The following is a 57,758-nucleotide window of genomic DNA, read 5'->3' as shown; positions in this document are numbered from 1 at the left end:
GTTCCTCTTCGTCGGCAAGACCAAAGTCTTCCCCTTCCAGCCAGTTGGTAATTATCTCCAAAATCCCAGGGCGATTCGGGTTTCCAATACGGGCGCGTTGTGTGATGAGGGCAATCCATTTACTCCATGTGGCATCAGTGGCATGGTGGGTTGAGGGAACCTTTCCTTTAAACATCCACCCCAGCACTGGCAGTCGGGGTGCCAGGAGGAGTTGTGTTTCCGTGCCAACCACCTCTGAGGCAGCTTGAACCCCTTAATAGGCGGCCAAGATCTCCCTCTCCGTTGGAGTGTAGTTGGCCTCGGACCCTCTGTAGCTTCGACTCCAGAACCCCAGTGGTCGGCCTCGAGCCTCACCAGGCACCTTCTTCCAAAGGCTCCAGGACAGACCATGGTTCCCGGCTGCAGAGTAGAGCACGTTCTTCACATCTGGTCCCGTCCTGACTGGGCCAAGGGCTACCGCATGAGCAATCTCCTGCTTGATCTGGGCAAAGGCTTGCTGCTGCTCAGGGCCCCAGTGGAAATCGTTCTTCTTGCGGGTGACCAGGTAAAGAGGGCTCACAATCTGGCTGTACTCAGGAATGTGCATTCTCCAAAAGCCTATGGCACCTAGGAAGGCTTGTGTTTCCTTCTTGCTGGTTGGTGGAGACATTGCAGTGATCTTATTGATGACCTCACTGGGGATCTGGCGCCGTCCATCTTGCCACTTTACTCCCAGGAACTGTATCTCTTGGGCAGGCCCTTTGACTTTGCTCTTTTTAATGGCGAAGCCGGCTCCCAGCAGAATCTGGATGATCTTTTCTCCTTTCTGAAATACCTCCATTACTGTGTCCCCCCACACAATGATGTCATCAATGTACTGCAGATGTTCTGGAGCTCCACCCTTCACCAGTGTAGCCTGGATCAATCCATGACAGATGGTGGGGCTGTGTTTCCACCCCTGGGGCAGTCGGTTCCATGTGTATTGCACACCCCTCCAGGTGAAAGCGAACTGAGGCCTGCACTCTGCTGCCAGAGGAATGGAGAAAAATGCATTGGCGATGTCAATGGTGGCGTACCACTTTGCTGCCTTGGACTCCAGCTCGTACTGCAATTCCAGCATGTCTGGCACAGCAGCACTCAGCGGTGGAGTCACCTCATTCAATGCACGATAGTCCACGGTCAGTGTCCATTCTCCTTCAGATTTACGCACAGGCCAGATGGGGCTGTTGAAGGGTGAGTGGGTTTTGCTGACCACCCCTTGGCAATCCAGCTCACGGATCATCTTGTGTATGGGGATCACAGCATCTCGATTCGTCCGGTACTGCCGGCGGTGCACTGTTGAGGTAGCAATTGGCACCTGTTGCTCTTTCACCCTGAGTCGTCCCACTGTAGATGGGTTTTCTGATAGCCCAGGCAGGGTGTTCAACTGCTTAGTGCCCTCTGCTGCCACAGCAGCTATTCCAAAAGCCCACCTGAGTCCCTTTGGGTCTTTGTAATAGCCGTTCCTGAGGAAGTCTATGCCTAGGATACATGGTGCCTCTGGGCCAGTCACAATTGGATGTTTCTGCCACTCTTTCCCAGTCAGGCTCACCTCAGCCTCCAGCAAAGTCAGTTCCTGAGATCCCCCCGTAACCCCAGCAATTGAAACAGGTTCCTCCCCGACATGTCCCGATGGTATTAATGTACATTGTGAACCAGTGTCAACCAATGCTCTGTGTTCCTGTGGCTCTGATGTGCCAGGCCATCGGATCCACACCGTCCAAAAGATCCGGTTTTCCCGTGCCTCTTCCTGGCTAGAGGCTGGGCCCCTCTAGCCCTGGTTATTATTTCTCTCCTGGGCATACATACTGGAGGTTCCTTCAAGGGGATGTGACAGATCATCCTCCCTTCTGTAATACCCTGCACCTCCATGGGAGGCTGAGGCTACCCTCACTTTAGTGGAGTTCCCTCTGTTGGTGTTCCCCTCCCTGAGTTGGCGCACCCGTGCTGCCAGGACAGAAGTGGGTTTCCCATCCCACCTTCTCATGTCTTCCCCGTGGTCACGTAGAAAAAAACACAGGTCAGCACGTGGGGTGTACCCTCTCTCCCTAGCTGGGGGGCGTTGGGCTCTACTTTTGGGGTCCATGACTCGCACTGGTGCTGCACTGATCTTCCTCACCTCTTCCCTTATCTCCTTCATCTCCTCCTTAAACTCCTCTCTGAGGTCCTTAGCCACAGCAGAGACATGAGCCTGCATTGGGCCAGCCATCATACTCTGATAATTCCTGAGCCTGTTGGCAACAGAACCCACTGTCACTTGGTTGGTATCAGCATCAATCATTGCAATAAAGGGGGTATATTGAGATGGGCCCAGGTTTGCCAGATTCCACAACATCTGTCCTGTACACCTGACCTTGTCAGGGTCATTGTCATGCTGTCCATCCCTCCCAAAGAGCACCTCCAGTACTGCCACTTCTCTCAGCTTTTGGATCCCTTCCTCAAGGGTATTCCAACGTGTTCTCTGGTGGTACTCCTGCATTCTTTCCCTGTGGACAAATCTCTCTCTCACACTCATTAAAAGTCGCTCCCAGAGGGAAAGGAGACCTGTCTCCCTTACAAATACCTGGTCCACACCTGAGTCCTGGGTCAAGGCTCCCAAATTCCTTGCCTCAGTACCATCCAGTTGCACACCTGTACCCATAAGGTCCCAGACCGGCAGTAACCAGGTTGTAAAAGGCTCACGGCCCCGTCGTACAATGTCTTTTCGCAGGTTACGGAGACTGTCGTATGACAGGGACTCGGTGATGATCTCAACTTCTGGCTCCCCTGCTGGTTGTGAGGGGCCCCCTTCCTGACCCTTATTATCTAGGTGCCTTGTTTTCATCTTAGACTTCCTAGTTTCCACAGGGGCAACTGCTGCTGGCTGTGAATGCCCTTGCAGTTCAGCTGGAACCTGGACAGATGTAACATCTGAGGGTCCCACTGCTGCACCATCAGAGTCTTCCTCTTTAAGGCAGGGCGAGGGTTTCTCACCAGCTGGGGAGAGGTACTCCTTCAGCATCTGGCCCATCTCACGTATCTCCTTTGCTAGCACCCCCACCCATTCTGGGTGGTTCTTTTCCGAGGTGGGCTGTGGGGCAGGGTCAAACTCTGGGGTAATATCCCTAGTCTCTGGGACAGGATCAGGCTCTAGGGTAACCTCCCTAGTCTCTTGGACAGGATCAGGCTCTGGGGTAACATCACTAATCCCTGGGCTAGGTATCAGGGTTGTTATCCAAAATCTCCCCTTATCTCTGAATGTTAGATAGAACAGGTTTAACAGGGATATAAGCAACACTAGCCACAATATAATGTCATTAGCATTTAAAGTGGATTGGAACCCCTTGAAGACTGGTGGGGTCAACTTCAAAAACCCTGTGATGGGTTGAGAAAAAATTTCACCTGCTGCCACTTCCTCACAGTAAGTACCATTATTGAAGTAGCCCCAGAAACACACACTTAGAGTGTGATAGCTCTGAATCCATGTGGCCATCTTCCAGAGAAAATTAAAAATCCATGAATTCCTCAACTGATCAACCCACATAATAAGCCGGATAATAGCCACAGTAACCTTGGTTATGAAACTCATGTTTAAAAAAGGGCTTGCAAATGGGAGAGATATAGCAGTGACCACATGGAGGCCAATCCAGGACAGCATGGTGTCACCTACCACAAGCTTGGGTAATTTAAGAACTGTTATCCCCTTTTCTACCCCTCTCTCAATGCCCTCAGGCAATGCCCCACGTTCCGGGCGCCAAAATCTGTCTTGGTTTGAAAGACAGGTATGGTCTAAGGAAAGGCAGGAGCCCCTTTTCTGCGATGCAGAGTGCAACCCCCCTCCCTTTTAATTATTTTAGGTCCAATTCAGACGCCTTCAGGCAGGCGATATGGGGATAAGAATAACAGTTCTTTACTGGTGTCTAACAAGGCAGAAAACAACAACAGATATAAAAATTGGCAACAGAACAGAACAGTCTAGCTCCGCTCCAGTCCCTTCTGGCCGCAGGCCGTCTCCCTGTGCTGTTACCGGTGCTGTGGGGGCAGGGCAGGTCCCGCGCAGTTGAAGAGGGCTGGGTGATGGCGGCCGCGGCCCAGGGGTGAGAGGGATGGGAAAGTTACTCCCCCCTCACTGTGTCGGTCGTGGTGCTCAGCAGAGTGTCCGGAGATAGTAGGGTGAGATGGGAGAGCAGCAGAGCGATGTCCAAAGGCAGGGAGCATGGATCTCAGTGCTGGGATGGCAGGGGAAGATGCCAGAGCGGAGCCCAGGTTGTCTTCCCACTCCACGAGCCAAGCGAGAGAGAGAAGCCCCGCTCCAGACCCCCCGTCCCACCTTTCCTTTTCCGGTTCCCCCCCCTCCCCCTCCAGCCACCCCCTTAGGAGAGAACATTATCTGTCGTTTCAAGGTGTAGCCACAATTACTTAGCCTAACAATGGGAGAAAATTCCACTGAAAGAAAAGGGAATAGTTCAACCTCCAACAAAGACCTTTTGCTCACTAAAAGCACTTAAAACTTATTCCATTTACTTACTTATTTTCTTTCTCTTATGTTACAACCTACGTCTACACCTGTGACTTATAAGTAAGAGGCCTAATATACTTCAATCCATCCAAAGGTTTCAACTCAATTCCTGGATTCTGATCTCCCCCTGAAGGATTCAGAGAAACTTTTGACTTACTGACTCCAACACCCAGGGGTATGCCACACCTCAGGACATATTTGTTCCCCATCCTTTTGGGGTAAGGCATAAATTTTAAGTTGCCCTTGGGATACTTCAATTTTTAAATCCAATGCTATTATTAAATCTCAGCCCAATAAAATGTTTTCTGCCTCTCACAGTAACAGCCGATCATTTAATCCAATTTTGCTTTTGTGTCTCAATTTATATATTTTTAATAACAGGGACCCAAAATGGTTTACCTTTTGTTTTAACAACGAGTGCTGTTTTTTTACTAGGTTTACACTCTTTTGGTAGATGTTTAAATTGTGGAATTTTCGACTCCTGTATCTACTAAAAATTCCACCTCCTTTCCCTGGGGACGGATTCTTAATTTTATCAAGGGCTCTTTAGATAGTAAGGTTCCCAATACATACAGCCCCTGACACCCCTATTCGTCTTCCTGGAACATTTTTTTCATCCCATATCCGCTCTTTACAATTTTTCTTTATATGACTTTTTTTGTTACAGTAAAAGCAGGCTCGCCTTGGTGAATTATTTCCTGCCTCATTTCCTTGTTTCGGTGGGGGTTTTCGTGGTTTCCCTCCCCCTTTCTGCTGGGTTCCTCGCTGTGTTTCCCGAACTGCAGTTATAAAGGTTTTAGCTTTCGCTTTCTGCTTCTCTTCATCCCGTTCTTCCGTGGTGAATAGGATACTTAATATAGATTGTAATTCCATCCAAGTATACATACTTGGTCTGAGGAATTGATCTAGTCTCTCCGATACTCCTATAGGATCTTCTAATAGTTTTCCCATTTCTTTTTTAAAGTTCCTCACTTCCCCTCTGTTTAAGGGAACATTTAAAAATCCAATTAATCCAGCCTGTTGTCCTGCTAATGGACCTTCCCTCAGGGGGTAAAGGCGAGCCTTTGTGTCTTTATCTCCCTCCTCTCTGGTGATACTATCTCTCCTGGTATTCCTTTGACTGGAGCGAGTTCTTAGAGCTATGGGAGTACAAGGATGAGTGGAAGTGGGTGCGTGGGGGGTCCCCTGTATTTTCTGTATTATACGGAGGAGGGAGATTATCAAGGGGTTCCCAGGTAACCTTTTTTTTTTATCTTCATCCTCTTTTTCGTTTAAATGATATACCGAGAATAGTTTATGCTGTTCTGTCCACAGAGCAGCATATTCACATTCCTCTCTGTTAAATGGTTCTTTACAAGCCACATATGTGTTTAATGCCCGAGAAATCCATCCCTCAAATGATCAGAACATGGGCCAGTATAGGTTATCTCTACAGATTATTTTCTTGGTCTATTCCACCATGCAATATTGAATCAATTTTTCTTTACTTTTTCCTCTGTCCACCTCCCCTGTGTCCCAACATCTTAATATTACTCCCAAAGGGCTGCCTGGTGCTAGTTCTGGCAACCTACTTCTATTATCTTTATATTCTCGGTCTCTTTGTGGACTAAATGAACTTGGACCTCTTCATGGGTCCCTCTCTCTTTGTCCCATTTTTACCTCAAGGGACTGTCTTGAGGTGTTTGTACTCCCCGATGTGTTAGGCCCGAACCCCTGCCTCTCCTTGGGTCAGGATGGACTGGAACCCGCCTCTACCTGGGCTGGGATGGGAAAAGCAGCTTTTTCCTTCACCCTCCGTGACTGGTGTGTTGCCATCTGCTTTTCTTTTCCTTCCTCCCCCAGATCCCGCCTCTGCCTAGACTAGGATGAGAAGGACCTAGCCTCTACCTGGGCTAGGACAAGAAAAGCAGCCTCTTCCTTTGTGCCCACTGGCTTCGTCCCTTCACCGGCCAGGTCCCTCGAGGGATGCTGTAAACGTGGATAGAAAGATTCCATTCACGTTTTGCGGCAAAAGCCACATCTCATTCAGGCAAGCACACAGTCATCCCCACCAAACCAGACAGATACTCACAGTCCGATGCTCCTGTCTGGGTCTTCGTGCACGAGAATTACAGGTGATTTTGCCTCAGTCTTCCGGGGAGATTTTCCTTGCTCAGTCTATATGGTGCGGGACGTCGTTGGGTCCCGAGAATCACTGACGAACCCAGGCCACAGAAGTGAGGCTCCTCCCCGAAATCGCAGTGCCTCTCAGGGCTCCAAGGACGTCCTGGGTTTTGGCACCAAATTGTTATAAATGAGAGACAAAAGTCTCGATATTCAGCAAAATTTAGATTGCTTTATTTGATATAGAAAGAGCAAGCAGCGCTCTGGAGAACGTGAGGGGTCACCGCCCATACCACGCCTCACTGAACGCCGGCCCTCAGCCTCTTCTTATACTATGGTTTTCCCGCCGTAATCAATAATTTTTGTTTTTCTAGCTGTCTCAATTTTTCCAGGTAAGCAGTGGTGGTCAAATAAACATCCTTATCCCAATTCAGAAAATCTCCGGCCATGGTCAGCTTCATAGATAACCATCTGGTCTTTGTAGATAACCACCAGCGAAGTTCTGTAAGTCTGATCCTTAAGATAAGCAGCATTGATCAGACAAAGCAGGACGGGCTATCGGAAAGTCTGATTTTGCAAGCTGGTAGTAGATGCAACTTATTTGGAAAACATAACAACATAACATAACATAATATAACATAACATAATATAACATAATATAACATAATATAATATGACATAACAAGGTGATTTTAAACAGAATGGTTTTATCATATAATTTCCTTTATCTAGTGTCTATGCTTCAATTCAGAGCTTAGTATTCTGGTTTATACAAACCCCAATGCTTTTGTGATTAACACCAATCTTTTATTAATTATCACAGATATGGATGTTTATTCGACCACCACTGCTTGCCTGCTAAAATTATGACAGCAAAAAACCAAAAATTATTGATTACAACGAGAAACCATAGTATAAGAGGCTGTGGGCCAGAGTTGGATGGAGCGTGGAGTGGGCGGTGACCCCTCACGTTCCCCAACGCTGCTTGCTCCGTCTATATCAAATAAAGCAATCTAAATTTTGCTGAATATCGAGACTTTTGTTTCTCATTTAACATGTCTCTAGCTGATGTCGCATTGCGCAGGGCTGCTCGAGCTCCTTTGATACTGTCAGGGTCACCCCCAGGATTAAACGGATCAGGGGACCAGGGGCGATCTTCTGGTTCTCCTCCCACAGCCCCAGTAGATTTACAGGCGTTTGCTGGCAGTGCAGAAGGGGTCTACACGGCTGCCGTGGTGGTTGCTAGGCGACGTGACTTGGCGCCCGCTTCAGGGTAGTTCTCGGTGTCGGGCGGCCCCACTCCGCTTTGCTGGTCTCCGGGGCCGCAGACAGTGGTTGCTAGGGGACGCAGTTGATTGGCGACTGCGGGCGGCCCCCTCCGCTAGCTTCCGGGACTGCTCGCAGGTGGCACTGAAACGCGGAAAAACACTATATAATCCACAAAATAAGTTCTAAGAGTAGGTATGTATTTATTCAGCACTGAGGTGCATGGGGGATAGCTCCTCCAAAAACATGCACACCTTTGGCGACCTGTGCCTCTCCTTTTATTTTCTACAAACTAGGAATAGACAATTCGCCTAATACATATTCATTATCTATCCCCACTTCATATTGAAATTAATTTCACGCATCTTTGCGACTGAGCATTGCTCCTTTTAGGTTGCTCTGGTGGTCTTCTCGGGGTCTTTGGGATGAAGTAAATAGTCTTCCTCTCGGTTTGAACTTTTCACCTTGCCTCCTTGCGCATGCTCTCTTTTTAGTCCTTTGGTAATTTTCCGGAATTTGATACCAGTTTTCTTGGTCTCATGGGTCTGAGGACCCCCTTATCCTGTGTTGTCTTTGTCCTTGCATCCTGTTTGCGCACTCTAGCCCTTGATCCCACCTTGTAGCCTTGCTGTCCTCCTGTTCTTGTAAGCATCGTAAATTATAGCAAACAATACAGTTTTGTTAGTCCTCCTTTTAGTCAAAGCATTTCTTGATACTTGATTCTTAATTCTCAGTTTCTCTATTTCAGCATGATGCTATGTTTTGCGGTCTCAGGCACCACTCATGCACTGATGCCATTGGTGGGCGTGACAGGCGGTGTCTGGGCTGTCCAATCAGTTGCCTTCAGATGTGGCGTGGGTGATCCCGGGCACTGCGTAGATGCATAGGCTGCCGGTGGCACGGGTGCCGCGGCACAGGCAAAGCCATGCGCTATGCAGGGGCAGCCAATATCGGCAGTGGCGGCCCAGCGGTCCCTGTGCGGGCTGTGCAGACACATCTGGCGCCCGCGGAGGGTGAGGTTCCGGTCCCGATAGTGTGGCGTGCCAGCACTACGGGGCTAGAGGGCCTGAGCAATGGCCGCTGCCCCTCTGTCTGCTCCTCCTGTGTGCCCCCCGCGACACCTCCTTCCCTACAGGCTGCTCTCCGCGCTCTGCCATCTCGGGATTTCTCAGTGGGCTGCACCCGTGGCGCGTAGGCTCCACCATCTCGAGTGGGTGGCTCCTGCACCATGTGGCGTCCACTATCTTGGGGGACCAGCATCCACCATCTTGGGGTTTTTCATGTGCTCACGCCATGTGGTTTCCATCATTTTGAGGGACTGGCACAGGCGTCTTAGCAGCCACTTTTGCATTTTTATTGGCTTTTATCAATTTTAAACTATCCATTAATATCCTCCAGGTAGTTAAAAAACTCATAGTAATTTTGTCGCCTCTAGAGGCAAAGATCTACGGGACACACAAACACTGCCTCACTTACACGGACATGACAAGGGAACACAAGGGCAAGGTGCCAGGAGAGGGAGCAAGCTCTGTGCACACAGCCTGTGTCCGCTGAGCAGGAGACCAGAGCTTCAGGCCTGCCCCAGGGGGGCTGCAGGGAGGCCATAAAGTCCTAAAAATGCTGAGGGCCTTCAGGGGTGGCCAAGGCACAAAAGCTTGTGACTTGTTCCCAGACTTCAGCATTAAAGGCTGCATCTGTGGTGATTTCTACACGTTGGCTTTTGCAAAACTGTAATAAAGTCTCTAGAGCCTCTTTATTGTGTTCAACCCTGAAATAAATAAGGGCAAGGAGACCAGCTCCTGTTTTAATGTCTTTATTGAGAAATCAGATCTGGGTGGGAGCTCAACAGGTCACGTGCACCACTGCTGCTCCCGATGGACAATCCAGAGGAGGAGGAATTCAGCTTTGCTGTGCGGCAAAGCTGGGCCTTATGTCCTCACAGGAGTCCCCCAGAAGACACTGGTTGGCTCCTAGTCCAGGGGTGTCATGTCAATCAGGTGCTGTTCAGGTCATGGTGACAAGGCAAAAGAGTCCTGGTTGGCGATTTCATCATCTTCACTGTTTTTCTTACTTGGGAGTACCATTTTTAGTTTTAGATGTTATATTGGCTCGTTGTTTTTAGGGTTTTTTTATTACTGAGTTGTGTCCCATAAGCACTTGCAGTCTTCTCATTTGCTAGGCATCATTTTGGGAGCAGCGAAGGCGTTACCCAACTGGGAGGGAAAAGGCACAATGGCAAGGCAATTCCAGGGAGTGGGAATCAGAACAGAACAACAGCAACAATTAACATAAAAACAGGGTGTTTTCCACAGTTAACAGAACATTAACAGAACAAACAGGAACTTGTTCGTAACAAACCCCTCTTTTACTTAAAATCAAAGTCCAAATATTCACTATAGTTCGATCTTCTGCAGAAATTGTACCACCCATGTCCCAGCAGTAGCTTACCCTTTTTTGTCCTATTTTACACGGTCACAGCTCCTCGGCTGTGGGTAGCTCTTTGCCTATCTCCTTTACACAGCTCTGCAGGCTGCAGCGCTCCAGCTTGTAGGGAGCTCTTTGTCTGCATACCTCAACAGCTCTCAGGCTGTTTTTGTCTCACAAGTCTGGCTGCTTTCTTTGCAGCTCTGGTTTTAACAGCTCTCTTGTTACAGGATCTCTGGGTCGGAGGCAGAGACGACACACACTTTTGGAGATCCATGCAATAACAACCTGTTTTATTGTTCAGATCCTCCTTAAATAGGAGATTCAAAACTCCCTCATCTAGACAGCTGATTGGTCTGGCTTTAACACTGCCCAGCTCCCTGGCCAATGATACATCTGCATTTAGGGCTGAATGAGATTGGCTGAGGGTCCCTGTGTAGATTTGAATCCAACTGAAGCAAGGGGTTAGAAGTTAGAAATTAATTGATTAAGAGTAGTTGTTGGAGTTGTGGAGAAATCCCACATGAGCCCAGCACTGAATAAAATACATACCTACTTTATACCTTACTCTGAGAGTGAGTTATAGAGTCTTTCTGCAAATCACAACCTATTCTTTTTCACACAGAGATTTGTTTACTTCTAGGCTGGTTGAGTTTAGACGAGAGCTTCAGACCAGCTGCACTGTGACAATTCATCCTTTCGGTTATATTGAAAAATGCAAAAGTGTTCTTTGTTGTCTTCTGCAGGCACCTTGCAGATAAGATGCCAAAGACAGTATGATGACACAAATTATGAGCCTAATTTGAATAAGGCTTTTCACCCAACTCAACAAGCTCACAGTCAGTGATATATCTCGTGTATCATTTGAGTTATGATGTTCACATCCAGAAGCTGTCAGGCAAAACTACCAACATCACAATCCTTCAGCCCAGCATGTCACAGGCTCAATGCTTAGAAGTTACAAAGTTACAACTTAACACTACAAGCAATAAACAATTTAACTCAAAACTATTTCAATTAAAACCACACATATTTCTACCACCGATGTTTTCTAAGTGTTTGAGTCTTGGAGTTTGAGTAAGGTGATGGCAAATCATTGACAATCTTCTGCTTCCAACGAGCTGTTGGCTTGCTAGGTTATGATATGATTTGATTGAAAAACATGAGAGAAACATGAGAACATGAGAGCACCTAAGGCTTTTGAGGAGGTTATACATCTATCCTACATTTTTCTCCTCCCCCTTTCTTTGTTTTAAGAACTAGAACAGGAACAAAACGTGCACTTTTGAACGAAATTTACAAGGTGAAACTTACAATCGCCTATATGTTTTACCATCACCCAGTGTCTGCCATCGCTGAGTAGCCTCCTTTACACAATGAGGACTTAGTGAGCCTTCTCTGGATAAGACTCCCGTATCTATCTCAAAGGAAAGTGTTCTAGCTTCTGCAAAGCCAAATCATCTAGTCAAAGTGACATGTTTTCATCTTTAGCACAGAAACACCGGGGTTTGATAAATTTCCTGCCAGTCAAGGCCACAGCTTGGCCAGAGCTGAGACCCGGATTAGGCAGGCTTCCCTATCATATCTTTAAAAGAAATATTTTAGTAATAACTTTAGAATAGTTGGCTTTCTTACCTATCATTACCTAAATAACCAATGATATTGAGAGGAATGTTGAATTTGTCTTTACAAATGAGCTGTGGATCTGCCTGTAGATAAGGCTAGCACTGAGAGATAAAAGAATCAGTGGGATGGATTCCACTGATTGATGAATGGAAAAAGATATTTGCCTTTACAAAGAAACTGTAGGGCTGCTGATAAATGAAATTGGATATCGAAAGATGAAAGAAGCAACGGGGGGGGGGGGGGAAACTATGAATTCTATAAGAATTAAAATTTAAAAGGGAGGGTTATACATTAGAGGGGAATTTCAGGTATCAGGCGTTCCAGGAAGTCTGTGCCTCTCAAGTACCTCAGCCAATGGGGAAAGAGAGAGGGAAATGCGGCCGGGAAAATAGGATAAAAAGGAGGCTGCGTCCTCCAAAAATTTGAGAGATCCCAGGGGAATGTCCCATGGCCTCTCCCTTTATTCGAATAAAGCAAAAAGGACTCCTCCGTCTCCTTTTTGGACATAAACCTCTGGTGTTTGTGGATTAATTTTCCTGACAATATTATAAACAATTGTAAATAACTATGAAAATATATATACAATTATTTTGAAAGTACTATTTATCTTTTTATTACAAACAAACCGATTTAAAACTATGAAAGGAAACATCACATTGTCTCAGATTTTACATATTACATCTTGGCATATAATTATAAATGACACGTCTTTGTGTTCTAAGGCTCTCATAGATGGTTTAAGATGTGTATTTGGAGCTTTTGGATTATGAGGGTCAGCAGAAGGCAGGAATCTGGGCTGTTGTAGAAGTGGTGGGCTGCAGTGGGCTGCGGTAGCTGGGAGGACGTCTGCCGCTCCCCATGGCTACCCTGGCCATGCCCCACTTCCCAGTTCCAGTGTGGGGGTGGCTGCTTGGGCCCCCCCCCCCGAGTGTTGTGTTTTGGCGGGCTGCGGTGGGCTGCGAGTGGGTGTATCAAGCAAGGGCCAGGCTCCAGGACTGAACTAATCAGCTGGAGGCAGAGGCGGGCCAAGCGATTCTATAGATATGCAGGGTGTGGAAGAAATGGTGAATGGGTCTTGCAGGCACGGCAGGCGGGCCCTGAACGCCGTGCGGCCGGCTTTTGGCTTTTGCTGCTGCGTGGGCACTACAGGGGCTTCTGGAGCTTCCGGTGGGGGGGCGGTTATAAATGAGAGACAAAAGTCTCGATATTCAGCAAAATTTAGATTGCTTTATTCAATATAGAAAGAGCAAGCAGCGCGCTGGGGAACGCGAGGGGTCACCGCCCACTCCACGCTCCACCCAACCTTGGTTTGCAGCCTCTTCTTATACTGTAGTTCCTCGTTGTAATCAATAATTTTTGGTTTTTTTTTTTTTTTGTTGTCATAAACAGTGGTGGTTGAATAAACATCCTTGTAGATGACCACCAGGGAAGTTCTGGGAGTCTGGTTTTGGGGATAGGCAGTATTGATCAGACAAAGGCAGGAAGGGCTTTTTGGGAAGTCTGATTTTGCAAGCTGGTAGCTGATACAACCCATTTGGAAAACATAACATAACATAACATAACATAACATAACATAACATAACATAACATAACATAACATAACATATTATAATGTAACATAATACAACATAATATAAAAAGGTGATTTTAAACAGAATTATTTTATCATATATTTTCCATTACGTAGTGTCCATGCTTCACTTCAGAGCTTAGTATTCTGGTTTATACAAACCCCAATGCTTTTGTGATTAACATGAATCTTTTATCAATTATCACAGGTCCGACCCCAATAACATCCGCTCCCCTTACTCTTGCTTTTGCTGCCATTTCTCTTTGTTTTGCAGCTTCTTGCGGTTTTGTACTCTCCTCCCCCCAACTGCCTCGGTCACCACCGCTCTAGTTTTACAGAGGGCAGGTGGAGGGAAAACCTCCTGCTTGGAGATCCCCTCCCTTTAGCTTTACTTGACTTATAAGCACTTGACGAAAGCGCAGAAGCTGTTGACACAGCTGTCGCTAGGCAATGCTATTCGGCGGAGCGGCGGGCCACCCTGCCCCTCTCCGCAGGTTCCCTCAGCTTCCTGTGGCCCCAGCCGCCTCTGGCCCCACGCACGGCATGGGCGAGCAAGCTGCCGGGATCCTTCCGACTACGGGGCTGCTGGCTTCTCTTCCAGCTTCTGGCTCTGTGATGCTTTTGGGGTGGCATCCCGCGCGCCACAGCAGAGGCGATTCTGCGGCTGCTTCCACGTGTTCGGCGTAGTGTTTTTTCTCCCGTGAGCTGCTTCCCACGGCCCGTGGCGATCGCCATCTTGGGTGAGTGACTTTCTTGTCATGTGCTCTCTGCCTTGTTGGGGGTTTTTGGCAGGCTGTCTCCGCAGCACGTTATGGGGTGCCAAGCCCAAAGGTGGTCTTTGTAGCTGGGGCGTGGGGGGCCCTGGACATTCCGAGGATGCATGCGACGACGGTGGCTCAGGTGGTTGCGGTATGGCTAAACTTGCGCACAATAAGGCACTGCTCGTGCCGGCGGTGGCAGGGGAGCTCTGGCAAGTAACGGCCGCTCCCCACTCGGTTTTTTGCCCGTTTTCTCCACTCGCGCGCCTGAGATGGCATTCACTCCCCCCGCCACTCTGTCTTTGCTGGGCGATTTGGCAGGCGCAGCTGGCGGCATCTCTACTGCCATTTCTGCGCCCCGTTCGGATTACAACTGCCCCAGCCAGTTTTAAATAAACATTAAGAGTTTTATAATGTTCATAATGGCTTTCACAGCTTGTTGCTCATGCTTTAATCCTTGTTGAAGTAAAAGAAAAGTTCGTACCTTGTTGCTGGTAATTAGGGGATTAACCCTTTGTGCGGCAGAAATAAGACACACAGCTACATGGTCATCCCTCAGGATAGGAAGGAGACAATTTATTCTAACACACCTTGCTTAAGTACAGTCACTTGCTACTCCAGGGACAGAATACAGCTGATTGGTCCAGAGAAAGTAACACCACTTTTCCAGGCTTTCCTCACGTATCCAGCAGGTGTTTATCTTTGTTATTAATTCTTCTCTTATGTTCACATTAGAGAAAAGCGGCTAGCTTTGGGAAAACCCCTAGCAGAGCCTGAGAAAAGTGGACTGGAAAAATACTCAGAAGAGGTTTCCTTGGGCCTGAAAGCCGCAATACCGCAATGACTGGATGTTCCTTTACGGAGATAAATCTACTTATATCTTTGGTGGGGTTTTTTCTTTGTCAGGAAAATTAATCCACAAACACCAGAGGTTTATGTCCAAAAAGGAGACAGAGGAGTCCTTTTTGCTTTATTCGAATAAAGGGAGAGGCCATGGGACATTCCCCTGGGATCTCTCAAATTTTTGGAGGACGCAGCCTCCTTTTTATCCTATTTTCCCGGCCGCATTTTCCCTCTTTTCCCATTGGCTGAGGTACTTGAGAGGCACAGACTTCCTGGAACGCCTGATACCTGAAATTCCCCTCTAATGTATAACCCTCCCTTTTAAATTTTAATTCTTATAGAATTCATAGTTTCCCCCCCCCCCCCCCGTTGCTTCTTTCATCTTTCGATATCCAATTTCATTTATCAGCAGCCCTACAGTTTCTTTGTAAAGGCAAATATCTTTTTCCATTCATCAATCAGTGGAATCCATCCCACTGATTCTTTTATCTCTCAGTGCTAGCCTTATCTACAGGCAGATCCACAGCTCATTTGTAAAGACAAATTCAACATTCCTCTCATCTTCTATTTTCCAGCTTTTTTGCTGTAGGTCAGGCTCTGCACACCGCGATATTTTTATACAGCCTGATGAGCTGTTCTGTTGCTTGCAGGATGGCTGTCATCGTCACTACAGGTCACCGCGTGTTACTGGATCTGTAGGTTGGAGACAGAGATGACACACTTGTGGAGATCCATGCGACAACAACCTGTTTTATTGTTCAGATCTTCCTTAAATAGGAGATTCAAAACTCCCTCATCTAGACAGCTGATTGGTCTGGCTTTAACACTGCCCAGCTCCCTGGCCAGTGTTACATCTGCATTTAGGGCTGAATGAGATTGGCTTAGGGTCCCTGTGTAGATTTGAATCCAACCTATTCTTGTTCACCTAGGGATTTGTTTACGTCTAGGCTGGTTGAGTTTAGGGGACAGCTTCAGACCAGCTGCACTGAGACATTCTCTGGCTGTAGCTCTCTGGCTGCTTTTATCATACAGCTATCTAGGCTGTAATTTCTCTTACAGCTCTCGGCTGTTTCTCTCTGGTGTTCCGTGTCCTTTGTTTTTTCGTGGCTTAGTTATTGTCATCACGTCAGGGTCCCCATGTGTTCCAATCAGGGGAGATGGAGACACAACACTCGTGGTTTGTGCAGCAGAGAGTGAGTTTAATGGCTTACACTGCTCTTATATACCCTATTCAAGACTTCGCGTTCGAACCTGATTGGCTATGAGTGGTTACCACCCAGCTCATTGACCAATAGCTGCCTGCTTACATTCATTGTCAGGGATTGGCTGTCTGTAGCCAAACCCCTCCTCCTTTTATAACGCATACTGTCTAGCTGTATGCTGTCATAGAGGTATCTGACATAATGGTCAAAATTAAATTATATATTATTAAATAATATATATTTTATTTGATGAAGTAATGTTTCTTCACCCTTCAATATCCATTTCTATTGAATTATAAGCTCTGGAGTACATGAACCATCTGTGTATAGCACTTAGGAAAATAGGACTTCCATGCATGTTTGCAATATAAAAAATAATATTAAAATATTTTTAAAATAAACAAATAGTAAATCCTGATTACGCACACACTTAAAAAAAATTACAATAAATTTCACGTCAAATTGGAAAATTACAGCTGAACGAAGAGATTGTTATATTTACTCCATAGTTTTGAAATGTCAGTTTTCATTAAGCTGATTCAAATCCAAATGTACAGGTCCAAAGGAGGGCTACAAAGATGATCATAAGGATGGAACACCTTGTCTTGGGTTGCAATGCAGGATGTGACCAGGGTTGTGTATTCTATCATCATCTGTTGAAACCAGGTGGGGCAGTGATCCTCATCTCTATGGGAGATATCCTCTGCTAATGGGCCATCTGTTAAAAGCCAGGCGGGGCAGTGTTCTTTATCCTTTCCACAACCCATCCTTCCTCCACGAAGATATCATCTGTTAATGGCCCATTGAGTCCCACTGCATGACTGATAAAATTACATCATCCCATTGTGCGATGCTCTATCCAGGGGGAGGACCCAAGCATTTCTTACCTTGTGGAGGGAGCAGAAAGCATTCCCAAAGCAGAAAACCTCTCTTTGTCTCTAGAACAGGCCCCATGGAATACGATATCTTAAAGATACGAAACTGCTTTCTTAATGACGAATTCCAAAAGGAATTCAGTACCCTTTTTTTAGATCCCTCTCTTATCTTTCTCTAATATTAGTGGTTCATTTTCCTTTTGTAGCTATAGCCTAGTTTTGAATATAAAATCCTTTGTGGATTGGTTAGAATTTAGAATTCCCTTGGTAATTGGTGCAAAATCTAAGACCCCCCAAAAGATATAAAAACCCCTGAAAAACCCCAACCGTTGAATATGCTAGACTGGATACCTTCATAGAATAAACTGTGGAATTGGGCCTTTCTTAATGTTCCGATCTCTTCACTCTGCTGGCCTGAGGGTGAGCTACAAGCCAAATTCTATCTGGGCAAGGCTTGGAAGCGTGCCCTGTTGCTGAGGACTGCTTTGGCAGTCTCGGGGATCCCACGGAGACCCCAAAATTACCAGCGACACTACCCAGATAAAAACTGAGATTTGGAACACCAAGGCAGCCTTTTTACACTGGATTACAGAGGAAAACCAGACCTTTCCACATCATCACTGGACCTTTGGAGGAAAACTGCACCCTTCTACAGGACCACTGTTTCAACTAAACCACATCTGTCACTCCAGGAGGACTGAAGCATCCATTTAACTGGAATGCTACCAACACCCTGACTGACGGGGTGTCAGGTTGTATTTTGATTCTGTCAGTGTTTTGGGTTGTTGTTTTTTGGGGTTTTTTTGTAATACTATATTTCTATTTTAATTTTTCCTAGTAAAGAACTGTTATTCCTATTCCCATATCTTTGCCTGAGAGCCCCTTAATTTCAAAATTATAATAATTTGGAGGGAGGGGGTTTACATTTTCCATTTCAAGTGAGGCTCCTGCCTTTCTTAGCAGACACCTGTCTTTCAAACCAAGACACACCTCTCTTATGAGGAAAGGCTGAGAGAGTTGGGGCTGTTCAGCCTGGAGAAGAGAATGCTTCAGGGAGACCTTATTACAGCCTTTCAGTACTTAAAGCGAGCCTATTAGAGAGATGGGGACAGATTTTTTTAGTGATAGGACATGGGGCAATGGTTATAAATTAAAAGAAGGAAGATTCTGACTGGCTATAAGGAAGAATTTTCTTACAATTAGAGTGGTAAGACACTGGAATAGTTTTGCCCAGAAAGGTGGTAGATGCCCCATCCTTGGAAACATTCAAGGTCAGATTGGATTGTGCAGATCTAGTTGAAGATGTCCCTGCTCATTGCAGGGGGGCTGGACTAGATGGCCTTTACAGGTCCCTTCTGACCTAAACTATTCTATGATTCTATGATCATCTTCCTTTGATTAACTGAATTAAGTCAGAAAATAAACTTATCCAATTCTGTTAACGCATTTCTTCACTGTAGGTATTATTGTCAGCTAACTTTGATTTGTCACCTTTAACTTCTGCACTGGCATGCCCCTTATCACTCCAAGTTCTACTCAAACATCATATTCTCCCTTCTTCATTCTATAGTTTGTGACACCTACCAAGAAGCTCTTCATCTGGGGCAGCATCTAGTCTAATAGAACTTCCAGTGGGCAGAAGACTCTCTTACCAGAATAGTACACTGGTAGACAAGCGTAGTTCACTAATGATCCACTATGTACCAGTGTGCCATTGTAAGCACTAAGTACTTTCTGTACAAAATATAAAACAGTTGCGCACATGTAAGCCACACAAGGCAAGCCAAGTTAAATGGTTTGGACAGGCAGTGTGGGCAGGGCAGAAACATGATCGCCAGCTGTCTTGACTGAAACAATCTTATCTCCCTTTGATTGTTTAATGTGTTATAGCCTAGTTTAAACATCATTGTTTACACAATACTCTCCTTTGGAGCTTTTAAATACTATCTTACTCTGAGGTATATGTCTATTACTGTAAAAGTTTATGCAACACTTATGAATAAGAGAGGAAAGCTTAGACAAGTGTCTTTCCAGGTTTCTGGCAGTAGACAGCAGCTTTATTGAGGCGGCCAGCACCCCAAAACCCACTCTTGCTCACAAGTTCTTAATAATGACCAATCAGGTCTATTACAACATGAATTGTTTATTGAACAGGCCAAGGAAAACAGACATAAGACTAAACAGACTACTTATTACACAGGATAACACAAAAAGAACTAGTTAATAAAATATAATGCACGATAATAAAGGTACCCATGCTACAGCTAGCGAAGAAATAGTATAGATTAGGAGCCAATATCACTTACCAATGAGTGATGGTGGTGTGCAAAGTATCTCCTAATTTCTTTCAATTCCAGGGAAGTATCTCAATGTGAATGTCTCCATGTCGAGAACTCTCTACGCACTCAGAGAACGTATAGGAGATTTCTGATTTCATGAAAGTCAAAGTGATCTTGTATAGTTGTAAAAAGTGCTTGTCTGTCAGTCACTTATTTGTGGCTTATCCTTTCCCACCATTCAAGAAAGGATGTTTATTGCTGACTAAGGGTGTTTTCAGCCAAGATAATTCATCACAAGACAAAACAATCCAACCTAGCTTAGCCATGGGGGAAGTAGAGGTGTCAGGGGGTGAAAGGTCCTGTCACGATCACTTTCAAAACCTAGGGTCTAAGAACAAAAGCTAATTGTATTTTCTAAGTCAATCAAGCTATAGAAAAATGGGAAGAAATAGTGTGTGGCTTGTTTTCAAATGTTATTGTTTAGCATAACACTTCATGCAACTAGTTCAAAAAAGTCTATATACTCAGGACTGTTTACATCTGAATAAATACAGTAAATTAACAAATAGAGTATTTAAAATTATCTACAAAAACGTGTTTTACCAGGTATTCACTGTTTGTATCAAGTCTTAAAGCTGAAAGCTGCCAGGGCAATACCAAAGAGTATGAAATAAAAGAAAAATCATTAAAATGGAGCTATTTAAGAAAATCTCCTCAGAAAAAAAGTCACATTAATGGTCAAATAAACTAAAAATTAAAGCTATTAGGCAACCTTACCAGCATCTTCAATCAAAAGACCATAAACATCTACGCTTTACATATTATTTGATTTTTTAATTTTATACTATGAGGTGAAAGCAACACATTTCCTTTTAGTAATGTATACACAAATAGCCTCACTCAGAATACAGTTTTAATGCACATAAAGTATTCATTTTACAAATCATTTTGCAATTCAAATAAATATACAATAGCTTGGAAAACAATATTTTAGAAAACAAATGCCAATGTAAAAAGACCACTTAAAATAACTGAAATTATAAAAGGTTTCCGTATAGCTCTGTATTTACAGTTTTCTTACTGCATCATCAATATCAGAAATCTGTTCCTTCAGCTGGTTCCACTGTTCTGGATTCAAAGAAATACCTGAAATGCATTAAAAAGAAATACTTAGGACAAAAAAAAATTGTAGTGCAGAATTTTGCATAATTACTGTCAAGGCTGGTTTCATACACATTGTATGTCAAAACTATTAATGCTTATCCTACCTCAAGTGTAACAACCACCTCGGTTACAAAGAAATTACTCATTTGGAACACTTCAGGTAAACTTTAGACCTTAGTTTATCTCCTTACAAAGAAAACGAGTTCAGTATAACAAATTCATTCACAAATGTTAGGCTAAACACAGAAATACAGTGCTGGCCTTGACAGAAGGCAGTACAAAATAAATGAGGAAATCAACTGTATTCCTGTTGGTTTCTAAAGGACATACCTTTGTAGACTGAACTTCTACACACTTTTAAAGTACCATAATTCTCAGTGTTTTTTCCCCTCACATTTCTTAAAGCACAGTGAATAACAAACTATAAGTAACATTTTGGAGACTATTACCACTCCTTACCACTCAAAAAGCAACATGGAAATCCAATTGTAATAAAAGCAAGAAGTGAAGTAAATTAATGGGAAAATGTATGGCTATGTATGTAACTCCCATACCAAATCTGTTTGTATTCAATGCCTTGTTTCCCATAAATTATGGGGGAACCATTTAGGAAAACACACTCAGGACAATGAAACCACTTTGCTTTTGTTTACAATCTACAGATAAAACTAATTATATGTTAAAATGAAAATCATCAATAAGTAAAAATATTACTCTAAAAATACTATGTAGTAACAAAGTATAGAAATCTGATACACAAAGATCTTCAGCAACCTGCAGACAATGTTTTAATACAAAATAACATGATGCAAAACAATACCTTTCCTGCCCGGCTTCATTTCACCTTCTTGATCCATCCAATATTCTCTAATATCAATTAAGACTTTTCCTTTAAAGTCACGAACACTGACATACCTCATTTTGCCAATCTGTCAAAACACATATAAGGATAGTTTATAGATATTTTACATATTACAGCATTCACTTTTCCCATCAGTATCAGACATGTACATGTGACATTGCACACTACAGCTTATTTTAGACACCAGTAAAACAACTAGATCAAGAGCTTAATCCAGAGCAATCAGTAGGCAAATAAGTAATGTCAATATAAATAGATGAATGACTTAAAACCAGTTGAGCATTCAGCATTTAATGCTCAATGCAAGAGTGGGTCTCTCCTAGAACAAGAAAATACCTGTCTTCTTAATAAGCTTACATCTTACAAAACCCACTAATTTACTGTTTTCTGAAATAAAGTTTTGTCTATGTTATAACCATCTTTGTTAGTAACAGTTGTAAACAAGCAGGGAAGAAGGAGCTCTACCCCCAAATCTAAGTTTTAGTCCATTCCATAGGTACAGAAATCAAATTAGATATTCTCATGAGATGGGCATATTTTCTAACTTGTTTCCTCCCCTCCTCTTTTTTTTCCTTTTTTAAAACACAGTAAATACAGATGGAAACAGAAGTAAGCCACCAACTGCCCTATGCTTGCTTCTGCCAGTTCATTGGGACACTTTCTCGGAAATGTGGTTAAAAGACTGTACCAAATGTTCCCAAAAATCCCTATCCAAATACTTTAGGTTTACCAACACAGCAATGGTATAAAATGACTTTGAAATATCAAGATTTTCACACAGTGGCTTAACTGAATTATGAGGGCTGTTTTTTTAATTCTCCAAAGGGAAAAGAGACAACAGGCATGCTGCACATTACATTATTTAGCCTTTATCAAATTTTTTAAAAATTGATTAAAAAATTTTGTTCACATAAATTAAAAATATAATGTGAATTTGAGAATCAGAAATTTGATAATAAAAAAAGCACAGTCAAACAATTCACATAAAAAATTCTTAGTATTTTGTATGTACCTTCTGGACACACTGTGAAGAAAGAACATATAAAGTAAACAATTTTTAAAACAGAATATTCCTTCCTGATAAAACATTAGTTTTAGTTTTCACCTTCCTTAATTTACACATCTTGCACTTTGGCATAATTTAACAGGACACAAAACACATCTTACTACTATTAAGTCTAACCAGAAAGCATGAGCAACTCTCCAACCAACTAAAACCATCCACAGATGTTTAAATCTGAAGTACTAAGGCCCGAAAACAGGCCCTGAGTTTAAGTTGACCTCTGGATGAACCTTCCAACCAAATGTATATGTATCCACTCATTAATGAAGTATTATTAGCAATAAGATATATGTATCCAGTCTTTGGCAAAACATGTATTTACCTTTCTGCATTTAGAAATCGGACAAGGCCACATCTGGCCTTGTCTGGGGTGTAGGATCAAAGACAACTGCCTTGGTTCCTCCTTGAGCCCTGGCCAGGCTTTGGGAGAAACTCAACAGGAGAATAAAACCAGATGTTCCCACATTAGAAGTAATGGTAACTTGTTTATTGTAAAAGCTGGGCTACTCTCACAGCAAAGACAAAAGTCTCTTTGCCTGCAAGGTGGATGCACCACAGAATTTCCCAGTTACTGGGAGTGCTTCTCCAGTCCTTCACTGTGACAGCTTCCCCCAGCTGATGATTAAAGGATATCTGGATGAAGGGGTAAATGTGATAGGTTGACTTGGGAAGAAGAAACTCAGAGAGAGGTTGTCTCTAAGGGAATTTCCTCTGTGGGGGTTGGGATACCTGCAACAGCCAATTAGAGAAAGTCAGTTCGCTCCGTGAACACAGATTTTGAAGGAGGTAATCCGGAACTGAGTCTCTTTGTCTTTCCTTCGGCTGAGCAGGTAACATCAACCCGAGCTTCCCCCCGCCCCCCCCCCATGTGGGGGGGGGGGAGGCTCAGGAGGCCGCTTGGGCCCTGTTTGCAAACTAGGGGACTCAATGGCCGGGGGGAGAAAAAGTTGTGTGATAAGACCTTCACGGCTTCCTCCTCCAGAGGCCTGCGGCTCTGGAGTGGGGTGGGGCCCGGCTCCTGCTGCTGTCAGACCGGCCAGGCCTGCCCAGGTGGCCATGAGCACTGTGGGGCTGCAGCCCAGCCCCAGAAAGGCTGATTAACACCTCAGCTGCCCCCCCCAGCGCGGCCTGAGCCTGGCCCAACTTTTGTAGTTGTGTTTAACTCTTTAGTACTCAGATAAGATTTGCAAAGCCTCCAGCCTTTCCTTTGAATATGAAAGGAAATAAGAAGATTTCTGAAGTCAGTGACGTAAGAGCTAAGTTTTTAAGATGGAAGGAGAATGAGAAGATGCTGAAATGGCTGAAAATCTTTTTGCAAAATTGTAGGGATGAACTGATGTACTGAATATTCCTATAAAATATGGAAAAAGACATGGGGGGATGGAAATGTTCCATTTAATAGATGATTTGACTAAAGAGCACCTGTGTTGAGAATTTCTGCCCTGAGAAAAGAAGGGGATTTCAGTTTTCTGAAGATGAAGCCTGAGCAGAGAGAAAGGAGACGGAAAGAACCTTTGCTGTTGAACATTTCATTCTTAAAAGTAATACCCCATGAGACAGACATGGCCCACATCTACAGCTTTGGGACGGCTGTGGAGTTGGGAGGAGTGTCACGGTTGCAGGTTCCCGGGAGGATGCAAATTGTGAAAGAAAAAACCACAAGAGGACTGTCTTCTTCTTTCTTGTGGAAAAAATCCCTACAGCTTTCAACAAAAGGAGGCTTCTCTCTCCGGAAATTAACTGAAAAAGACTAAATTGGGGACTGACCGAAGTATTTGTTATATGTTTGTTTTGTTGTTATGAAGGTTGGGAGAAGGAGGGAAGGAGTGATCTGAAAAATCTTATTCTGAATTTTTTTTTCCTTTCTCTTTGTTTGTGTAATTAATACATTTTCTTTTATACTCTCTCAAGTTTTAGGCCTGCCTTGCTTTTTTGCTCCTGGTTCTGTCTCACAACAGAAAAATAAGTTTATTTAAATTGGCAACTCAAAACGAAGACATTAATTTGGTGCATTGGCTGGGAAATCGAAATTAAACCAAGACAGTAAATTATTAGGGTAACTGGTGATGTATCTTTCTTAATCACTATAGGCAATCTTCTGTAGCAATGATTAGGTGCATTGCTTAGCTTATTCTTTTGTAATTCTTTACAGTTTTGCATTATAGTAAATTACACTATTCCTTAAGTTGATGTTGGTGCCTGGCACTGACCCTACTCACCAGCAAAACAAAGTCATTGATACGTTGACTGGTGCTGTGCCTGAGACAGAGACACAGCACTCTATGATCCATGTGACAAAAAGCCTTTATTCCCTCTGACTTCACCTTAAATACCCCGTTTAATGTTCCCGGGTAAGCGCCTGTGATTGGTTCCAAGTTCAGGCTGCTCAGCTCTCTGACCAATAGCTCTCTTCAGCTTGGGCTGGAACTCATTGGGTCACATCCTTGTCTGTCTCCAATTCTGTCCTATCTCTGTTCTCTGGGGGCCTGTCTTATCAGGCCAGGCTGCTTCTCTTATCAGTGGTCAGATTAACTGCCCAGTACAAGCCAGCTTGCACTGCGACAAGTCATAAAAGTTGTTATTTCACAAAATATACATAAACAAATAGGCTTTGTGCTTCCTTAAACTATTTTTTCTTTTTATGCAGATCATGCTATTTTAACTCTAATTTTTTTTTAAACAATTAGGACCTGTTTAAATAGCATAAGCCTGAAGCAGTTGTTTTCCTACTTCAAAGCATCCTTTAAAAAGTTTATAAGATAGTATTTTGAGATTGATTTATTAAATACTTCCACAGCACTACAAATTTAACATTCAAAAATAAGGTATTATGTCACGGTAGCCAAGTTCTTTCAGACCAAAATTGGTAACATGTCCAAGTCCATCAGCACTGCTGGAAAAGGAAATCCTAAATAGCCTACATGAACATTTATTGGTTTTCCCTATAATGCTTCAGTGACTTTTAAGGTCACCTATAAACCAGCTTCAAGCAGTAATACCCCTCAACACCTTTTTTTATTTCCCCAGATCTATCAAAGACTATTAGTCCATTGCCAAGTAACTCCAGATTTACTTAAAGAAAATATGATATGATATCGCAGATTATAACTGCAAATACAGCTATAAATGGTGCAGAATTTTACTATTAAAGATAAGGCTACATGTCTTAATTCAACTACAGTAAGGTGAGGGGCAATAATACAAAGTACACAACATTTATTCAATCAGTAAGTCTAACTTAAATGTGGACAGTTCCATATGAAAATGCTAATAATGTTAGATTTTACACCACTGTCTAGATTTCAGCTGCATGCTCACATTAAATTTCAAACATTTAGGTATACTCAATGCAAAACCATTGCTACTGCTGAAAAGCTTTTTATAGGCTTTCAAAGTACTGTTTAAAAAGTTCAAACCTAGATTTTGGCTAAGCAAAGTGATGTTTCCTGAAGTTCAGTTACCTGCAATTCTGGTATTGAGTCATTTCTGAAAAATTATTTTTCCACGCAGCAGCTGATAGACCTAGAATAATTTCACTCTTCTAAGACACCTTTGTATCTCTCTAACAACATTAATATTCCAAGGACTGCGTTAATTAATAGCAGGGTAGCTGCTGCAGTTCAACCTTCATAAACAAAATCATATGCTCTTGTGCTAGTTTTGGCTGGGGTAGAGTTCATTTTCTTCCCAGAAAGTTTGGCTTGCACAGAGCCAAGGCCTTTTCTGGTACTCATACAGCCACAATGGAAAGGAGGCTGAGGGTGCATGGGAGGCTGGGAGATGACCCAGTCAGGACAGGTTACCTCAACTGACCAAAGGGACATTCCAGACCATATGATATCATGCTCAGTATATTAAGTGGGGGGAAGGAGAAGGAACAGGGGGACCTTTGAAGCGATGTCGTTTGTCTTCCCAAGTCACTGTTGAACGTGATGGGGGCCTTGCTCCCCTGGAGATGGCTGACCACCTGCCTGCCCATGGGAAACAGTAAATTAATTATATGTTTGGCTGCGCAGGGCTTGGTTGCTGGTTGGGGTTAAAACACATCAGCTTTCTATTAAATATTACAGCTCCTTAGACATATTATTATATTAAATTAAACACAATATATTAAAAGCATTATTTCCAGGTTTCCATTTCTTACAGTAAAATGCACTGAACTGTGTCTAGGTTTGTTTCACAGCTATGCAACTGACTTCCTGTATGAGTTTCAGCAACCATCTTCTTCACCATTTTTCTTCCTATTTCTCTTGATTAAACTGTATATATTGTTGAAGAAAAAACAGAAAAAAATAATATCCCTTCTTTCTTACCATATGTATAGCATTAGAAGAAACACAATAAGCTAATATAAACTTCTAGAATAGAGAGTCCTGCAAACAGCAGAGATCTGTAATACAGCAAATTGGTTTAGCAAATTAATTCTGAAACTTAGGTGGTCACCGATGCATTTCACAATGTCCTGGTTCCAGCCAGGATAGAGTTAATTTTTGAAGTAGCCATGAGGTAGCATGGCTAAGACAGGGAGGTTATTCCATACCACTTCTTGTTATTGCTAGAAGCAGGGGAAAGGGACTGTCACTTCTGAGGAGAGGGGGTTTCTTCCAGTCAAGAAAACATGGCAGGGGAGCTGTCTGGTATTGTTTCTTGCTAGGGGCTTTCCATGTAAATAATTTCTTTTGTAAACTTTTGTTATTAACATAATTGTTGTTACTGTTCATTTTCTTCTCTCACTGATATTTCCAGTAAATTGCTCTTATGTCAACCCATAATCTTTGCCTTTTGTGCCTCCGGTTTAATGGAGGGGGGGGAACAGGGAGTGTCACATGGATGTTTTTTTTTAGTGCAAGTACTAAATTGGAGAATATTATTGCTAAACAATGACACACAACCAATCACATTCCAGAGCATCACAAATATATATTACCTACTTACTTATATACTTTTAGGAGCCTATGATAGGTAAAGACATTACACTAGGAAACTGAAGAACTTATTTCTCACACGTGAGAAAAGCAAATTTGACCCAAACTTAAAGGGGGGGAGCCACACATGCAACAGGCAAACTACTTTTCAAGTAACAATTTCTGTGAAATGCCCAATCCTGTAACGTGGTTCCACTATGGATAATTAATATTAATACTTTAACCTATCAGCATTAACAAACCTAATCCAAATCAGGCATAGGTAGATGACAGGATTTGTCAAGCTAACCAAGGTACATGATGAACAACTCACATTGGCTTGAAGCCACAGACAGGAATCTAATGTAACATGAATAATGCTTGTCCTTAGGGCCTCTAGTAATACATCACAAATGAGAGTAAGATAAATTTCCACACCCCAAATGCACTCAAGTCCTTTAACAAATTCAAAGTATACTAGGCTATGGAAGGGGCTTATAGCTGGTCTGTGAGCCAGACAAAGTTAACTGATAAGGTTTAATTCTGAAAGGAATTTTACCAAGGCCGTTGGTTTGGAGACTGAGAAGAGAAGAAGGAGAAGAAGAAAAGCAAGAAGAAATCTCCAGCTTGGAAAAGTAGTTTTAGAAAAGTTTTGTGAAAAACAGCGGTGGAGACGATTTTGCACCAATGAATGTTATGTTGATCTATTGTAACCAATGAATAAAGTGTAAACTTTGTAGAGTGTATAAAAGACAGCATGCTGTTGTAATAAATGGATTTTAGCCTTCTGAAATGCAGTGCGTCCTTTCATATGTCGCATCCGCCCCAACAGTGACATCTGGTGACGCCGGACGTGATTTGCAATTGAGCTGCAGGGTGATGTGCAGTGGGGATGCAGCCAGCAGCAAAAAGGAACAGCGGAGTGCTGTCGCTCCGGACCTAATTGACTTTGACACCTGGAGTATAGGTGAGCTGCTGGGACAAAATGGAAGAACATGGCCTTTGAGTCATGGGAGATGTGGCCATGAGTCATGGAGAGATGCGGCCATGAGTTGTGAGAGATAACGCAGCTGGGAGAAGAGCTGCAGAAGTTTGATAAAATAGGATAGACATCGCAAACTTTATTACTACAAACTGCTTTTTTTGTTGAAACGTGGGAGGAGGTAGGGCAAGCGATATGAGCGGCAGCTACAAAGGGAGACAAAATAGCCACAAAATCACTAACTACATGGAATCTACTTCGAAATTTATTGCTGCAATTAAAAGCTGATAGAGAAGCTGTAGCAGCTCCTGCTGCTGCTACCATCCAACTCATACAGGTCCTCCACTTAACACCACCTGTTTTCGTAAAATCGTTTTTTTCCTCTGCCTATGAACAATGAGAGATAAGACTATAATGAGAAGGACTGTTTGCAATCCAAAGCATCCTGAAGGCCAACAAGCTAACATCAGACCTTGTGTTACCACTGCACTATATAATTTATGGGGATGAGATTCTTTATCTCAATGGGGTGTGAAATCACTACGGGCTTTTAGCAAGGGCCACTGTGATGCAGGGCCTTAAGCGTCCAGTTATAACCTTGACATGGTTATCAGATAAACCTGTGGATTGATAATGGCCCCTCCCTATTGAAAAGCTTACTGCCCTTCAAAATTTAGTAGCAGAACAGCTGCAAGCTGGGCATATTGAAGAATCATTCAGCCCATGGAATACCCCTGTCTCTGTGATAAAAAATAAATCAGGAAAATGGAGACTTTTGCACGATTTAAGGCAGATAAATGCTGTGATGGCCACAATGGGAGCTTTACAACCAGGTCTTCCAACACCCACAATGATTCCACTGGGATGGAAAATAATTATCACTGATTTAAAAGATTGCTTTTTTACTATTCCATTGGACTGAACAAGATAAGGAAAAAATTGCTTTTACTGTGCCCTCTTTAAAACATGCTGAACCTAACAAAAGATATCAGTGGAAAGTTCTATCCCAGGGAACGAGCAATTCTCCAACTATTTGTCAATGGTTTGGGGCACAGGTGTTATCAAAGGTGCGAGAGCAATTCAGCAATTGTTATTGCTATCATTATATGGATGATATCTTGTTGGCATTCAAAAATGAACAATTGTCAGCTCTTGAACAATGTGCTGTTACAAATTTGGAAACTTATGGCTTAATTATTGCCCCAGAGAAAGTACAGAAACAGATGCCTTGGAAATATTTGGGGTTGAAAATAACCAATACTCAGATTGTGCCTCAATCTGTCAAATTAGACATTGAAGTTAAAACTGTTACTGATGTACAGAGATTGATTGTTGCAATAGGTTGGATTAGGTTGTATTTAAGGATAACTAATCATCAAATGCAACCTTTATTTGAATTGCTATCAGGAACTACTTCTACTGATAAGAGATGCTTGACTGCCATAGCAGAAAAGGCTATAGCAGAAATTGAACTAGCTTTGACATGTAAATTTGTTAACAGGATAAATCCTTCTGTTGGGGTGTACTTATTTCCCTTAAAAAATCATTAAGTACTATGTGGAATATTGTGTTAATGGAATGATGAGTGGGAAGATAAACGGCATATTTTGGAGTGGATATTTTTATCTTTCAGATCCTGGAAAACAGCTCCAGGACTTTATGAACTTTTTGCAGACATCATCATCAAAGGTCGCCGACGTTGTAATGAGATTTTAGGCCATGATCCTGTAACTATTGTGATACCTGTACAGTAATGGTATTTTGAATGGTGTTTTCAAAATCATCATGAATTGTAATCTGCATTGTCTTATTTTACAGGCCAAATACCATATCATTTGCCTTCTCACCATATTTTGACTTTAACCAGGGATATTCCTTTTCAGGTGAAAAAAAATCAATTATTTCTTCTTGTCCTTATTGTCATATGACTCATATTTCAAAATATTATGGTACCAACCCCAGGGGTTTACTGCCTTTGCAAGAATGGCAAACTGATGTTACAAAAATGCCTGAATTTGGTCATTTAAAGTATGTTCATGTTACAGTTGATACTTTTTCTCATGCCAGAGTTGCATCAGCATTTGCAGGTGAAACAGCTTGGGATGCTATTCGTCATTTTTGTCATGGTTTTTCTATTTTAGGTGTTCCATTGCATATAAAAACAGATAATGGCCCAGCATATGTTTCATAGAAATTGCAAACATTTTTTCATGCCTGGGGTGTTGAACATTCTACCGGTATCCCCCATACCCCGACAGGCCAAGCAATTATTGTACGCGTTCATGGTGTTTTGAAGCTCCAGATTCAAAAACGAAAAGGGGGAATGCACGGGAAGCCACCTCAAGCGAGATTAGAAAAAGCTGTTTACGTGTTAAACTTCTTGTGTCCCTCACCTGATTCACAGTTGTCTCCTACATTTCATAATTTTTTCTTCTCTAAATTCTAAACAGCCAAATTTTTGTAAGAACGTTAAGGTATGGGTTAAGGATTTAATTACTGGAATGTGGACTGGACCAGTGGAATTAATAACATGGAGAAGAGATATGCTTGTGTTTTGACAGAGAATGGCCCACGTTGTGTTAAGCCATACTTGGAGTACATACTTTGAGCCTATGCCTGCAAGATAAAGGGTGAGTGTAAGTCCTCAGTCACGGCAGGGTGGGTTCCCTGGAGATCCACGGGGGGGGGGGGGGGGTGTGTCTCACCGGTGGCATTTGGCCGGTGCGGCGCCACTCACGAGAAACGGCAGCGTGCACGAGAGGCGGCGGTGTGCACGGGGCAACGCAGAGGTGCGGCGGTGCGCAGGCACGGGGGTGTGGCGGCAGGCAGGCACTAGTAGGCATGCGCGGCGGGCGGCAGCTTTGATCGGTTTCAGAGCGGCGGTGGGCACGTTTCCCGGGTTTTTTGCAGCTTTTTGCGGCTTTGCTCGGCAGGATCGATCCCAAAAGCGGCTCCAGCGGCACATGGGTTTTGCCGACAAGAGCGGCGGAATTAACATGAGAACTGCAGTGGGCACACTGGGAGAGCCCGGAAACCGTGCTATACACGGCAGATTTTAACAACTGATTCGTTTTTCGGTGTTTTAACAGTGGTTGGGGTAGATATAGTGGCAGATTGTTACTAAACATCATGGGCTCACAACAATCTGCCCTACAAAAGAGTTTAAGTTCCCAGCTTAGGGAAATATTAAGTCCAGGAGATGTTTTAATCTCTAAGAAAAGATTAGCACATTTTACAAGCTGGCTGTCTGTGGAAAAATCGGACCTTGAATTGCAAGATATAAATTCGCTTTCATCTTGGGACGAAATAGGGGATTTATTAACTTTAAAAGCGGGAAATGGAGATGAAACAGCCTCTGTATTCCTCCCGATATTCTTACAAATTTGAAAACTTTTACTTCAGACAGAAAACAACAGGCAGCAGCAGCAAAACAGCTCGGATTCACCTTCCCTTTCTCCAAAACCCTATAACCTAGAACTGGAGGGGACCCACGAGTCTCCCCGGGAACCGTAGGGCACCCAGCACAGCTGTAGCTGCTCTGGACCCCTGAGTCCTCCCCAGTATCCTGGTTCTGAAGATTTTTCAAAAATTGTCAGCCATTCTTCCTTGTACCCTTCCCTCCCAAATGTTTTCCCTTCGGAGCAATGTTCGGAAAGTTACAGAGGTGACTTCCCTTCCCTTCAAGGCAACGGCCACATGGCTAAGCCTGAAGGGGCCGGGGGCAAGATCCAAGATGGCTCTGGCCATGTGGCTTGTCCCCAGGGCACTGCAGAGCGAGGGGTGGGGGCCCCATATGGTGGCAGCCACATGTTTCCTCTGTCATCCCACAATCCCTTTTAGCCTCTGGTCCCTGCCCCTAACCCATTCCCCTCCCATAACCCATTCCTGCCCTCGGCCACCTTGCCCCCTCCCTCCTCCAAGAGCCTGCCCTGCATGACATCCCCCTGCAACCTCACCCCCACGTGTTGTAACCCTGGTTCCCACGGCTACCTCTCCCCGGCTCCGGTTTCACATGCCTGCCCTCCAAGCTACTGCGGGAGCGGGAGGAGGGGTGGTGCCCTCCAAGCTACTGCGGGAGCGGGAGGAGGGGTGGAGCCCCTCCTGGGTTCAGTGCTGGTGGGGAGGGATCAGCTCACAGCCCCTGCGGGACAGATGGTGTCCCTGTGGTGGGGGGGGGGGTGGGCAGCCTCACAGGCCCGATGGGGGGGGGGTGCCCAGCACTGGAAGTCAAAACCTGGAAGAGGAATATATACCATCAGCTGCATCCGTGGTTTATCTTGGTAGGATAAATGGCAAGAGAAGTTATCAGCCTTTGTCCTATCAAGATAAAAAGGAAATTTGTAAAGTACAGAGAGAATTTGGCAGAAGTAGTGAAATTTTTAAAGGCATGATGAGAGCACCCTTTAGCTCAAACCAACTAGTTCCAAATGATATCAAGGATCTTTTCTGATGTCTGTTAACTCCCTCAGAGTATGATCTATGGGAAAGCCTGTGGAAAAGATCTTTGAAAGTGCTTTTACAAGAGGTTTTACAAAGCTCTGAGGATGCAAAAGATGCTGATGATAATGACATAACATATGAACACCTATGTGAGGAAGGGGATTGGCATTGCCCCGAGAAACAAACCAGAGTACTATCCAAGTCTGTCCTGGATAAAATATGCAATGTTGCAGAAAAGGCTTTTAACCAATTACCAACAGTGGACACCAAGGGTAGTTATGTTAACATTAAACAGTTTGCTTCTAAGAATTTCTTACAGTTTGTAGATCATCTTCATGTGCAAGTGGAAAGGCAGGTGTGTGATCCGGTGGTAGAAGCCAAATTAATTAAAGAGATGGCTCAGAGGAATGCTAATGAAACCTGCCACAGGGTTATCCTTGGCCTTCCCCTTGAACCAGCGCCTAGCTTAGCACAGATGATAGAAGCCTGCACCAGGAAAGCAGAACTGCTCAGTGGACACGAGAGAAATCCTGGACTGGCACACCCAAAAACCATGGCAGCTATGACACCAGGAGCAAAGAAGCAACCAATGTCACCAGAGCAGCTGCAGCACATCATCTGCTTCCAGTGCAAGAAGCCAGGACACTTCGCCAGAGACTGTCCACACAACCAGAAACAGAAGAAGACCAACAAAGAAAAAAACTAGATCTAGAGCGCGTACCCGCCATTAACACAATCATGCGCAAAGACATAAATACTGCGGGCTCCACACTGAAAAAAGTCTCTCTCTTAAATAAAAAGGGGGAGGATGGAATACAGGGTATGGCGATGCAGGACAATCAAAATGTCAAATGTTCAATTAACAAGGTTTGGCAGCCACAAGGCCGTTTTAGGATTGTGACTACCAAAGGTTTTCATTTCAGGTCACCTGACTGGACAGTCATTACAGTGGACCTACCTAACACCTCACAGGACGTGACGTTAAACCACATGAAACTGGATAGTGAGTATTTAGTTATTGGGGACACAACACACACACACCCCCTGGAGATTTAGGTGGATCCCATGACCATCAAGGGAAAGATAACCTGCCTCATTCTCCTTGCACGATGTCCTCTACCACCATATTTACCTGGTTGAGGGGCAAATCCTCGCCCAGGCCATTCCCATTCCAGAGGAGGTCCCAGTAGATGGAAAATCACCTGAAGTCTACTGGGCAGAAGTGGCGGGTGAGGAAAAGCCTTCTTTGGCATGCAACCTAACCCAGGGATCAGACCACCTCCATGTGGAGGGGGTACTGGACACAGGCGCCGATGTGACTATCATACCCGAGAGGATGTGGCCGTCACATTGGTAGTTATAACCTGTGGCTGGCAAAATCCAGGGTGTAGGAGGGGTAAAATTGGCAAAAATATCAAAAAGCATCATGCAAATTGAAGGGCCGGATGGAAAATTGCCTAGCGTCCGTCCATTTGATACAGACTATAAATGCCCCCTATGGGGGACAGACACCATGTCCCAGTGGGGAGTGAAATTGATTATTCCTAAGACTCCCCGGGATTTTTAGGGACGGCCGCTGTAGAGCACCCTACCCATAAATTAACATGGCTAGATGATACCCCAAAGTGGGTAGCACAGTGGTTGGTGAGTAAGGAGAAGCTCAAGGCCCTTGAAGAGCTTGTGGAGGAGCAATTGGCCAAAGGCCACATAGAAGAGACAACCAGCCCTTGGAATTTCCCGGTCTTTGTAATAAAGAAGCTGGGGAAGGACAAGTGGAGGCTGCTCCATGACCTCCGGGAAATAAACAAAGGAATTGAGGACATGTGGTCTCTCCAACCTGGAATGCCTTCCCCAACGATGCTTCCCCGAGACTGGCAATTCGCTGTTCTAGACATCAAGGACTGTTTCTTCCACATTCCCCTACACACAGAAGATGCCCCATGGTTTGCCTTCATGGTTCCTACCATCAATCGAGAAGCCCCAATGAAGCGCTACCACTGGAGAGTTTTGCCGCAAGGCATGAAAAGTAGTCGTTCCATCTGCCAGTGGCAGGTGGCCTCATTGCTGTCCCCGGTACGTGCTCAGAGAAGGGAAGCCGTCATCTTACACTACATGGATGACGTGCTTGTGTGTGCCCCTGATAACTCTATACTCCAATACACACTTGACCTAGTGGTTAAAGTTTTAACCTCTGCTGGATTTGAATTGCAGGAGGACAAAGTCCAAAGGATGCCACCTTGGAAGTACCTGGGCTTGGAAATTACTGCACGGACCATTGTTCCGCAGAAATTGGAAATTAATTGTAATCCAAAAACCTTGGCCGATCTCCATTCCTTGTGTGGGTCTTTCAATTGGGTCAGGCCCTGGCTAGGCCTCACTAATGAGGACCTAGAACCTCTCTTCAATTTATTGAAGCGGGAGAGAGAGCTGCTTTCTCCCAGGGAACTGAGCCCAGAGGCAAAAGCTGCAATCGAAAAGGTACAGAAGGCTTTAGGAGAGAGGCAAGCTCATCATTACCAGCCCAAGCTGCCCTTCAAATTCATTGTCCTAGGAAAACTGCCACACTTACACGGGTTGATATTCCAATGGATCGAGGGGCAGAGAGAGTCACTCTTAATCATAGAGTGGGTCTTCCTCTCCCACCCAAGATCCAAAACGATCACTAAGCCACAAGAGTTGATAGCTCAGCTGATTTGGAAAGCAAGGATGAGACTGTATGAACTGGCTGGTTGTGACTTCACATGTATTCACCTCCCAGTAAAATTTTCTGAGGAGGGGAGGAACTCCCCTGAGAGATTAATTAAAGGGATGTTTGAACATTTGCTCCAGAGCAACGCCAGTCTCCAATTATTTCTGGACAGCTACAGTGCACAAATATCAGTCCATGCCCCATCTCACAAGCTGTTTAATGAGGAATTCCACCTCATTCCTCGTGAGAAGAGGAGTCGGAGACCACTCAAAGCTCTCACAGTGTTCACGGATGCATCTGGGGCTTCCCACAAGTTGGTGATGACTTGGAGAAATCCCCAGACTCAGCACTGGGAAGCTGATGTTGAGTTTGTGGAAGGATCACCCCAGGTAGCCAAACTGGCAGCAGTCATGAGAGCCCAAACCTGAAAGTCAGCACCAGGAGAAAGATTATGTACCATCAGTTGCTCCTGTAGTTTATCTTGGTAAGAGAAACGGAAAAAGAAGTTATCAACCTTTGTCCTACCAAGATAAAAAACAAATTTGTAAAGTACAAAGAGAGTTTGGTAGGAATAGTGAAATCTTTAAAGGCATAATGAGAGCCACTTTTAATTCAAACGAACTGGTTCCATATGATATCAAAGAGCTTTTCCGATGTCTGTTAACTCCTTCCGAATATGATCTATGGGAAAGCCTATGGAAAAGATCATTAAAAGTGCTTTTACAAGAGCTTTTAAAAAGCTCAGATAATGCAAAAGATGCTGATAATAATGATATCACATATGAACACCTATGTGGGGAAAAAAATTGGCATTGCCCTGAAAATCAAACCAGAGTACTATGTAAGTCTGTCTTAGATAAGATATGCAATGCTGCAGAAAAAGCCTTTAACCAATTACCAACAGTAGATACTAAAGGCAGTTATATTAACATTAAACAGTTTACTTCTGAGAGTTTCTTACAGTTTGTGGACCGCCTTCGTATGCAAGTAGAAAGACAAGTGTCTGATCCAGTATTACAAGCTGAATTAATTAAAGAAATGGCTCAGAGGAATGCTAATGAAACCTGCCGTAGGGTTATCCTTGGCCTTCCCCTGGAGCCAGCACCTAGCTTAGCACAGATGATGGAAGCTTGCGCCAGAAAAGCAGAACTGCTCAGTGGACACGAAAGAAATCCAGGACTGGCACACCCAAGGACCATGGCAGCTGTAACACCAGAAGCCAAGAAGCAACCAATGACACCAGAGCAACTGCAGCACATCATCTGCTTCCAGTGCAAGCAGCCAGGACACTTCGCCAGGGACTGTCCACACAACCAGAAACAGAAGAAAACCAACAAACAAAAAAACTAACTTTACAGCGCGTACCCGCCATTAACACCATAGCGCGCTCGGCTATAAATACTGCGGGCTCCACACTCGCAAAAGACTCTCTCTTCATAAACAAAAAGGGGGAGGATGGGATAGAGGGTGTGGGGATGTCTGGCAATGAAAATATCAAAGGTTCAGTTAACAAGGTTTGGAAGCCACTAGGCCGTTTTAGGCTTGTGACTACCAGAGGTTTTCATTTCAGGTCACCTGATTGGACAGTCATAACAGTGGACTTACCTAACAGTACACAGGACGTGACGTTAAACCACATAAAACTGGACAGTGAGTACTTTGTTGTCGGTGACACAGCACACACCCCTAGAGATTGAGGTGGTTCCCATGACCATCAAGGGAAGCATAACTGGCCTCATTCTCTTGGCACGATGTCATCTACCACCATATTACCTGGCTGAGGGACAAATCCTTGCCCAGGCCATTCCTGTTCCACAGGAGGTCCCAGTAGATGGAAAATCACCTGAAGTCTACTGGGCAGAAGTGGTGGGTGAGGACAAGCCCTCTCTGGCGTGTAACCTAACCCGTGGATCAGATCACCTCCATGTGGAGGGGGTACTGGACACGGGTGCTGATGTGACTATCATACCCGAGAGGATGTGGCCGTCACATTGGGAACTTCAGCCTGTGGCAGGCAGAATCCAGGGTGTAGGAGGAGTCAAATTGGCAAAAATATCAAAAAGCATCGTACAAATTGACGGGCCGGATGGAAAATTGGCTAGCATCCGTCCATTTGTTACAGATTATAAATGCCCTCTATGGGGGAGAGACACCATGTCACAGTGGGGGGTAAAATTAATTATTCCTAAAACTCCTCGGGATATTTAGAAGCGGCCACTGTGGGGCGCCCTACCCAAAAGTTGAAATGGCTAGATGATACCCCAAAGTGGGTAGCACAGTGGCCGATGAGTAAGGAGAAGCTCAGGGCGCTTGAGGAGCTTGTGGAGGAACAATTGGCTAAAGGCCACATAGAAGAGACCACAAGTGCGTGGAATTTCCCGATTTTTGTGATAAAGAAACCAGGGAAAGACAAGTGGAGGATGCTCCACGACCTCCGGGAAATAAAGTAATTGAAGACATGGGGTCTCTCCAACCTGGAATGCCTTCTCCAACAATGCTTCCCAGAGATTGGCAATTGGCTGTTCTAGACATCAAGGATTGTTTCTTCCATATTCCCTTACACCCAGAGGATGCCCCACAGTTTGCCTTCTCGGTTCCTACCATCAATCGAGAGGCCCCAATAAAGCGTTACCACTGGAGAGTTCTGCCACAGGGAATGAAATGTAGTCCCTCCATCTGCCAGTGGTATGTGGCTTCATTGCTGTCCAAGGTGCGTGCCCAGAGAGGGGAGGCCATCATCCTTTATTACATGGATGATGTGCTAGTGTGTGCACCCGATAACTCTCTACTCCAGGACACACTTGACCTAGTGGTTAAAGTTTTAACCTCTGCTGGATTTGAATTGCAGGAGGACAAAGTCCAAAGGATGCCACCTTGGAAGTACCTGGGCCTGGAAATTACTGCACGGACCATTGTTCCGCAGAAATTGGAAATTAATTGTAATCCAAAAACCTTAGCAGATCTCCATTCCCTGTGTGGGTCATTGAATTGGGTTAGGCCCTGGCTAGGCCTCACTAATGAGGACCTAGAACCCCTCTTCAATTTATTGAAAGGGGAGAGAGAGCTGCTTTCTCCCAGAGAACTGACCCCAGAGGCAAAGACTGCAATCGAAAAGGTGCAAAAGACCTTAGGAGAGAGGCAAGCTCACTGTTACCAGCCCGAGCTGCCCTTCAAATTCATTATCCTAGGAAAACTGCCACACTTACACGGGTTAATATTCGAATGGATCAAGGAGCAGAGAGAGTCACTCTTAATCATAGAGTGGGTCTTCCTCTCCCACCAGAGATCCAAAACTATCACTAAGCCACAAGAGTTAATAGCACAACTGATTCGGAAAGCAAGGATCAGACTGTATGAACTGGCTGGCTGTGACTTCACATGTATTTACCTCCCTGTTAAACTGTCTGAGGAGGGAAAGAACTCGCCTGACAAAATGACTAAAGAGATGTTTGAGCATTTGCTCCAGAGCAATGCCAGCCTCCAATTAGCCCTGGACAGCTACAGAGGACAAATATCAGTCCATGCCCCGTCTCACAAGCTGTTTAATGAGGAATTCCACCTCATTCCTCGTGAGAAAAGGAGTAGGAGAACACTCAAAGCTCTCACAGTGTTCACGGATGCATCTGGGGCATCCCACAAGTCGGTGATGACTTGGAGAGATCCTCAGACTCAGCATTGGGAAGCTGATGTTGAGTTTGTGGAAGGATCGCCCCAGGTAGCTGAACTGGCAGCAGTCGTGAGAGCCTTTGAAAAGTTCTCAGAGCCAATAAACTTGGTGACAGACTCAGCCTATGTAGCGGGGATAGTGTCCAGGGCGGAGCAGGCAGTGCTCAGAAACATCGAAAATGAGCAGCTTTTCAGGTTGCTTTCCAAACTAATTTATTTGATTTCTCATCGAGAACACCCATTCTATGTGATGCATGTGAGATCACACATAGATTTGCCAGGCAAAATTGCAGAAGGGAACCGTCAGGCAGACTCCCTTGCAACCCCAGCAGAACAAGCAACCCCAGCAGAACCAGCACGCCTTCCTGACATCTTCCGACAGGCAAAGCTGAGCCACCAGCAGTATCACCAGAATACACCAGGTCTAATGCGTCAGTTCCAGCTAACACGGAGTCAGGCTCGAGCCATTGTGGCCACCTGTCCCAACTGTCAGCTGCACACCATGCCCTCAATAGGCATGGGGGTAAACCCCCGAGGTCTTGGCAGTTGTGAGGTATGGCAAACAGACATCACGCACATTCCTAGTTTTGGTCGCCTCAAATATGTTCATGTAAGCATTGACACATATTCAGGTGCAGTCTATGCCTCTGCCCATGCAGGAGAAAGGGCTATGCATGCCAAACAACACCTAGTGCAAGCCTTTTCAGTGTTGGGGATCCCTAAGGAAATCAAAACTGATAAGGGCGCAGCGTATAAGTCCAAGGAGTTCCTGGAATTCGTCCAGCAGTGGGGAGTGGAACATAAAACTGGCACCTCCCACTCCCCCACAGGCCAAGGTATAGTGGAGCGAGCCAATCAGACGCTCAAGCAGGTTTTGGCTAAACAGAGCAGTTCAACTGTGTGGATGTCTCCACAGCAGAAGCTCTGCAAAGCCATGTTTACTATCAATTTCCTAAATTGTTCATTTGAAAACATGAGTCCACCTGTGGTACGTCACTTTAACAGTAGCAAACAATTCAAGTTATCCCAAGATCCTCCAGTTTTGATTAGGGACCCAGAAACCTGGGAAATCAAAGGTCCCTATGAGCTTGTTACCTGGGGGCGTGGCTATGCGTGTGTATCCACTCCCTCAGGCCCTCGGTGGATTCCCCAAAAGTGGGTGAAACCGTTTGTTCCCAAACATCCTGCTCCAACTGAGGAGAACGAGGAGCAGGTAGCAGTGGCTTCAAAAAGAAGACGCCGCAGAAAAAAAGGAAAAGAAATCCTCATAGAAGGTGGCATTCCGGCAAATAGAGACTTTTAATAGGTTTTATAATGTTTGTTTTTCCTTCTAGAGAAAACCTTCTCTTCTCTCAACCCCGTGATGAACCCCATCCAAGTTGTCTTCTTGTTAACACTGAACAGTCTGGCAGCTGCATGGATCGTCCCTCAGCCACGTCAGAACGTCTGGGTGACCCTGGCACAGACGCTCCAACAAGAAAACATATGTCTGTCCACAGCAGCAACAGCAAACCCTATGTCCACCTGCCTGGTAGGAATCCCATTGAAGGCTGGAGAATATTCAGCCAGTTTTGAAACACACTTGCCCAATGAAATTCCTGAGTCACACACCATTTCATCACACAAAAATCATAGGCAGCAAGCTGGAGTAAATAAAAACCCCATAGAAGAGCTGCTGCCAAGTTTGCCCAAAACAGCTCAAGAACCCCAAGAATTAGAACTGCTAGGTTCCTACCCAGCACAATATTGCATTCACTTTAGAATCTTCCCAAAACCTTCTAGCATAAAGGAATTCCACAACATAATGCAACATCGTGGGGAATTCACTGCCAAAAGGTGGTGCAATACTATAAGCCATATTGCAACTGATACCCCAACTTATTCAAGCCCCAAAAGCCTCCCAAAGGGATTGTTCTTAATTTGTGGAGACCGGGCGTGGGCAGGAATTCCTTCTCGGCTCTTAGGAGGGCCATGCACCTTTGGGCGGTTGTCCCTGTTGGCACCCAACGAAACCTTAATTAGCGATTGGACTCACAAAAACAAATCAGGTAATAAAATCCAAAAACGAAGTGCAGACAATATGGACCCAAACTGTAATTCTGAAATTTTCCATTGGGCCAAGTCAAAAAGAATTGCTGCATCCCTGTTTCTTCCGTGGGTTGCAGCAGCTAAAGCTCTAGGCGAATTGGGCCACCTAGAGTGTTGGGTAGTCAAACAGGCAAACTTAACATCCACCACAATCAGCTCCCTCCTAGAAGACGAGGAAATCACCAGGCAGGCCACACTCCAAAATCGTGCTGCTATAGATTTTCTCTTGCTACTACACGGACATGAGTGCCAGGAATTTGAAGGACTTTGCTGTATGGACCTGACCTCGAAAGCTCCTAACATCCATGCTGCCCTCCGAAACATGAACAACTTGATCGGACAAGTGAAGCAAGAATCTGAAGATTGGTTCAATGGACTGTTCAAAGGCTGGGAACTCACAGGGTGGTGGACATCTATAGTCAAAACAATTGTGTTAATTTTTGTTATTCTTTTCCTTGTAATAATGGCATTCGGGATCCTACGTCACTTGGTTTTCAAGGCTATTCATAGTCTCATTCCCTCTACCTCAGTAGTCAATCACATAGAAATGAAAGACTTGAAACAATCTAACCCTCCCGCCAGCTACAAGTGGTGGGCAAAATCGTAATTTGAATGATACCAATATCCTTCTTTCAACTTTGTTAAACAAAAAACAGGGAGATGTTGCGTTCCCTAGATACATTGTAAATGGTACATTCCGTGACCCCTGCTGTGCCCTGTATCTTGGTCCCTCTCCCCTCCTGGCCACACAGAGCTGGCTGGGATCCAATTTCTCCCCGCCCCCCCTTTCCAGACCCTAAAAAAGGTCAGGACCCGCTGACCTCGCTCTCTTATCCCGCACTCTTTTTCCCCCCAAGCGCTCTGATCCCGCTCTTTCTTTTTTCCCCCCCACTCTCTTCCCCTGCGCCTTTTCTCTTCCCCCGTTCTCTTTCCCCCCCCCCCCGCTTTTACCCTGTCCTTCCCCCTCTTTTCTCTCTCTTCCCCCGCTCTTTTCCCTTCCCTTTTCACTCACTACCCACGAGAAATAAACCTGTAACTTTATCAGGGGAAAGAGCCTCTTTTGATATCTTATCTACGTCTCTGTGGCTAAGGCCCAGGGAAATCTCACCCTAACACCTGAGCTAGACCGGAGGAGGGTGAAAGACTCTGTTTAGGCCGAGGAAAAAGCCGCTACAGACTTCTATAGTTAAAACAATTTTGTTAATTTTTATTATTCTTTTCCTTGTAATAATGGCGTTTGGGATCCTACGTATCACTTGGTTTTCAAGGCTATTAATGGTCTCATTCCTTCTACCTCAGTAGTCAATCACATAGAGATGAAAAACCTAAAACAATCTAACTCTCCCACTTACTGCAAGTGATGGGCAAGATCATAATTTGAATCAAGATGAACCTAATATCCTTCCTTCAACTTTGTTAAACAAAAAATGGGGAGATGTAACTCACTAGATGTATTGAAAATGGTAGATTCCGTGACCCCTGCAATGTCCTGTGGTCTGGTCCCTCTCCCCTCTGGCCATGCTTAGTTGGCCGAGATCCAATTTCTTCCCACCCCCTTACAGACCCTAGAAAAGACCTATGTCCCCTGAGCTCGCCCTCTTTTCGCTCCTGGAGGACCACAAGAAATAAACCTTAGATTCTCCCCAGAGGGGAAAGAGCCTCTTTTGTTATCTTTTATTCACATCCATGTAGTAGGTCCCAGAGGCTTCTTCCTAACATCTGAGCAAGTCGGGAACTAGGGTAAAGTCTCAGGGACCGCTGCAATAATAAATTTCAAGAATACGATTATACTGACATTAGTTTCAAACAAAAATAATCAAGTGTAGATCTTTATGAAAATGCTCACTCTTCTCAATACAGCAGTCACAATGAGTTCAATATTAAAGGAAGCAGTATACTTTAAGAACACAGTCCAAAGGTGTAGAACAGCAAACCACTAAGTTTCACGTCAGTTGCTATCATTCCCACATACAATATGGATGCCACAGCATTTCTGACTATCATATGAGGCTTTACAGCCTCATTTCCATCAACTGAAGACACACTTCTAAGTTATGCTGCAAAATCACTTGCACATAGATAATTTTTATTACCATGGGGAAGCAGAGAGATTCTACTATTGTTAATATTCCTAGAACAAACTACCTACAAAATTAACATGCAACTAGATCTTCTAGCATGCTCTCTTGGATAGAAAGGAGAGAGGGGAAGCATCCTCAGACCTACAGTGCTATTTCTACACTCAAACAAGTGCATCTTAGTTAACATACATAAGCTGGTGTTGCATGAAAAAAGAACGCACATAACACAACAAACAATCTAAAAATGCTTGTTGTTGAGTAACTAAAGGCAGGCAAAAACTTAAGAACACTGATGATTTAGATCAGGGTGATACTGAATTTTTTTTCTGTCTTGTAGTCAAGATTGGAAGAATCCTGCTCTTAGAGTAATATGTTTCTTCTACTGTCTGTTTTTACTACTTTATTACCTTGGGTCAAAAATGGTTGAAAAATCAGAGCACACAAATACTTTTGCTTTTATTTGAAAGGTTTTTTTGCTTTGTTTGGTTTGGTTATGTTGCTTTGTTTTTTGTTTTTTCTCTTTTTTTTTTCATTGGGAGGGCATTAAAATTAACTTTTCCTCAAGGCTGCAATTTCTGAACCTATTACAAAAAAATCCCAAACATATAGGCTTTATGCCATGTTTGAGTTCTAAATGCAGTTCCCCTCATTAGATGTAGAAGATACTATATCATTTTTCATACATGGATTAAAGCATGCCCCAGCAAAACTAAAAGTATCATATTCTTTCTTCAATGGACAAATCCAAGCAGTTATGCCCAGGGTCTTAAACTGAAGCTCTCCCTCCAACTATATATCCAGAGGAAAGTGAAAATTGACATGGGCCTTCACTAGTTTCCCCCCATATACTACTTTGCACAGCTACAGCCCAAAACCATTTATTTTACCTTACTCAGTGTCAGAACCATCTTATCAGGCACCTCTCACATAACTTTTCACAAACTTAAGAATCAAAGTCTCTAAGAATTTAAGTCCCTTTCTCATTCCCTACCCCTTTCAAGCCAGGTAGTCAGACATTTAATAAGCCTTGATCCACAGCCCTAAAAAAAAGAATTCTGAGTGTTGGGGGTAAGGTTTCTTTTCTTTTGTTGCTTTTTACCTATAGAATTTTTCCCATAAGTTGCTAGGACACATGAACTACTGGGAAGTTAAGAAAACAAAGTGGCCAAGCTCAGGGGGAAGGAGGGCATCTGGTTGTATTTCTCTCATCTGGGGAGTTTCTCTCCAAAGGACAGAGATACCCGAGAATTTGACAGGTAAGTGATGGAAAAGGGGGGGTGTGTCACAGTGCAAGCTGGCTTGTACTGAGCAGTTAATTTGGCCATATATGAGAGAAGCAGCCTGGCCTGATAGACAGGCCTCCAGGGAACAGTGATAGGACAGATTTGGAGATAAATAAGTATTTGACCCAATGAGCCTCAACCTAAGCTGCAGAAGCTATTGGTCAGAGAGCTGAGCAACCTGAACTTTCAACCAATCACAAGTGCTTGCCCAGGAACATTAGAAAAGGTATTTAAGGTGAAGTCAGAACAATAAAGTGATTTCTGTCACATGGATCATAGAGTGCTGTGCCTCTGTCTCAGACACAGTGCCAGTCAAGGTTACGGGGGGAGGAGGAGGGGGCTGGGGCAGCTGCGAGCTCTCTTGACTTTGGATGAGGATGGTCAAAGCTGCTGCTTGGGGAGAGGAATTCACTGCCACCGCCATAACCCAGCCCAGAGTTGTTTTTTCTGCTCTGGGGATGAGCCTCTGCTCGTGAGAGCAGCCACATAACTGGGACCTTTTTAATATCTACCTCACAAAAAGAGGAACCTATCACCATCTGCTCATGTGCCCAGGAATCCTGAGCTTGCCTCTCCCTGTCCTGCTCAGAGCCGGGCTGCTGCTGTCCCAGCCCTGCTGCTTCTTCAGCACTGCTCTGGGTTTCTCTACACTGTAGCCCCACACCCCCTGCCCTGTTGGGACATCCCACAGTTCCAGCTACCGCTGCAGAGCTTCTGATATATCTCATCTACCACCCAGGGATTTTTGCTTATTCCTGTCATTCCAGCTTGGTGCTCCTCAGAGTCCTGCTGGGGTACCAAGATCAACTGCCCCAGGGGGTTTGTAGAGCAAAGCCTCTCATCCATCCCTTCCCGTCTTGGCCAAGTCTCCATTACCACGTGCTCCCCGAGCTCGTGCCACAGCGCCCCCTGCAGCCGCAGGGGAATCATCACACCTGCCCTGCTCACTGGGAGTCACTAGCGCCCCTGCCGGCTGTGACCATCACTACACCAAAGGGGAAAGTGCCTGCGGCCAAGAAGGCTGTTACTCGGTTCCTGGTTCTGTTTGTTGTTAATGCCACAGTTGTTGTTTGTTTGCTTAATTATACATACTAGTAAAGAACTGTTATTCCTATTCTCATATCTTTGCCTGACAGCCCCTTAATTTCAAAATTATAATAATTTGGAGGGAGGAGGTTTACCTTTTTCATTCCAAGGGAGGCTCCTGCCTTCCCTAGCAGATACCTGTCTTCCAAACTAAGACACTGAGCTATGCATATTCTTGCACAGCTTTCAGCATACATTACTTCCTCAGCTAATCCCAGGATATGCAATACCCTGAACTCACAAATGTTTCTGGGTAATGAAAAACATACATTCATCCTATTTTGACAATGTCAAAAATTGCAATATTTTTTGATTTTCAGTGAGAAAAACCTGCATCATAAAGGAACAAGCAACACTTATTCCAAGATAGTGTCTTAGAAGACAGTAGTCAAGTTCCCTTGACCTAGCTAAACAGGAATTAAGAGACCATATTTTGAGTTTCCAAGACTGTCCTGATCTAATATTTACAAGACAAAATGACTTCCCAGAGAATTACCACATGCAAAGACATGAGGGTTAGAATCAATTACCACAACTCTGATTCTTTTACTCTATTGAAACTTAACAGTGTTTTTTCTCAGCATCTCAGCTGCATGCTAGCATCGTAATCCCCTTCAGCCAAGATTTCAGGAGACCAAGCACTATGCTATCACAATATTCAAAAAGCTTCATAAAATTTATGCAGATTATTATGTAAATGGTTACCTTAACCAGGCTCCAAGGGAGTCATCAATTTTACCTGAAACATATTCTCATCTCTGTTACTGCTTTGCTTAGAAGAAGCTGCACCTTTTGAACTTTCACCAGTCTTTTGTTTCTTAATGGGCTTTTCTGGAGCTACTTGCTTTTTCCGCTTTGCCTTGGAGCAAGAATAAAAAAAAAATTATGAACCACAACTCATAAGTTATAAAAAGAGTTTATGTTAGAAGTCACAAACTACTATTATGTGGTACATATTAACACCATCCTCTTGTGAAGGCAGGAATCCAATACTGTACATTTAGACTGGAACAAAAACAAAAGTTTCCAAATGAGCCTATTTCTGTTCTCAGTGAAGCTTACCATAATAATGTGGCTTTAAAGAGAAATTAGATCAAAATACATTGCAAAGTCTACTTTCTTTGTGCAGTAATACTGTCAGTTTTAATTAAAATTTCAAAGTTGGATAGAAGTTTCATTATCCAGAAAGTCCAATGAAAAGTGAGGCACAGCTAACAACTCTGGTAAAAAAAAAAAAAAAAAAAAAAAAAAAAAGAGGTAAGATAATTTTTAAAAGGATCTGAAGAATCAAATTCAAGAGAATTTTTTAAATTGGAAGTCCAATCTCTGTTCATAGCATGATAAATTAAACATGTTTTTAAAGCATTCAGGCGATATCACCTGCAAATCAGATTACTTTGTTAGCAGATGCTACAGAGCGTGCTACATTTCCACTAATGGTTATATAGTAATCATGCCCACTGTAAAGAAAGAATAATAGAAAGATAGCAAAAATTATTCTCACCTGCTAGAATCATATTGTAGATAACCTCTTTTAAAGACAAACAGCTCAAAACAATATGGGAAGTTGTCATAGGAAAAAAACCAAACAAAACCAACCACCTTACTGCCCACTGAAGTTGATTGTTAGACTACATCTTATCAGGAATACATTTCCTCAACAACAACAATCACTTGACCATTTTCTCATATTAAAATTTCACAAAATACCTAATTTGCTAGGTGCAACCAAGTCACATTTGAACCAATTCAGTAAATCAGACTCTCTTTGCAAACTGCACTAAAAGACCCAATGTGTTCATTACCACCTAGCATTTCTTAAGATAAATTGACTGTTGTATTCAATTTGTGTGCAATGATTGACACATCTATACAAATTTATAAATTAAATAACTATTAAAATAAATGAAAACATTACATTTATGCATTTAAAACAATTAATGTTAAAATTATCAACTCAAAAACATTCCGGTTGGCTCTGCTTTTAAGTGAGAAACTAGCAAATGGTATTACAGTAAACATAAGACTCTGAAACAAAAAAAGAACATGAGCGAGATAAGCAAGTGGCACATAGATGACAAGGCAAGTGGAGGTTTTTGTTTTGGATTTGCAAGTAATCCAGATATCAAAATGAAGGTGGGAGGGTGTTCTCAAAATTAGTTCAAATTCTTGCCACCAGAGGCAGCTTATACAGAAGCATTCTATTACTTGCCACAAATCAGCAAAGAATTCCAGAAAGCTTGTGGCTAGATATACCATACAGAAAAACATGAAGCAAAATGCATCTTAAGAAACAAGTGTACTGCGAAGCAAAAAGCATCCACACAAACCATAATCTTGGGGAGTAAGTTTTGTTAGGGTTTGGTTTGGGAGGGGGTGTTTGGGGTTTGTGTCAGATAAATCGTATGGAATGACATGCATTTTATGACATAACACTCAACTAATTCCTTAATCCTAGCCTGAAATGTAACAGTTAATACAGTAGTTATAAACTGCATATAATGTTCACCTTTTTTTCAACTTCACTATCTGAATCACTGGCAGATGAGCTTGAAGACACAAGTTCCTTTGACTTAGGCATTCTAGGAAGAGAAAGATAATATGAGAACACTATACAAGGAATACGTCCCATTATGGCTTGAAAGCCATCTTCAAACCTGTTTGTAAAGGTTCATCTTATTCAAAACCCTACTGAAGATATTCCTGCCTTTTCATATAACCTTTAATACACATTGTAGATGCAATCACACTCTTCTCCTTTTTGCTGCGACCACCTTATATGCAGTATTTTAGATTCTGAACTGCTTACAAAAGGACAATTTTTCACCTGTTTCATATTCTCCCAGGTATGGTAGATACTATAATAAAAAAAAAGCAATACAAAACTGGTGTCCAGATGAATTCTCAACATAACATTCATAAATATAAACAATTAAGGCCCCAACACTACATATATTCTTACATGAGCATTTTGCCTAGTTGAAATTGTGAGTTAAAAGCTGCATAGTCATCACAGATGAAGTTAAAGTTCCCATCAGTAATACAAAAGTCTAAAAATATCTCAGTTACAGAGAACTACAGTACTGCAATTAATATTTCCATTGCCACTTTACCACATCAGTCACTAGAATATATTAATTTACTAGACGAGTGGACACTCAACTTTCCTTGAATGCATGCTGCCAGGTGAACTTCTACATTTCTCTAGTACACAAACATGATTAGATACAGCAGTTGAACATGTTGCCTGCTACTAAAAACTAACAAATAGCTCGTTTGTGATTTCAGAATAAAAAGAAGCATCACAGGGAGAAACTCTACAAAATAAACTAGTTAGGAAAGGCTAATAAAGTATTAAAGAAACATACCTCAGGAAAAAAAAGGAATAGCAGTGTTTTTAAACTGGCAGTGAAATAAACTATGTGCAAAGAAAAAACAGAGTCTGAATAATAATAACGGATCAAATGAAGTTCTAAAGTAGAGTAAATTCTGTCGTAATAGTTTGGAGCACATTAGAAGCTGTAGCACTAAAAATGAAACGGTATGGGAAGCACACATAAACCACATTACAGGACGGAGGCAGGCAGAGGAGAGCTGGAACGGGACAATGCAAAAATAAGCACAGCAATGACATGAAATAGGGAAGCCAAACAAGAAAAGTCTGATACGCGGAGGGCGGGACACCTGCAGAGACTCCAGAGTCAGCATCAGGAAGGGAGAGTAACAATATGGAGGAAGATGGGAGCGGAAACTAAAGAAAAATGGGGTGGGGTGGGTGTCCCCTCGTGAGAAACTAGCAAGCAGAGCGTGAGGACACCGAAGCACCGGGGAGAGGAAGGATGGAATGAGACGGGACAAGCGAAGACAAGGGAAAGTAACATGAGAAAGACAAGCGAGTACGAACTAGGAACACCAGACAGGCGGATGCCTGCCGCCATTTTCCTCCCCTTTTCCTCTTTTCTATGGCTCGTGTTGCCCCCCCCCAAGGGAAAGGAGCGAGGGCCGGGTAGGGGGGCGCGAGCAAGAACACCCAGGTTCTCCCAGGGCAAGGTGGCAGCGAGAAGGATGCAGGTTACCGGCAGTGAAGGAAAGACAACACAACACACATTAAAAAAAAAAAAAAAAAAAAAAAAAAGAAATCGGAGGTCGTCAGCGGACAGGGCCTGATCCCTGATCCCAGTGCGGGGTGAATGGAACTGGGCGGTTCTCCACCACCATTTTCTCCCTCACTCAAATCCTCTTTGCCCCCCCCCAACACGGCAGCGGCTCCTACTACCGCACCAGACCCGCTCCACGACAGGGCATTCCTCCGACAGAGCATAGCGGACACTCTAGGAAAAGGGAAAGCCTCACCACACGGTTACCCAGCGCGCTTCTCCCACACCAGGCTAGGAGATGCCGAGCGCCCTACAGTTGGGGGTGGAGAAAAGAGAACCCAAATGCTCACGTCTCACTTCGCACACAGCTCCTCTACACCACGACAGAAACAGAAGAGATTCATCGCAGAATCCCAGCCCTGCACCACGTGGGAGGGAGCAGGGGGAGGGATTTAAAGGGGACGCGTACCTTTCCCACCGGGCTAGTCAGCCGCATCATTCCAATCGAGGGAGCCCTATGGGAACGACGGCAGGGCCCTACCTGGAGCCAGGCCCCGTCAGGACTGCAGACTCGGTGAGGGAAGGCCTGCACTCCACTTGATGGCTGTGAGATGTGTTATAAATGACAGACAAAAGTCTCGATATTCAGCAAAATTTAGATTGCTTTATTTGATATAGAAAGAACAAGCAGCGCGCTGGGGAACTTGAGGGGTCACTGCCCACTCCACGCTCCACCCAACCTTGGTTTGCAGCCTCTTCTTATACTGTAGTTCCTCGTTGTAATCAATAATTTTTGGGGTTTTTTTTGTTGTTGTCATAAGCAGTGATGGTTTAATAAACATCCTTGTAGATAACCACCAGAGAAGTTCTGGAAGTCTGGTCCTTGAGATAGGCAGCATTGATCAGACAAAGGCAGGAAAGGCTATTGGGAAGTCTGATTTTGCAAGCTGGTAGCCAATACAACTTATTTGGAAAACATAACATAATATAACATAACATAATGTAACATAATACAACATAATATAACATAACAAGGTGATTTTAAACAGAATGATTTTATCATATAATTTCCTTTATCTCGTGTCCATGCTTCACTTCAGAGCTTAGTATTCTGGTTTATGCAAACCCCAATGCTTTTGTGATTAACACGAATCTTTTAGGAATTATCACAGATGGGACCGTGAGGAGGGCCCTTAATATCTAAAAGGAGCCCTTAAAAATAAATCTGTAAATAGTTTTCTTTTGCACGCTGAAACGGTTCCTCGATCTCATTTAGAACCTCCCCACCTGCAGCTGTGCCTGAGGGAAGGAGAGGAAACGCTCTGAAGTGATGTAGCTGCGTTGACTTTGCATACTGAAACCGCAGCACGTTGAGGCACTGTTGAGAAAAGTGCCGGTTCTGCTTTCTGTCATCGTGTGACTTGCATTTTTTCTTGCTGACAGGCTTTGCGTTTGAGGAACGGGTGAGCCTTATGGCTCCTACCTTGGCAGTCACCTTGGTTCAAGTGCACGTCTGAAGTGCTGGGGAAAAAACGTTAAGAAATACATGTCAGCTTCTGTTCTAAACAGTTACTCTTTAAAATCCCTCCAAGCAAAAACCCTTGAAAATATAATCTGACAATCTTGCTGCCAGGAAAATCCACAAACGCCAGTGGTTTATGTCCAAAAAGGGGACAGAGGAGTCTTGTAACTTGATTCGAATAAAGGGAGAGGGTCCATTAGGGCACACCCCCACCGGGGTTTTTGCTGTCTCGGTTTCAGGGGGACGCAGCCTCCCTTTTATCCTAAACTCCTGGCCGCATGTTGCCCTCTTCCTTTCACTGTTGGCTGAGGTACTAGGAAGGTAGAGCATTCCCAAACCACCTAGCACATATCCCCCTCTGAACGTCTGATGCCTTGAGGAGCTGGAACAGAGGCTACACACAGAGTTGAGGGGAATTGTTATAAATGAGAGACAAAAGTCTCGATATTCAGCAAAATTTTGGATTGCTTTATTTGATATAGAAAGAGCAAGCAGCGCGCTGGGGAACGCGAGGGGTCACTGCCCACTCCACGCTCCACCGAACCTTGGTTTGCAGCCTCTTCTTATACTGTGGTTCCTCGTTGTAATCAATAATTTTTGGGTTTTTTTGCTGTCATAATTTTGCTAGGTAAGCAGTGGTGGTCGAATAAACATCCTTACACAAATTCACAAAGCCTCCGGGCGTTAATCAGTCACAGATAGCCACCTGGTCCTTGTAGATAACCACCAGAGAAGTTCTGGGAGTCTGGTCCTTGAGATAGGCAGCATTGATCAGACAAAGGCAGGAAGGGCTTTTTGGGAAGTCCGATTTCGCAAGCTGGTAGCCGATACAACTTATTTGAAAAACATAACATAATATAACATAATATAATGTAACATAATACAACATAATATAACATAACAAGGTGATTTTAAACAGAATGATTTAATCATATAATTTCCTTTATCTCGTGTCCATGCTTCACTTCAGAGCTTAGTATTCTGGTTTATGCAAACCCCAATGCTTTTGTGATTAACACGAATCTTTTATCAATTGTCACAGGAATAAAATGGGTATTTATTGAGAGGCCTACAAAAGCCAAACCCTAGCAGTATGAGTGTCACAGTCGTGGCCCCTGCCTGGATGGCTCCAAGATGGAAGCAAAGGAGGGCTTGGTCACAAAATCTCACACTTGTATAGGTTTTGGTTCATTTGCATGAACCTACCCTCCTCTTTCCACGTTGTTTATGCTTAGGGCCTGAAGTTTGGAGAAACTGTCCTTGAGTTCTTAACTGGAACAGGACTGTTTTGTCTTCATCACCCTAGCACATCAGAAAAGCACATCTAAGCAGAATAGGAAAACTTAAAACTTAAGGCGTCATTTCCCCCCTTTAGAGGCTCGACAAGGCCTCTACGTTGTCGAGTCTCTATTCTAAATATTACTAACAACAAGTATTTAATTGCAGATAAGTTACTAATAATAATAAATATCTAACATTAGATAAATACCTAGTAGTAAATACATACTTAATAATAAACATAAACCTAAACCTAATAATAATAAACATCTAACAAGAATAATATCTTATAAAATCAAATGCTATATAAAAGAAAAGTAATTAGACCCAGAAGAAGAACCACTTAAAATATATTATCATTTCCACCAGTCTTTGTTGTTACAATTGTTCAGAAGCAGAAGCTTTCTTAATTCTGGAGTAGTGAATCCAGGGTCCTCTGCCAGCAACTTTGACTAGAGTGAAGGTAGTCAGCAGGACTTTAAATGGTCCTTTCCACTTGGCTTGCAGAGGATCACTGTCCCACCACTTCACATAGACCCAGTCTCCAGGCTGGAATGGATTTGCAGGTGTGTCCAGTCCTATGGGTCTGGATAACACGATGTAACTCTGGAGCTTCTGGAGCTTCTGCAAAGTGAAACTTAAAGCCATTAAATAACACTGTAAATCACGTTTCCTCTTCATGTGAATTAATTTCACCTGGAATATGTGGGGTTTCACGTGGTCTACCATATGTTAACTTTTGCTTCAATCAAACAATGAAACAGATTTGCCTGGAGAGGTTGTGGAGTCTCCATCTGTGGAGATGGTCAAAGCCCAGCTGAACGCAGTCCTGGACAATCTACTCTAGGTGACCTTGCTTGAGCAGGTTGGTTCAGACTAAATGAAACCTCTCAAGAGGTCCCTTGTCCCTTCCAACCTCAACCATTCATGCCATCTGCAGGCTGTTTGGCCTGTCCTCCCCTCCTGGATGGCCCTCTGCTAACAGAGAATGCCATCCCTTTCCTCAAGTTCTGGCATGGCGTGTGTCTCCAACGCTCAACGCCTACTGGGTTGCAGCCAACAGCGGAGCCATAAGATCTTCTTGGTGGCAAACACAGAGGCCAAACCAGTTTTGCCCCTGATTATTTTATGAGGGTCTTGGCCAGCCCCGCTCCTTTCACCTAGTTATCAAAGCAGAGTTTCACCTGCCTCATCACAAGTGGCTACGAAAGCGCACAAATTTGCATTAACAGTATAACTACAATGGGGTGCAGCAGTGCATTGAAAATGCCAGTGGCCGTGGGGACCAGCCAAAAGAAACTTCCCACCAGTGGTGTTCTCCTGCCCTCTTAATTTGTTCCATTACCATTATAACTTTACCATCATGTTATTAGGATTTTTTAGCTTCAGTCTTGGCATTTTTTGACAGCTGCTGCAGATTTGCATGCTGTAACATTTCCCCTACAAATGACAAATCCATACCAATGGGGATTGATCCCCGATTAGCAATTGGCTAGTAAACACAGGTAGTTTATACACAAAACCACAGTCTATAATTGTAGCTACATTACAGACACACATATTTGAGTTGCTAAATACAGTCTGGTTACAAACTTCCAATTCTTCTAACAAGTGCCTCCCCAGCAATGGTTTTGGGGAGTTAAGCATGTAAAGGAATTGATGCTTCCCCAATTTGAATTCCAAAGGTTGGAAGAAAGGCCGTGTTTCACTTACCCCAGTCACCTCAACAACATGTTCAGTGTCGTGACTCAGTTTCCCTTCTAAGGTATTTAACATAGATTATGCTGTTCCAGAATCTACAAAAAAATTACTTGATATCAACTTTCCCCAGCTTAGTTATAATCAAGGGCTCTGCTGGCAGAATAGCCCTTGGTCGCCATCACTTGGTTTGTGCTACTGAGAGTTGGGGAACTGAGGATTTTTCTTTTAACACTGGACAATCCTTTTTCCAATGTCCCCACTTTCTACAGTATGCACACTGGTCCTTCTCTGTAGGGGAAGTTTTTTTGGGTGACTTTTCCTGAGTTGCCTTCTTACTGGGTTGGGATTTAATGGATTTAATTCTTTCAGTTGAACCTCTATCTCAAAACACCTTCCAGGCAACCTCTAGCAGTCTCTCCATATCTCGGACTCCCTCTATCTTTTGAAGCTTCTTTCTTATATGATTTGAAGCCTGACCCATAAACAACAAAACCAAATGTGCTTTACCATCAGCTGATTCAGGGTCTAGGTCAGTATATTTGATCGCTGTTTCTCTTAACCTGTTAAAAAAATCAGTGGGTGATTCATCATAATTTTGTCTTACTTCATAAAGCTTTGACCAATTTATAGCTTTAGGTACTCCATGTTTTAACCCATATACTACAAGACTTTGATATTGTTTTAGCCTCGCAATATGTTCTGGTATATTTGGATCCCACCCAGGATTCACAAGGGGAAATATCTGAGTGACAGTGCCTTGAAGCAATCCACTGGCTATGTTCCCCTCCACGGAGGTTGTGATGGTTTTATTGACCATTTCTCTCTCAGTGGGATCCAGTAATGTATCTAACATGGAGTTCAAGTCTGCCCAGTCAGGGTTTTGTGAGTTAATAGCCTGTTCCACCAATTTTGCCACTTTATTTGGGTTCTCTTTGTATTTTCCTATGGTAGTTTTCCACTGCTCTAACTCTATAAGGGAGTATGGTACTTTCACATATACTGGCCCCTGATTACCGACTGCCTGTCATAACGGGGCTTGCAAAACTGGTTCTCTGTCTCTTTCCCTTTTTGATCTAGTGCGGTGAGCAATTGGGCTACGCTCTCTGAGGTCTTTTTTTGCTATCGTTCCCCTTCTCCGCCTGTTTAAGGCAGCAATAATCTCATCCATTTCCTCATCCTCGTCTTCCTCGTCAGAGTCATTTGATTAAGAGCTGTCTGACTGTTGTAGCAAAGAGTCTCTCTCGGCTAGTCCCAGTCCTAGAAAGCATCATACAAGACCGGTTGTGACTCTGCTGCCGGGCTGTGTGTCCGCGATCTTTGGTGATGTCACCTTCCGAGGCAGCTCCTTGACCTTCGGCGTTGCCATGGTATCTCACAGGCCTGAGAACGGAGGACGTGCCGCTCCCCCTATTGGAGGTTCTCTCTCCGCCTTCCCTGTAAAAGGCCCTGCCCCCCAGACTCTCCCCTCGGGAGGGTGCTGGAGGCTGCACCCACTGGCTCTCTCCTCCCCCCTTCCTCACCCCTCGGGCTGCTGCCGGAGGTGGCGGCGGAGGCAGTGTCCGTTGCTGCCACGGCCCGCCTTCCTCCTCCTCCTTCACTGACCAGGGCCCCGCCTGACATGTGTCGGCCCCAGCCCCCCTTTGTGGCAGTGCCGGAGGAGGGGCCGTGCCCTGGCCTGAGCCCGCGCCCCGGCCTGAGGCTGCGCCCCGGCCTGGGCCCCCACCCAGCACGGCCGGGACCGATCCTGTCCTCATGGCAGGAACAACCAGGTCCATCTCCGCCTCCTCTGGGTTTTTATATATACTACTGAAAGTTGGCTCTTTCTTTTTACCTTTTAAGACTAATATATGTTTTTTCTTCTTATCTTGATCCTGCTCACATGCTAATACCATAAAAAGCCGAGCATACTCTAATTGTTCAAAGAATCTATCTCCGCGTATTCGGGATATTAAACTTTATATTAATTTTTCATCTAAACTCCCAAATTTAGGCCATGTTTCTCCATTATCTAGTTCATACGTTGGGCACATTTTCTCCGAGAGTCTAATAAGTTTAGGTTTTGAAAGTGTTATAAATGAGAGACAAAAGTCTCGATATTCAGCAAAATTTAGATTGCTTTATTTGATATAGAAAGAGCAAGCAGCGCGCTGGGGAACGTGAGGGGTCACCGCCCACTCCACGCTCCACCGAAACTTGGTTTGCAGCTTCTTCTTATACTGTGGGTTCTCGTACACAAATTCACAAAGCCTTTGGGTGATAATCAGTCACAGATAGCCATCCGGTCCTTGTAGATGACCACCAGGGAAGTTCTGGAGGTCTGGTCTTTGGGATAGGCAGTATTGATTAGAAAAAGGCAGGAAGGGCTATTGGGAAGTCTGATTTTGCAAGCTGGTAGCCGATACAACTTATTTGGAAAACATAACATAATGTAACATAATATAATGTAACATAATATAACATAACAAGGTGATTTTAAACAGAATGATTTTATCATATAATTTCCTTTATCTAGTGTCCGTGCTTCAGAGCTTAGTATTCTGGTTTATACAAACCCCAATGCTTTTGTGATTAACACGAATCTTTTATCAATTGTCACAAAAGTATAGACTCTTCCCCGATTAAATTCACCCAGTTTTTCAATATTAATCCCAAAGGGCTATCCCTTGGAATAATACCATTATCATGTTCACCAGAAAATACACAACCCATTCTGATGCCCAAAAATAAAGAGTAAAAGACACAATCAGAGACTCAGGATTTGAACTCACAACCCTCAGAGCCACAGCACAGAAACTAATGAGCTGTGCCACCTTTTGATTTAGGTCAGTGGTGCTGCAATTTAAACCTGCTCTTTAAGAAGACGGATAAAGAGCAAAACAATTCTACTTGGAACCCTAAGGTTCCCCAAAACAAATTTACAATTCACAAAATTATAATCTACGAACTCTCCTAGCACCTAACCCAGATGCTAAACAGAATACCCTTTTATTCGGTCACTCACGTGCCTCTGTCCCCAGGGTTCTTGGCTCTGATACCTCTGGACCTCTGCTGGGCCTTTTCGGGGCTGCTGGCAGGGCTTCAGTCCAGGGGATTTTCCAGATGCCTTCCCTGTCCCGGTGGAGTCTCCAGCTCTGATGCCTTGAGGAGCTGGAACAGAGGCTACACACAGAGTTGAGGGGAATAAAATGGGTAATTATTGAGAGGCCTAGGAAAGGCCTACAAAAGCCACACCCTAGCAGTATGAGTGTCACAGTCGTGGCCCCTGCCTGGATGGCTCCAAGATGGAAGCAAAGGAGGGCTTGGTCACAAAATCTCACACTTGTATAGGTTTTGGTTCATTTGCATGAACCTACCCTCCTCTTTCCACGTTGTTTGTGCTTAGGGCCTGAA

At 43.9% G+C, this 57,758-nt stretch overlaps 2 protein-coding genes across 4 annotated transcripts; one reads left to right on the top strand and one right to left on the bottom strand.

Annotated features, from left to right (window-relative positions):
• Positions 1–14,010: 14,010 nt before the first annotated feature.
• Positions 14,011–42,968, top strand: LOC148220307 (syncytin-A-like). The gene is made up of 2 exons (XM_088155665.1): positions 14,011–14,245; positions 40,567–42,968. Exon 2 carries the CDS (start codon positions 40,596–40,598, stop codon positions 41,925–41,927), a length of 1,332 nt encoding a protein of 443 aa, XP_088011791.1. The 5' UTR covers positions 14,011–14,245; positions 40,567–40,595; the 3' UTR covers positions 41,928–42,968.
• On the bottom strand, positions 15,196–50,304 carry LOC148220306 (activated RNA polymerase II transcriptional coactivator p15). Of its 3 annotated transcripts, XR_015799099.1 has the most exons (6): positions 50,124–50,273; positions 48,280–48,352; positions 46,510–46,629; positions 21,447–21,555; positions 19,490–20,608; positions 15,196–15,799 (listed from the first exon to the last, which is right to left on the bottom strand). XR_015799099.1 is itself a non-coding variant. In XM_088155667.1 (5 exons), exons 2-5 carry the CDS (start codon positions 48,349–48,351, stop codon positions 20,529–20,531), a joined length of 381 nt encoding a protein of 126 aa, XP_088011793.1. In that variant the 5' UTR covers position 48,352; positions 50,218–50,304; the 3' UTR covers positions 19,307–20,528. The 3 variants fall into 3 exon arrangements, 2 of the variants coding, with proteins under 2 accessions (XP_088011793.1, XP_088011792.1); XM_088155667.1 differs by lacking the exon at positions 15,196–15,799 and having other exon boundaries at positions 19,307–20,608; positions 50,218–50,304; XM_088155666.1 differs by lacking the exon at positions 15,196–15,799 and having other exon boundaries at positions 19,307–20,608.
• Between the last annotated feature and the right edge of the window lie 7,454 nt (positions 50,305–57,758).

Source organism: Sturnus vulgaris, chromosome W, assembly GCF_052056855.1.
Source record: "Sturnus vulgaris isolate bStuVul1 chromosome W, bStuVul1.hap1, whole genome shotgun sequence".
Lineage (NCBI taxonomy): Eukaryota > Metazoa > Chordata > Aves > Passeriformes > Sturnidae > Sturnus > Sturnus vulgaris.
Note: the sequence above shows the minus strand (reverse complement) of the source record. Positions and strands in the feature narration are given on the sequence as shown.

Bases quoted from the DNA above. Each gene is read 5' to 3' on its own strand.
- LOC148220306 (XM_088155667.1), bottom strand. From the start codon at position 48,351: ATGCCTAAGTCAAAGGAACTTGTGTCTTCAAGCTCATCTGCCAGTGAT. The intron at 46,630-48,279 runs GTGAACATTATA...TCTTGCTCCAAG, and splicing joins ATAGTGAAGTTGAAAAAAAG to GCAAAGCGGAAAAAGCAAGT. The intron at 20,609-21,446 runs GTATTGTTTTGC...AATGCATTTCAG, and splicing joins AATGAAGCCGGGCAGGAAAG to GTATTTCTTTGAATCCAGAA.
- LOC148220307 (XM_088155665.1), top strand. From the start codon at position 40,596: ATGAACCCCATCCAAGTTGTCTTCTTGTTAACACTGAACAGTCTGGCA.